Below are 72089 nucleotides of genomic sequence, written 5' to 3'. Positions count from 1 at the left end.
TTTAATAATCTGTATTTGACATATATCTTCCATTAAGTATCTTCAAGCTTCCAAGCTAACATATTCCAGTCTATACTCAAATAATCTATAACTATAGTACCCTACATTAATAAAAACCTAAATATTCTTTGTGGCAAAGGTAAATTATTCTCCCTTATTTGTGATAGAATTTTCTGGTGGATTGGTTCTTAGCCCTGTTATCTCCAAACCTTTCTCTTACTTATGTAAAGAAAACTACAAAAAAGACAACATGCAGGTGTTCTGGTTCCAGCCAGAAAAGGGTTAATTTTTGCAGTATCTGGGAGGGGCATGGCTAGGACACAGAGGTTATTCATTGTTACACAATCTGTGGAATCTTTGATATAATCAAATTCATTGGATATAGCTATAAAAATTAGAGTTTGTCTGGTATTTGATGCAAACACATATAAGTTATGCTTATACACTTAATCTGAAAAGTCACTGCTCCATTTGTGTGACATACTGAACATTTAGTTACTCCATTCATGTGCTAGAATTTTTTTAAATTAGTTTTTTCTAGTGCATGACATTTCTCTATCATTACTCGTGTAGTGACAAGATCTAAATTTCATCTATTAATATAAAGAAAATCTGAAGGACAAAGAAACAACTTCAGTCTAACAGGTATAAACAGGTAAATTATTAAATGGTCCATGTTATTTCATATTTGAAAAGATGGAATCAGAAGTAAAAGTTTGATTTGGGATCTAAAGTAGATAAGATCTAAAGTAGATCTTATTCTAGTTTAAACCATCTGGCAAGTTCAAACTGCAGGAAGAAATAGAAAGCGAAAGGTATTAAATTCACTTTATTTGACCTTGGAGACATAAATACATATCACATCAATGCACTACAGATAATGTGTTGTTTGTTGATAAAGTGGGCTTTTGTTTGGTATTGTGGCATACAGTTGAGTTGGGCTGAGATGTTAGCGTGATTCCCTAAAACAAATTTTGATACTCATATGCAGTGTAGAAAAATAATATATACAGGCAAAATAGGGTTTAGAATAGTTATGTTGATTCACTGGGATGGCTCATTTGCACTGTATCCCTACTTCAAAAATTTTGCTTTATAGTCATAACATTTAAATAACCTTAAAGTAATTCAGTCTAGTGATTCTCAGATAATTAGAAAAACTGGATAATTTTAGTTCTTTCTTTAAGAAAAACACCCAAAACACAACCCTAAACATAGAATCATAGAATCATAGAAGGGTTTGTTTAATGGAAAAGTTTTGCTTTATTTATTTTTCTTTTTAGGTGTTAAGATAAATGAATTCATCAAAATAAATGAAATATTTCACATTGATTTCAATTGGCTTCAGATCAGGTTCAGCATGACTTCATTTAGGAAACTAGGAGGTAATAAAAAATAAGCAATCTGAGGCTACAGATTGATACATACAGAAAATGATACAACTGGGAAATCTATAAATTCACCATTAAGTAAGGTATCAGTTTTAAATCAGAAAATGTGAACTAAAATTAATCCTGTACTACTAGATTTTTACATAAGCCCAGCAGATACAAAGAAGGAAAAACATTACCTAGATAATGTCATTTAGTAACTATTTTTTTAACACATAACATCACTATGGAAAGTAAAGTTACATATTAATATAACTTGGAATTAAATGCATGGATATTAAATATACAATCATATTAAACCTAAAATACTTTTCCAATTAAGTGTCACCTATAATCCTTCTGTACTTTTATCTCTGGATTCAGGTCTTACAGAAAATGTATGCTGGACATTTCAAATGGAATCTCAGGATAAACCACAACTTGATTCTAAGAAGGTTTGATAAATTATTTTAGAACAATTAAGATATTACAGACATTGAAAAACTGTCTGTAGGTGCTGTTGTCACAAGATTTCTGCTTTTAATGATTGATCAGAAGAAGCTTCAATTAAAAACTTAGAAATTGACATTTTAGCTATTTCACGTTTCTAATGCTGTCTACAGAACTCGTGAGAACAGACTTTTTTGAAGAACAGCCATCCCAAGTGGTTCAGCTTATATTGGTCCCTACTATGGTTATTCTTAGACATCCTATTTCTCCACTGCAATCATATGCAAATCTACAATAGAAGAATTGTATAAAATAAAGTGTGATTTGATTTTTTTCACTAGTAATATCATTTATTATCCACGTGCAGTGTATTGTGTGGTAAAAGCAAATGTCATCGTTGTTGTGCTGATGAGCATACCATGCCTCATTCTAATTTCAAATTTCTATGTAACGGTTTGTATGAAATGTCAATTTTATTTTAATTTAATTTATTGTAATGTAAACCAAACTCTATGATAACAACTAAGCAATATGATAATGCGAGAACTTCAAATAAGAGCACAACTTGATCGCTTAAATTTGAGTGGAGATTTTGGAGATGTTTATCTATGAGATTATTATTATTATTATTATTAGTAGTAGTAGTAGTAGTTGTAGTAGTAGTAGTAGTAGTAGTAGTAGTGGTGTTAGTAATAAAATCATTCACTAGATATTTATCTAATCTATGATGATTTTTTCTTTATAGCCACTTTTAGCCGTACAAGATGAAGACAAAATTACATCACCATTTATTTTTTTCTTATGCTATGAAAGTGTATCAAGCCTGCATTAATTTTTGGTAATATAAATGACTAGATGTCCTGGGGTGTCCCAATGAGTCAGGGTCCAATTTTCAACCTGACATATTACAAATATCAGCAATAACTCATAATCTAGTTACCTAAGGAATTTTATAAAAATAGGAATGATGATTTATCAAGCCAACAACAATGTAAGTGGGAACTATTTTGAAAAAAAAAAAGCTGAAGTAGCTTGAAGAATCTTATATAAAAGTCTAATAAAGTAATAGAGATTGTGACAACTGCGAGCAACTGAACAAAAACCTGTTGACCACCTGAATCATTCAATAAATATTAAACTGTACTTTTCTCTTGCCATAGAAAGTTCTGCATGGAGAACTGAAAACAGAATGAAAAGTAGAATCTCAAAAATAAGAGTGTATATGGACAGAAGGAAAAAACTATGAATGTTAACAGGAAATATTTTATTGAGTGGAAAGGGGAAGATGTCAAGAATGAGGGGGAAAATGTTTGACTTACAGTAACTTTGAAATGGGATTTAATAAAACAGAGAGTGAAAATACAGTGATTCATGTTTTCCTAAGTGCTTTGTAGCTTTTTTAGTGCGCAAATGGTAAGCAGCCTTTTGGGAAATACCTTAGTCACAAGCCAGTCTGGCAGACTCTTCTCTATGAAAACAGACTTTTAAAAAAATATAGTTGTCTGAAATTAAGTTTTGAATTGCAAATAAATCTTAAGAAGTTCCAGGAATATTATTGAAGTCACTATGAGCTCTGTGTATCAGCAGATTTTTGCTAACTTGTGGATTTAATACTTCAGAGACAAACTTGAAATATTTGGCTGAAGTATTTTCGCTCCTCATCTGTACTACAAAATGGGAGAAGATGGGATTTTATGAGTTTAATATAAACTTATCTTTCTGAGAGTATTGTATGCATTGTCAACATCAAATTTCCAATTGCAGTACTTGCCACTGCACTGTTGAAAGAATTATTCACATCTTGTGCCTCCAGAGATTAGCAGTCACACTGCCTAATAGTTTGACTAGGAGAGAACCATCAAAGTAGGAAAGGTAATCTGGTGAGCAGGTATGTTCAAAGGGACAGCAAGGAGAATATATAACCTCAGAGTAGTTTTATTTAATTTAGGGAAATATTGTGTTGCTGATCCACCCAGACATAGGTAGCAATGAAGTGATTACAAGGGAAACACAGTAGCAAATAAATAAATTATTTTGAATACATTTCTTTATTTATATCATTCATAAATTAGTGGAGTAAAATGAATTTCACAATTTTTCTCTTCCTCCGGTGAATATATTAATTCTGTAATTCTGGGAGTGCAAGGAAGAGCAATAGATGCATTTACTGATTGTCAGATTGATTGATAACTGATGAAAAAAGCACTCATAAGAATTATGGATATATGTTAGAAGACAGATCTCCACTCACACACGCACACACACACACACACACACACACACACACAAAAGGAACCAACCTTCCTTTTCTATAGATGTTGACAGCTTTGAACATAGATATTACATATTTAACTCAATAGCAGAAAAGAGAAACTGTGACAGTATGTCAGTAGATCAGGCAGAGGCAACATAAACAAGCTGTTGACTTGCATTTTCATCCTGAATAGCACAGGGTGAATCCCATATAATTTGCTCTGTAAAATACGGTGTTCACCCTGTCACATCAGCAGCAGACCAAGGGGCACCTCTGACTTTTGTCATGTCTGCCTGGAATTTTTCCCTGGATCATCACAGAGGTCTTTACAACAGCAGCTGTGAGACTGCTTTTCTTCTTATTCTAGAATAAACTTCCGAAATAGATAAAATGAGGCCCAACAGAGATGTATCTTCTCCTCTCTTCTGACTGCAGTCAGGTCGCTTGTAGCATGGATTAAAGCCATCCAACAATCCTTGACTTTGGAAATAACAGAACAAGTAATTTCTTGCACTTTATTACTTATACATAATATGAACAAATGCTCTTAAAGGATAAAATTATCCTCTGTGACTCACAAATCAGTAGAGAGGAGTAAGAATATATCCTATAAGTCATGGAATATGTCCTTAGGACAGGGCTCCAAGCTGAGAGCTTCATACCATCCTTGAGGCTAAAACGCTCTTCATATTATTCCTTAGCTACTGTTAAAAGATCTTTTTGCTTCCTCTGGTAGGTGTTGCAGAGGCTGCTGGTATAGATCCATAAACTGGGAAGCATTTTATTGCTTTTCAACACGTGCTTATGATAGTCCCAGCTCAATTTGGGCCTGCAGAGTTCTCTAATTTCTACATGAAGTTCAGAAAATCTCACTGTTGACTCTGGACACTGACATTTTTGGGAGAGAAAGATCCTTCTGTCAAGGAAATTACAGCACTGTTTTCAGCTACAAATATCAATCTCTCCTCCATGCAGGCCTGCTTTAACAAAACTAGAATTGGCAGAATGTCTAGAGCCAAAGGTGACATTTTTAAGAGCAGGGTTGTAACAAAATCCCTTAAAACCCCCTCTGATTAATTATCAATTACTCCTGGGGAGATTCTGATTGAAGACAAGAGGAGAATTTTTCACAATCAGTGATTGGAATAACCTCCCCAGGGAAGTCGTGGATTACCCAACATTAGACTCTTTTAAGATATGGCTATTCAGGGTCCTAAACCATCTAGTCTAGACCAAGTTGACAGAAAAGATTGAATTAGATGATCCTTGAGGTGTCTTTCAACTTGGTATTCTATGATTCTATGTTTCTATGAATATACCATGTTAAATTTTATTGGGCTTTCCAAATTTCAATGAAATAATTATGGAAAAACTGTTTTTATTGTGTCATATTTTAATAAGTACTTTCTGATCGATCAAAATTTGATATTGTTAAACAACTACATAAATTTTTAGAGGATTTTATTTCAAAACAGACTGATGAACTCCCAGCTATTTGCTTTAACTGTTGAGCTTTTGCTGTTGAACTGTTATGAGACGTTAGCAAATTTGTGATAGATCACGTAAAGGGCACAATTTTAATGTGAGATACTAAATGAAATAATTTAATTATACCTAGATACGTAAAGAAAAAAATTATACATGCCTACACATACAAGATACAGTTTTACCCCTGTTATATATGGCATAATATATATACATTATATATGGCATAAATGACATGAAGTTTTTGCTATAATTACTGTCCATTAAGAGTTAAGAATTAGAAAGTTTGGGGGGTTTCATAGTTATGTACAGAACTTATATAATATGTTTAAAATTGAACTGTGATGAGATGTGAAATGAGATCCCAACCCTATTTTTAATCTTTTTTTTTTTGTTATATGCTGTTCTCTCGTGGTCTGTTAATAATATTTCCCGAGCGAGCAGATTTTTTATCTTGGTGCACCATGATTGCATTTCAGAACAGACTGACATTTACCATAAATTTATCACTGCATTTCTAAAGATGGAGATAAAAAACACTATTCAATTCCCTGTCAAATCAACTTGAATGGAAGCTTGAGGCTTTCTCCTGTGTGAGGTAAAAGAGAAAAAACAAACAAGCAGCAAATTAAGGGCAGGCTGGGATTTTTATTATTTTGGAGAAAAGTTCTTAAAACAAGACCAGGGAGACTATAACCAGAATGAAAAATTAATAAGACATTCTAAATAGAATCCATTTAAATGGCTTATATTCAAGAAAATATATCATTGTATTTTAAGAACTCTGTATAGTTAAAACCATATGGGAACTTTTACAGTTGCTCTGACTTTGCCATGATGCATAATTTTTTCCTGCAGGAGAAACATAGAAAGGTGATACGTTGTCATCAATAAAGCCTTCCAAGATTATCCCTATTTACACAGAAAGAAGGATATTCCTGTGTTTGAACTGGGGCCAAACAGCATAACTCTGTCCAAATGCAGTTCTGGAAAGTGTGATAATAATAAAAAATTGATACAAAATTTTACATGTCCTTTTTCTTAGAATAACTCTGAAGAAGAGCAATGTAAAAACCAAACTGTTTTAGCTAAATTCTTAGTCATTCTCACTAGATTAATACAGCCCATTGATCTAGGGAAAACAGCTGGACAACTAGGACTAATGACAAATACACAAATAACAGCAATTAACCAGTCCAACATGTATTTTGTTCCTATTTGATTGCACTTATTCTAATGAGACAGGATTATATTGGCATTCTGTGTGGATTTTTTACCATAAAATCATGATATATAATTGTCAGATGTGTGGCAACGCTATAAAATTATGAATTAAGGTTAGTAATTTCAATGCAGTATCAATTGCTGACTGGTGAGGGAAGATTATTTTTGTTAAATTTTACTATTAAAATTATGTTGAAGGAAATAAGAGGTTTTTTCCTAAAAATATTATTTTACCTGGCTTTAAGTAAGAACATGATACTTTCACTGTCATGTTGCTTTTGATACTTTCAACCCAATAGGTGTCACATAGAACTCTTATTCAGAAATACTTTAATGATCTTCACTGCGGTGAAGTTGATTTTATTGTGTCTGAGTGAATCTAAAACTGTATTGTTAGCCAAGATCACATTGATTACATACTCAAAATTTATACTTCAAAAAGAGGATGTATATTACTGGTTTTAGGCTTTTGGCTTAGCTGAATATTGTGACATGAATGTTTTTCATTAAGTGGAGTCCAGAATTTGAACAGATAGTCAATCTGCTTCTGCTATGTCAGAGAACTTTACAGCAGCTATTTCTTTTGAAAAACACTTCTATTTAGAGAGAACTGCTTGGAGATCACAGATGTTCAAGACCAGTGCTTCAATCTTTAAAGATTTTAAAACTCCTTTGACTTCTCTCAACATATGCATAAAATGACAAAGCTCTCTAGCTAGGCAAACAGAGAGACAGATTTCTGAAGAAATCAACTTAGCTAAGTTGGACATTGTTTTAACATCTCAATCTTTAGAGTCATTTATTGTACATAGCCAGAGAGAAGATCATAAAATGGAACAAAACTTGATAGGCTAAGTCATTGATTTTTAAACTAAAATTAATGATAACAGCTCTGAAATTAACATCTTGATATGGGATACAATCTGGGACAAAGGCTCCGGTGGCTACAAGAAAAAAGTTGAAATAGAACTGTACTGATGGTTATTAACATGCTACAAAGGAAGCTGAGAGTGTTTCAATATAAAGTTGTACAGTACATATAACAAATATGTATCAGGAAATTTTATTTTATTATATGTAAGATGAAATCTTCCCTGCTGCAATGTGTTTAAAGTACAACTGAATGAATGCATTCCTTCTTAGAAAGCTATATAATGAGTATCTGGTAGGAAAATGTAAAAATTTGCATTTGAAGGATCACTTGACATGTATGTCATATCAAAAGTCCAAAAACCAAATAGCATTTCCATTCTCAGCCTCATAATACTCAACCTAAAGTTAAAAATTTGACTGTCAAGCATGCGCGTTTGAAAAAATATCTAACATAACCTGTCATTTCTATCTCTAATTCCATATGGCCTGTACAAATTTTTTGTCCAATTGCCACACTGTTTTCATGTGAATCTGGAATTATCTACACGTTTCAAAATCTCTTTGAACACAGAATAACTTAATGCCATTTCTGGACTACATCCAGCATTGTGCCTTAAGTAGCATGAATGTAGAGCTGATTTGATATCCACAGTAAATAAAAATGTCAATATAAGCTAATTTGGGTGGAAAAAAATCATTATTCTTGCTTATACTTATGTTGACTTGACATCCTTATGGTCATTGAATTTTTTGTAAACTTGTTGTTCTGTGAGCTGTTTCCTAAACCTGCAAATGGGAAGAAAGAGAAAAACCCAGGAAGAAAATGAAAACTTTTTGTTCTATAAAGATAATATCTGGATTCCTGAATTGCTTCATACTAACTGTTGCTATTGATACCACATCTCTTTGATAAAAAGTTATATTTCAGCAGTGAAGTATTATTTCAGGTACAGTGGCACAGGAGCAGGTTCTGTCCATGTGCCTTGGCTGGTGTCCCACTGCTGTGTGCAGTGCCCCTTGCAAGTATTTTGTTTGTACTGCAGCCTGGGACTTTATGGCAGAGCGTCTGACATGGCTATTTATGCGTAGCTGACAGCCACATAATGCACTTAGCTCCGAGGGAATAACTCATTCTGAAGACAAAGGGAAAAATTGGAAGAAATATTTGGTTTGGGTAATACTAAAATGAATGAACTTCCTTAATTCTTCTGAACTGAAAGAATGCAAATATTTTAATTTATATCATACTAGCATCCAATGATTTTTTTTTAGATTTTTTTTCTGCTATTGTTTTAATTTTTTGTTCACTTTGCTCTTTGAGAGCAGTCTTAAGAGCAATATACTTATGAGCATTATACTAAGAAAACTGAGTTTGCAGTGGGGTTGGGCTCAAAGTCTCTTCTGCTTTGAAATACACCCTGTCCCTTCCCAAGTCTCCACAACACTTCCACTGAGCAAGAATCAGCTGTGGTGGTGCATCTGACCAGTGAAGAGCTCAGAATATGCAGAGTTAACTGGCAGGTAAATCAGTACTGGTTGCTCATCTGAAGGTGGCTGTACTCAACCCTCTTCTCCCTCGCCTCTCCTTCAGTCACAACACAATTGATCACGTTACCTTTCACACCTCTATCAAGCTGTTCATTCCCTTAGTCTTCAGGAATTTCATTATGCTTGAGATACCAACTTAATGTTAAATTTCAGTGAAATCTGCCCATGGCTACAAAAGGCTATAAAGATGGACTAAAAAGAGGTTATTGTATAGCCAGTTTAATTGCAGGTATATTCATTATCCCAGTCATCTTGAAATGAAAGGACATGAAATTTTGTTTCCACATTTCAGGATGAACATTTTGTTCAATGCGAATAGAAATATTCAATAGAAATATTCACTAGTTGCCTGATGGCAATAATTTATTAATTATTTTGAAGAAAAATCTGGTTGTTGATTAAATCTGGTTTTTCAGATTTAGCTCTATATTTTTTCAGCCCCTGGGCTGTTGTAGAGAGTTTTTCTTCTGAATATCTTAAAAGAAATCTTGAAATATAATAAGCACAACAACAGAATCTTTTAAAGCAGTATTTCATGCCATCTGAAAAGAATTCCAAGGAAAAAGAATACAATTGATTGCTGGATGTAAAGCATTTGATGGCTCTTTAGAAGCAGTGACAAATCCCCACCCTTTAGGCAAGAAGGCTTAAGGGCAGTGATTGAAATCTTTCCTCACTCCCGGCATTAGAATATCGTGCAACTCCACGGACATTTTAATGCATGTAGTTCAGTGCCTTAAATACACAAAAGGCAAGAAATGGGACATATTAAGGTGCACATCCTGTACAGCAGCAGAAACAGCTTGAGTTGTCGTAGAACTCTGCTTTAAGGGCAGCCAGGGTTGATTTGATTGCCATGGCTCGTGCCACTCATGACAAATTTGGGGTGGCTTATCAGCTGCCTTCTACCTGGTGGCTTGTTTGTCATTGTCACATAAGTGTGGATGGGATGGACAGCCTTACTATCAAGCTCTGTTTCTGCTACCTAGTGTAGGGCAGAAGAGGCTATTAAGTTTGCTGACAAGATAAAGAAGGAAGAGAGAGGAAGTTCTCAAGCTCTTGTACTGATGGTGGAAACCAATATGGTGCCTTGCTTTGGTGCTTTTGGTGCACTGACTGCATTTAATTATTTTGCAGTCTGTAGATGAATACACCTAACTCCTAGAAGAGAAGGGGATGTGGTGGTAAACAAAAGATATTACTTACTTGGAGGGTTAGGGGAATTAGCAATGTCTATAGATTTCTTCACAGAAAAATATTTTAAAGCAGAGAGACTAACACAACTAGCATTTGTCTTGTATACTGTATATTAGATTACCTGAGAAGAGCTAAAAATAGGATATATGAGAACTCAAAAATGTCTTCATTGTGAGTTTTCCAAATTAGACAGCTAAAGTTCATTTAATCAACTCTCTGTTTTCATCCCGTTCCTCTTATCTAAAGAACAATATTCCCAGGGCACACAGTCATGCACAATATCTGTTTGGCTTTCCATGGACAGCTGGGTGGCCTTAGGCATGCAAGATGCTCATTAATGCTTGCTCGCTGCAGGTCTCCCCTGTGTTCACCCATGAACACCTTTTTCTCTTGCTCCTGAACAAAATATTGTGTTTATATTGAAATTCTCAAAACTCAATCTTGCAGAAGTGCTCTGAGTGTACAGCTGCTCTCTGCTTCCAACAACTTCTGTGTAGCATGATGCCCACAAGACATTGTTCTGGGAAACACTGAGGACGGACAGCAATTAGAAATTCCTTGTAGCCTGTGGTGAGTGCCAGATGTACGTTTACCTTTAGGTACTATCAACCACATGTAGCTTGAAGTCCTGCTTACCTAGGGAAAATCATACAGATTTTCAGGTCCATGAGGAAGCTTGTAAACAATTTTCCATATTCTCGTAAAGCATTTGTGCATTTCTTTGGAATTCAGAGCTTGTTAAATAGCTAAATGTGACGAGGAATGCAGGCAGAAGGAATTTAGTGAAGTTTCAGGTCATTTTGATGAGGACATTCACAGATGCCCCAGGGAAGCTATTTATGCTGGGAATATATTGTGGGATCAAGTTCTTCCAAAAAAGTTTGTAAATCTTCATGGTAAGTGCTAGAAAACTGACTCACAAGTTGAAATACTTGATATCTTATGGCCTTTTTGGCCTCATACTTGCCAGGAACTGGTTGGTCTATATATAAAAACTTAATAACAAAAGCTCTCTCCTGACTTTCCCCATGGGCTCCCTCAGCCCTTCAGTTCCCCTTTGCTAACAACCTGGCTTTACTGAACCAGGATGTCTACCTTGTTTTTAGCAACCAATCTTTTTTGCTCCCTGTTTAGCCTCTCTCTCCCTATCTACTTTCATAAATGCTTTAATTTAATTTATTAAATATTAATTTAAAAACTCCAGACTTGCCTTATCTCTATCACTCTCGTGTGTTTGTTTGTGCTGTCCTTTACCTTCAAGGCTTGGACAAATGTTATAGACATTTAGGCAGAGCTAAAATGATGGCAGAGAAAAATGTCAACAGGATTTGGACAGGGTTTACAAAGTTTTTTGTCTGAAGTGGTCAAGGGAGCTGGTGTGTGAGTATAAAGTAAACCACTCAGACACCTGGGGATTTTGCACATCTAAACCTGGAAAAATCACAGATTAAGGCTTTAAGTGGCTTCTGAGATTGTGGGGAGGTTGCTGAGATGAACTGCAAAGCCAGATTTAGTGGTGTAGTTCCACCTCCACAACTGATTTAGTGAAGACAACTCTAGATATAAATAAGTATCTAGTGGTGTTGCAATAGTTCTGAAACAAGCCCTGAGAATAAACTTGCTTCAGTAAATCAAGATTTTTCTATTAAGTTGTCTTAAATTGTGAAAATTCATAATAAAAATGAAAATAAATACTTGTGTATGTAGTAAGGATGATAAAACTTACTATTTAAATTTAAGATAATATGACAATACATCTGTTAAATATCATGGCTGTGTTCTCTTAGTCTGAGAGAGGATTTTTCCAAATTAGTTTTCCATGAAATCTTATTCATTAGTTTCTACTGTTATTGACTCAAGATTTTCTTGCTTTTTTTTTTTGGTTGATGTGACTGTCACTAATTTAGAAATGGTAAAAACTGTGTTAGCCTATAGCTAGAAGTTATTTTCCTTCTGGCTGATGATATGGCTTCCTACCACTACGCTGAACATCACTAGAAAGGATTTAACTGTTCAAAATGAAAAATGTCTGTGCATATGGCTTCTCCAATAACGTAACGATAATTCTGTGATTCTGTCTGTAATTCCAAATGTTTGGAGGAACTTCCTTATATGATGGTATCTCATCTGTAGATCCCATTAATGGTCTGTGGATAAAAAGTGTCTCCTAAAAGCTAAGATCTGTAAGATAAGACATGGAAATATTTTTTCCCTAAAACTGGTTTGTTCTTCACAATATTTGAAATATCAGTGAAACTTTTCATCAGCATGCACAGTGGCAACATCTTCAATGAGGTCACTGGTTGATTTCATACAGATTTCAAAACAGGTTTGTTTTACTTTTAAAATGCTTTGGGGGTGAATGGAAAGAAGGTAAGGAAATGCTCTCAGGAAAAATCTGTTCTTTGTTGCTCCTAAAAACATAAAGTTGGCACATTTTCATTCAAAATAAATTTTGAAAAATTATGGAAAACTGATTTTATTATATAAAAACTGATGGAAATCTTGGTTTTCTAGAAGGCAATAACAGTCTCCTTAAACTAAAGTGTTTGTTGTAATAGATAAAAAGAGGCATAACTTAGAATATGTTAGACAAAAGGATAAATCACAAAATCAACACCATTTTGTTTGGTGTAGAAGACAGTCTCTTTTCTCATAAACCATCTCTGATGAAAAACCAAACTCAAAGTACTGTTCAATCTTTTCATCTTCCTACTTTGGGCTTGGGAGTTGGGCATACAACTCAGGACATCTGAGTGATCCAAGCTGCCATAAAGTATGAAAGAGGCCCATGCAAATAGACACAGTAAGGTCATGACTCACTCATGGGGCACAGACACATCACAAAAGTGACTGACTTCCCAACTGCTGCCACTTTGGGACACGCAATTGAAACCAGATTCATGGCTAGTTACCAAAATTTTAGAACCAAAAATAGTTGACTAAATCAATCAGAAAGTTGGGAGCAAATGTTTCCAGACAGAGGAAACTCGATTAGTTTTAACTCTTTTAGTGTCAATAAATGGGAAAAATATATCATCAGTCTTAAAAAGTAGCTAGAAAACAGATTTTCTCCCCCTCTTAAAAGTCTCCTCTTTGTTGTTTTGTGAAGTAGTAGGTATGATCAGAGCTTTGTAGATAAGTTTTAAGATGCAGTGAAAATTAGTGTCATGGGTTCATGGAAACCATCTACAAGGGATTTGTCTGGTACTTTGTGTAATTTGTTGACAGGAACATTATGAAAGTCCTAGAATAAAGTGTTCCAACAGCAGGCGAGGAACATTTTTTCATTCTGGATTGCAGACCAGTATGTGGGGGGAGTGCTTCAAAGACAGCAATTCTTAGAAGGCTGGTTGAAGCTTAAAATGAAAAATATGCTCCCCTGCTTCTTGTCTGCTGGTGAAAAAAAAAAAAAAGGGAAAAATTTCAGTAGTACCATATATTCTTAAAATAAAAACTTGTTCCCTTGACAGTTCCAAGCATCATTTATAACACATTCCTTCTGACTGCACTGAGGGTGTTTGTCTGATAAGGATATTCTATAAATTAAAAATATATATACTTAAGTACACACATTAATTTAAAATTTTCCTACTGACATAATAAAGTTAAAAAAAAATATTCCAGGAAAGGTCAAAGCCAGTAAAAAATATTGGTAACTATTATAACTGTCATCTTGCCCACATGGAAAGAATATATTTCTAGGAAAATAAAACAAGTTTAAAAAATAGCATAATGAATGCAGTCATTTGCTATTAGCTTGAAGACTAAATGCTAAGTTGGCTTGTAAAACAGAAAGGGTGTCTTAATACAAAGAATAAATATTTGAATATATTAATATATATTAAAATAGATTTTTTTCATTAAAAAAGGCAATGGGAGCATCAATTTAGAATTGAGAGTTAGTTGGAAAAGACATTTTATGTCTAAGTAAATTATTTCTGCTTATATATTACACCATGACACCATTTCTTTCAGCCATTTTATGCTTCATTTTATCTTTCATGCTTCGTGTTGAACTCACTGAGGACTCACAGAAATCATTACACATTTTGAAAGCTGAACTTCAACCCAGTATATATTTATTCCTCATTAAGGGTGAAGGAATCATTAATGCATCTGCTGTCTTTTGATTTCATATAGTGGTGTAGTTTAGCTATACAGCTCCTGTGTATGCTCACTTGAAAAAAAAATTTCAGGAATACACTCTTGAGAAATGGGATTAACTGATGAAATAAAATATGTCAATCACTGCAACAGGTTAGTATGTGGCAGGAGGAGGTTAGAGTTTATGTAATAATCAAATATTAACTGAGGTTTCTTTTCCAGAATTGTGTTGTGAGGATTTACATCTGATGCCTCTGTGGGTTATCACAACATGAGTCCCTGCACGTATGAGTATGAAAATGGCACTTACTGAAAGTAAAAGTTTACTTATGTTTTGTAAACTTGTGGAGATACTATATTTCACTTTGACCATATTTTCTGAGCTACATAAGCAATCATAATAATGAGCTGGTTTTCAAAAATCTTGCAGAGAATCCATGGTGGTCAGCATATTATCTTGCAACAAGTTCCTTTAAAAATTATGAAGGGCATTTCACTCAACAGTGCCCAGATCTGCAACTATAAATCCAAACTACCATGTGAATAGAGAATTCAAGGAATCACCATGTTCCATCTGATCTCTCTCAAAAAGGTAAGAAACTTAAAATTGCCAAAGAGACATCTAACATAATTACATTAATGTAATCCAAACATTAATTATTCTGAATACATCAGAAATTTCTTAGCAAACAAGAAATTTTTGAGTTGAATTCTATACTTTCCTCTAATTTGTGGCTGTGTCAGTCAGGAATTTTGGACTGAATTTGCTCCTATTAACTCCACTGCTAACTGGGGATGATTAGGATATCAGTTGTAACCCTGAAAATTAATATTAAAAAAACCCTCTTATCATTCTTCAGGCATAAACTAACATCCATTTAAGTAAAACTATTTTTTTTTCCAGGTCCAAAGAAATGTTCTGGGTAGTTAGGCCTTGGAGTTCCTTGTAGATATACTTGGCAGTATCCTTAGAAATTACTTAAAATCCCTAAAGAGAGAAAGATCCATGTATGTATCAAATGCCAGCATAATTAATCTGGGAAAAACATGCATACTTGAGTGACTGGTTCTTACATGGGGATATACTGGTCTGGGGGAAATATCTAAGGATAAAACTATAAAATGGATTAAAAGAAATCTTTAATTGTATTTTTAATTATTATTAAATTATAGTATTCATACCTTTTTTTCCAAAGTACAACAAAAAAGTTTTTGGTGTATTTTTGTTTGAAAAGGACCACGCAGCCTTGGATAAAAGGAGCTGAGTTTGAAACACAGCTTCTTTTGCTGCTGACCCTTTTGTTCCCTTAGAAGAAAAAACCCCCAAGTTTTCAACTTACTTCTGGTATCACTGCTGCATTAGCAGTAAGTCCCTATGTACTAAACTGAAATTATCTCAAAGTTTTTGAAATGATTTAATTTTGGGACAATAATGATAATATATAAATGTTGGAGAAGCCTTCAGTATCTATATGCCTTTTGTTATGGGTGGTTTCTGTCATCTGGAATGGATACATGTATGTGAAGCTACATAAAATCACTAAGAAGAATAAAGGAAAATAAGGATATTGCATTTGTGGGGTACTTGGCACAGGGAAGAATTCAGAAAGATGTTTCTGGAGCTCCTACTTGAGTTCCTAATCCCATCCACTCCACCCAAACAAGTTTACTTCTGTTTGCTTTCTGTCCGGCACCCGCTCTAGCACTGATTGAATATCTCTCCATTGGAGGGAAAAGATGAAAAAAAAGGCTCTTGCCTGGGAGACCATGTGGTTTTGTGGTCCTTGGAAGAGACAGAAATCTAACCCTCCTGAGTGGGACAGTATCTAGAGCTATGCCTCTCCCACCTCCTGAGGGACTATTTTGGTCATTGGACTCTTACTGGAAAACCACTGGGGCCATACCTTGCTTTTCAGCCTTCTCTGAGCAGAGCCACAACACAGTGTTTATCAGGCTTTAAAAATTATAAGACTTATTTATATGGTTAGTGTGGGAAAACAGGTGTGAAGGACCACTGTCTAAATTTCAGGATGCTTTTCAGCTTCTAAATCCTCTCCCAGGTAGGCTCTCGGTGTGCTGGCTGCCATTCCCCATGTCCTCTATACCTAAGACAGAATAACAATTCCTACAACAATATTTTATATGTCTGAAACTATTTGGATCTGAAATTTTCCAGAACTGGGTTCTGGGAAACAGAAAGTTTTGTCTAACATTTTGAGTAAAGACAGTTCAGCTGAACAGTGTGCAAAAATATATGCTTGATAAATTATGGAACTGTTCCTGTAACTTGAAATTATGTGAGAGCAAGGAAAGTGCTTTCAGTGAGATATATTCAAATTATGGCTTTATATCACAAGTTGAGCATGGTTAGTGTTTGCCTCACTGGATTTTAGCCTAGCACCTGAGGTGTTTCAATGAGCAAGGCTGCACTGGGAACTCATGACTAATATAGATGTTGAATAAAAAAAAATTGCCAGTGGTATACATGAGTTATCTGCAACACTGTGCTCTCATTCCTTGCAGCTGTTCTTAAATGTTCACAGTTGTGAAGTCTCACACAGTTTTACAGTCATAAGAGAGGGTTTCCTGCTTCTGCAGATGGTCCAGATCCAAAGAAGACCATAGCCTGTGACTCTGAGATTGGGCTACATCTGGTCTAATTCCAGATGCCTGCAATGAGATTCATATGAGTCATTGCAATGAGGTAAATCCCACCCTGAAAATGCTTCTTTCATTCTATTGACTATAAAGGCTGTCTTATATAAATTAGTTCAGTGATGAATGTTTACCTTTCATTACTACTGGGTTCAGAAAATTTTTAGCAAGGACAAGTGTCTGCTACAAATATCCCCATGTTTGTTTTCTGCAAAGCAATGGAAAATATCACATGCAATGGAAGTTAGTTTGATGTGGGTATCCTATAAACTATGACCAAACAGAATGGAATGGTCTCATCAGAATGATAACTTTCTTGTAGGGGCAAATTCTCTGGTTTTTTTTCTTACTAGTGTAAAGTGGAAGTAATCTTGCAAAGGTCAATAGAGGGAAACTGCTGACATTAATTCTATGGTGCCAAAAATCTATGATTACTCAAATATTCTGCTTTTGGCAAACTATTACTACAGTTGTATACATTTACTGTATAAGGGAATTTTGAATTTTTGTTATACATATTAGTCTAACTTAAAGTTACATTATTTATACCATTTTTCTCTAGGTCTTTAAAGGATTTAGAGCCTAATTCCTATTGTTCTCAATGCCTTTGAGAGTCTAGAATTTGATGGATATATTTAATTTTGACCATAATTTCCTTCAACCATCAAATTCACTAGTCAATTAATAGATAAGTCACCATGTGCATATTTTGTTTATACACATATGCAAATCTCTCCTTTTCTCAGACACATGAAAAACAAAGGGAGCTGCATTCTAGTATTATAAAATCCAATTAAGGGAAAGGAAAATTAGAACCAGCTTGTTTCCTTTTCTACATTCCTCCCAACTTATTGCCTCTGGTTTGATTGTTTACAACCACCTTAAAAATATAGTTAAAATAGAGCATAAACCAAAACCTCTCTATTTATCATTCACTTTTAGGAAATAGGATTTTGAGAAAATAGAAACAGTCCAATCAAGAGAATCAGAAAAATTCTGTCTTGGTTTTAAGAAATTTTAGAAAATCTAATAATAGTAGGAAACTGGTAAAATTTGGCAGTTGCATGGATGGTTCAGAATCTGAAATAGTTTAGAATAAACAACAATTAATACTAACTACTGCATGTAAATGTTACATTATGAAAATAAGGCTGTATTTCAGAATTTTTTCAAGACTAAAAACCCTTTAGCTATACAGACATCTTCCAAGAAAAGAAGACAATACAGGGCGTGTCAATGAAGAGGGATGGAGAAGAACATACATCTGCAAACCACAGACACCACAGTACAACCCAGCCATGAATGAATTTACCCAGCTGGCAGAAAGCAAAGTTCAAATCAAGACCAAAAGTGGCAAAAAAAATTATTTTGTTTCAAATACATAGTTCCAGACCTGAAGCTGTCCCCAAACTCTTCCCAGATGTCCTAACCTTGGTCAAATATTTTACTGTGGAGTCATGTTGTGAGCCCTCTCTGGCTTGTTTATTCAAGGCTCCAGGAGGAAAGATGAGCTCCAGCAGCCTGGAAGAGGCTGGAGAAGCAAATGAGGCACTGAGCTGCTCCAGGACTTTCCAGCTTAGATTTCACTGAAACGAATACAAGTTTTAGGGAAAGCTAATAATACTTAAGGATACATTCACACTGAACATATTTCCAAAAGCATTTAAAATACATTACTCCCATCCATTTAAATTACATTATTCTTGTTAGGAGATGACTAATGGGTGAGTTATTAAATACTTAATTCTCTGGTATATATATGGTCCAAATACCCCACACAATAACACAAAAATGTGTGTTAAAATACATTCCATCTGTACTTTTATCACATCTGATCCAAAGAGTGACAGATCTTTCCCAGGGAGGACTAGTCATTAAACCAGTGCAGCATATCCTTCAAATAAATAAGCACACCTTATTTCACGCAGTCCTCGTGCAATTTCCGTATGAGGATCATATGGAAGTAAGATTAAAATCTTTCCAGTGGAAATACATTCTGTCTAAAATTCTACTCAGTTCACAAACTTGTAATAAAACAATGCTTTCAAACGTATCTAAACTCTTAGTAAGGAGGAGAAATGAAAGGATCTCAAATTTACTATGTTGTTTTTAATTGATATGTTTATATATTTGTTTATAAATATATCTCAGAAATAGTCTGTATTAAGTATTTCTACAACATCTATCCCAGTTGCTGTTTTGGGTGGCCATGCCGAGCAATGTTTGCTGTTACTGGAAATTATGTCCTGAACATACTCCTTTTCACCACTGTGCAAGGAATATGCACAAAACCAATGTGATGACTAATACTACATATTATAATAATACTATGCAGGTTTTCAGTGAGACCCCAACTTATGGGTCCTCAAAAGTGTTTGGACTGAATTGCAGTTAATAATTTTGGGGTTGTTTCTTTTCCACAGTGAACTGTCCAAATAAAGAGCTTTTTTTCATGTAGAAGCAGATTTCAAGGTTTTTAGAAAGCACTGGAAAGACAGGCTAAGAAAGACTGAGCATCTTGTTATTTGGCTAACCCAAAGAACTTCAGAAGCTTCATCAGAAAGCTTTTGCTATTTGTTTATAAAATATATTCCCAAATGTAGGGTTGTAAATTATTAAAAGTATTATCAAGGATGACATATTGTCTTGGATTTTTAAGACTGAGATACATAGATAGATTAACCTGAATCAGAATGTCTATCCATAAGCATAGGTGTTGCTACTCTACGTTTGGAAAAAAAAAAGTACAATTCCTGATATTTAATGCAGTGGGAAAACTTGTTCTTTTTCAAAATAAGTATGTTTTCTTCTATTGTAGGCAAAGAAACCTAATGCAATTATTGCAAGTAGTGATGATTTGAAATTTTAAGAGCAGCCACAACCATTAGGGTAGGGAATGTTGGCCAATCACTACATGCATGTCAAATGGCATCTGGTCTTACATGGCAGTGAGGTTTGCCAAACACCAATGTTTTGGTATTAAGCTAAAGAGGGAAAATTGTACAGAGATGGTGGAATGCATTGTTGTGAACTAGTAACTTAAAAAGACATCTTCTGAGATTTCAGCAAGGCTTTTGTCGCTGTCTCTCACAACGTCCTCATAAGCAAACTCAGAAAGTATGGACTGGATGAGTGGATAATGAGGTGGATTGAGAATTGAGTGAGTGGCAGATCCCAGAGGGTTGTAATCAGTGGCACAGGGTCTGGTTGGGGCCTGTCACTTGTGGTGTCCCCCAGGGCTCAATACTGGGCCCAGTATGGTTTGACTTATTCATTGGTGACTTGAATGAAGGGCAGATGCCTCCTCAGCAAGTTCAGTGACAACACAAAGCTGTGAGGAGAGGCTGATATCCCCGAGTGCTGTGCAGCCCTTCAGAAGGGCCTCGACAGGCTGGAGAGATGGGCAGAGAAGAACTGCCTGAAATTCAGCAAAGGCAAATGCAGGATACTGCAGAGGGGAAGAACAGCCCTCTGCACCAGTACACGGTGGGGCTGACCTGGAAAGCAGCTCTGTGGAGAAGGACCTGGAGGTCCTGATAGACAATAAGCTGTCTATGAGCCAGCAGTGTGTCCTTGTGGCCAAGAAGGACAATGGGATCCTGGGGGGCATTAGGAAGAGCATTGCCAGCAGTGAGGTGACCCTGTCCCTCTGCTCAGCCCTGGTGAGGCCACGTTGGGAGTGTTCTGTCCAGTTCTGGGCTCCCCAGGACAAGGGAGACACAGAGTTCCTGGAGCGGGTCCAGCAGAGGGCAACAAAAATGATTAAGGGACAGGAGCATCTCTCTTATGAGGAAAACCTGAGGGAGCTGGGCCTCTTCAGCCTTGAGAACAGATGACTGAGATGGAACCTCAACAGTGTCTATAAGTATCTGATGGAAGGGTGTCAAGAGGATGGAGCCAAGCTCTGTTTGGTCATGCCAATATTGGTAGTGCCAATCTTGTCCAAGCAATAGGACAAGATGCAATGGGCAGAAACTGAAGCACCTGAACACAAGGAAGAACTTCTTTCTTGTGCGGGCAGCTGAGCACTGGAACAAGGTTGCCCAGAAAGGGTGTGGATTCTCCCTCACTGGAGATGTTGAAGAACCACCTGGGTGCAATCCCATGCCATGTGCTCTGGGATGACCCTACTTGATCAGAGAGGTTGGGCCAGATGACCCACTGTGGTCCCTTCCAACATGACCTGTTCTGTGATTCTGTGAGACCCCAGGAGATTCAAGCAGCTACAACATTCATTCTTTGCTGTGCAGACAGGTGGGGCAGGGTAGGGGATGTTATGAGGAGGATTTCTAAACTGGGGTAAATAGGAGTGTTTCCAGAGTTCTAGGTCTCAATGGACATATAAATTTGCATTTTGACTGTCTACCAGGATGAGGCCATGGTGAGTCTCACTTCCCTTGGTACTCTTTTGTAAGAAGATCTGAGAGTGAAGACTTGTGGGTCATGGGGTGGCACTGTGTTAGATCCTAGTCTGAACAGCCTTGTGCCAAGATAAAAAAAAAGTGACTAGGAACTGACTTTGTGTCATTGAGGCTGAGTTATCAATACTGAGCTTTATTTAAAGGAGTTAAGGACTTTTTGAAGTCCCCTACTAGGCGGGGAGCCTGATGTAATGATGTAGCCATATATCCGTCTGCCATCAGGTTCCAGGTTGTGATCTGGGCTTTGATGCTCATGGCCTCTGCAGTCTTGGGCAAGTTGTTTCTGTAATCTGTGCTTGCAGAAGTGAACAATGGTATTCCTCCTTCTTCTCCTCCTCCTCCTCCTCCTCTTCACAGAAAGGTTATGCAAATTCATTAGTGACTGTTTGTGAAGGGCTTTGAAGTAGAAAATCACTCCATAATTGCTAAGTATTATTTAATAGCTCATTTATACTAGGCATTTCCTTCTGAATTGCCCTGCTTGATGTTTCATTAAAATGACATCATGCTCATTTGCAAATTACAGTGGTAGGTCATGTGCTTGCCAGTATAATGAAGCATGAAGAATTATAGACATGTCTCTCCCTAAATAGATTAATTTGCAAAATGTTATCACTAGTGAGGCTAGACTGTAGGTCTCTACTTTCTCACATCCATGACACTAGTCGTATACTGGTTCTCCTTTATTTTATTGATTATTATAGCATTAATTTGAAACTGCTCTTTCCATCATACCATCTGGGAATTTTTTCTGTCTCAGATGAAATATTGGTCTATTTGTGATCTATAAGTTAAATACTGGAGGTTAAAACAGGACTATCATTTGCAGTTACTGCACTCTTTGCAAAACCAACAGACAAAGAGGGAGAAAACCACAAGAAAATAAAAATACAGTTGTGCTACTTGGCTTTGTTTTAGATAAAGAACAACCTTTTGGGCCTTACGTTGTAGTTTTATGATGGTGGCTGTGCAGGGACTACGTCAAACATCTGCTCCAAGGTACTTCATGTTTTGGGCTCTAGGGCTGTGTCTGAACTGCTGGATGAGAGTGCCTCAGGCTCTTATTCCCCAACTACATCCCATCCAAGAAGCTGTTAGTCCCTCCATGCATCACCTATATTGATAGGCAGGAGTCAGGCCTGGGCTTGGTGTGAAGTTAGTTGGTGCCAGAGTGAGCATCTGGGAGCTGGGACTTTGGAAAGCACCATTTATACCACAGCTAGAAACAGAACTCCAGTGGCACTGGGACATAGACAGACCATTCTGGATTTTAGAGAGGGATAAGATTTTTTTCTAAACTATGATCATGGCTATGCTGTATCAATTAATTATTTATTTCAGGATATCCAACCTCACCTAGCAGTTTACAAAAGTGGATACTATTTTTATTTCATATCTCTGTAAAATATCACATCTTAGCATAATAACAGAATTGGCTATTATGAAGTGAAAACCATTTATTGGACTCATAAAAATAGTCATTTGGCATGTTACTTTATTACTCTTTGGAATGATTTTTGATTTATGAGTAGGAAGCCTCTTCAAGTTATTTCTTTACAAACATGGATTTTTATCAATAGCTACAAAACTAGGACATGTTTAAGGAGAAATATAAAGACACAGTAATAAAATGCAGGATTTTCCATACTTTTCCTAGATTTTTTGTACTATTTCAGTACAAGGATTATATGTAGTGGGGCAAAGAATAACCATCAATATCCATATTCTCGACTAAAAGGGACATGACAGGGAAATAATTTTACTTTGGATGAAAAGGCACATACTAGGGACCTGCATTCCCCAAATAGAAACTGATATTCAGGAGAGATAGCAAAACTTAATGTTCTGGAGAGCAGAACATGCTGTTAAGTGTCTATGGCACCAGTGCAGTGGGAAAATGTCTGGATATGCTATTTGCCAAATAACTGTTATTTGTGAAGGAGTAGCTCCAAAGTCATATCCTACTGCTTTGGCACACTGAGTGATCCAATAAATGAAGACAGACGCTGAACCTGGCCTTGATGTACCATATGTAATTAAAGAAAAGATCTTAAAGATCTTTTACATTTTTTACATGATTTTAAAGATCATTTACATTTTCCTAGTAAACTAAAAAAAAATGTATTTTTTTTAACTTTCAATGTCACAGTGTATCATTCCTGGCATCCCCAGACAGTCTAGTTTTTTGTGGGGGTTTTTTTTGTGGTTTTTTAAATGGAATGCCACTGAAAACCGTAGAAGAATGGATGAAACAGAGATGCCAAAAAACCTGAAAGTGAAATTTTTATTTTATTTCCTGAGTTGTAAAAAAGAAAGGCAGATGAGCATAAAAACAATAAACATATTAACAGATTCAGATAATCATTGGCATTCAGTTGCTACAATTAACTTTTGCTCCCTCAGATCACAAAGGTGAGTTGAATATTGCCCTCTTAGCAGGGGGGAAAACAACAGCACAGTGAAAGAGAAGGAAGCGGCTCTGAGTGTTCAAATTAAAACCTTGCATCCTTAGATGCTCCAACTTGGCTGACCACTTTCCTTTCTCAGAGGAAAAGAGTCTTTCACATGTGACTCCTATTTGGAAATTAGATTCCTTTCTACAACTCATCTCCTCTACAGCCATCAAGGACACCCTCTCTCTGCAGGCTGCTGGCAGTGCTGTCATCCAGACCCCTCCCAAGCCTGAGGCTTCATTTGTCAGTCAGAAATAGGAATTCACCAGATAAATCAGTCATACAGCTCTAGTTTTCCTGTGTTGCTAAATTCATGATAGATGTGAAATCTTTTAATTTAGAAAAGGCAAATGAAAAGTTCATGTGTACTCTGTTTAGAGGTGGCAGTCCTTTGTTTGGCGCATGTTTCTTCCTGTATAAAATAAAGGGAAAAGCTCTATTTGCACATTAATGTGCCTCACCTAGTCTTCACATAGCAAGAGAGATTATATCTCTTTATTTCTTTGCAAGTTTACCACACATTTTCCTTTTGAATAGCTGCTGCAGAATAATTCTTGAGAATATTGGTATTCAGTCTTTTAAAGTTTGTTTGTTATGGATATTAGAATAGAATGTCTGCTTTGCTTCTTAATGAAATGCCCATATTCCACACAGCCCCCAGCCCATCAGTTATTTGAAATTATATTTCAGGTCATGCTCAGTTTAAAAATTAATTGAAAAGAAATTAGTCTCACAAGGATATAGCTGTGAACTGTAATTTTGACTGACAATGGGATAAAAGACTGTGGATTTCATCATGCCACTTTTAAAAGCATTCTATATATGTAAAATTTTTAAACTTGCCTTGAGCATATATGGCTTTAAATTGATCTTGGCAGACATCTATTAATCTGTGTAATTCAGGAGCACTATAGGAAAAAAAATAATGTAGGAATTACTTTGAGATACCTGTCACTAACTGTTATTTCATCAAAAATGCACCTGCCATTCTGAAAAAAAGCAAAGCCACCCCAAACTCCAACCCAAATAAAAAAAACTAAACACCAAATGCTCTCCTGTTTTATAACTGAATTGATTTGCTAGACTTAAAGTCTTTCAAAGGACTGAGAAGCCATGGCAATGGATCTGTGATACGAGATATACCTACAGTATTCCTAATGATGAAGGAGACTGAACAACCAGAAAGACATCAGTACTTAGCAAGACTACATGAGAACAAAAAATTTCCAGTGTGCAGTTTCTGGTTCATTAAAATAATTCAAATGTTGATTGTGACAAACAATTGGAATGGGCAGAATCTGAGGGAAACTGCAGTGTTGAATCGGGTCTTGCTGAACCATCAGAGTCCCTTTGGCAGTCTAGACTCATGTGTTTAAAACATGGGGAAAAGTATAAGGATATGATTTCAGGTGTGGGTTAACACTTTGAAGTGAATAAGTACTTTCTTTCCAAAAATTTTTAAAGGGTTTGAATCCATTCCAATCTATTTCTCTCATGTATAACTGTTTTGAAACATCAACAGCTTGAAAAATTACTACAAATGTAGAAACACATTATTACTTATCCAGAAGTAATCTGGAATTAAAGTACAAACCCCTCTCCCCACTCACAACCTGGTAATGATATTTTGTTCTGCATTACTGGTTTGCTTCTGCTAAAGTGATGATACATCCAGGTGATACTTTGGCCTTCTAAATTTATCATTTGGGAAAAGAGGAAGCGAACTAAATGTGTTCTTTCAAGGCTTCCTTTTCTGTCTTTCAAAGGTGAGGTCACTAAGGTGAAGAACAGAAAAATCAGCAACTCCTTGGAAGAGTTACAAACACGGCACTTGGCCTCTCTTTTAAGATTTTGTCCTATTGCTTTTCTTTGTCATCCATCTCCTTCTTCAACAGAATCTGCATTAAAATATCTCCAGTCCAGGCCTGAGGATGTCTCAAGGATGCTCCAGCAGCCTGAGGATTTAGGGAGGGAGATAAACAACTGCAGTGAAGGGTTGGGGTGATGTATTCAAAAGTCAGTTTTGATGGTGACCTGTAATTACAATCCGGCTTTTCTTTTAGGGATACTGGCAGGGCTGATGGAGGAAAAGTCTTTTGCATTTGAACTTTAAGAATCTACAATATGAGCACATAGAAATATGAGCTTAAGTGAAGCTGACAGTGAAGAAGAAGCACATAGGTGAGTACATTACACTAGGACATTAGTATTTTTTTCTAGGAGACATCAGCCAATGGCTAGAGAGAGTTTTACAGGCAAAGTTAACAAATACATAGAGCACAATGAATCATCTTTCCACAGTCTATTTTGCCTGAGACCAACAGATGTATTAAGCAATAGGTGTAGATGTAAAAATGTGCTAAGCTAAATTTCCTAAATAGGATGTTAAAATGAGTAAATGTTAGAAACATTTAAATGTAATTTGGCTTTCTGGGGTAATGAGCTTGCTTAAAAAAATTTAAAGGGACTCATCAGGAGTGCTGAGTCCAGCTCCTAGCCCTGCACATGACAAGAACATGTGGCCCTTGCCCATGACAAGAGTCACATAATATACCTGAGGGCATTGCATAAACACTTCTTGAACTCTCTCAGGATTGGTTCTGTGACCATTTCCCTGGGGAACCTGTTCCAGTGCTCAACCACATGCCGTGTTAAAAACTTCTTCTTGATATTCAACCTAAACCTCCCCTGACTCGTCTTCATGCCACTTCCTCAAGTTCTGTCACTGGTCACCAGAATGATGAGATTGGTACCTGCCCCTCCGCTTCCCCTTGAAGATGTTGAAACTATAATGAGGTCTCCCCTCAGTCTCCTCTTCTCCTGGCTGAAGACCAGTGACCAAGTGACATCGGTAGTTCCTCAGGAAACAAAGATCAGAAAATTAAATCAGGAAAAAATAAATAAATATGAGGCTGTCAAAACCTCATAGATAGAAAATGCATAGAAAATGGATGACAATTACACATTAGCTTTCTGTTATGAAAAGTTTTGGAAAAGAAAACACAGAGTCATATGCAGACAAATCACAGAATGTGCCATTTCCACAGCCATCTGCTATAAGGATATGACTGTCCAGCTGTGCTATATTGTAAGAAGTGAGAAAAATGACCACTCAGACAGGACCTGCAAAGAGGAAAAAATCCCTTGACAAGCCTGAAATCTTTTTTCACACCTCCCTCACCACAGGGGTTTTCTGTTCCAACATACCATTTATTAAATTTGTATCCCAGGACAAATCTAAGCTGTAAAGTGTGGTGATTTGTGGAAAGCAAACCTAAGTTGCAGTTATCACAAGACACAAGGGAAAACAGATTAAGTAATGGACTGCAAGCAAAGAGCTTTCCGTAATTCTAAAGTTTATCACAGATTCTGGAATTGTGTCCAGCACTTAAAAATATATATGCTGATTTTCAAATCAATAAAAATGACAGTGTCAAAATTTCTTTACAGCAATTGATTAAAAATGTAATTCACCAGTAATTCTTATATTGTAATTGGTTAAGGTTACTCTTTTTACCCTCATCTGTAACTCCAGTGTTTGTTAACAAAGTGAGCAAAAGAATATCTCTGGCAGCAACTCCAGCATCACATGGACTATCACAGGGAGTAGCCTCAGACATCAGACCTGTTTACAGCTGTTCACCAAAATCAGAAAGATAAAGCTTCTCAGGCTTGGTATTACTAAAGAGCAGAATATGTGAATAAATTGTACCTTTCCAAGACCCTTGAAAAAGGAAGATAAATAATATTAAAGGTAAACCATCAGAAAAAAGAGAACAGCATAATTAATTTTAAACTGAAAAGCATTCAAATACTAAAAAGTCACCTTTATAGAAAATCATTATCAATAAATATGTAACTTGTGAGGATAAAGAACAATTCCTTTTTTAAGATCTCCACCAGATCAAGAAAGGAAATTGCTGGAAGTTGCTGAATCAAGCTCCTGTCAGTACCTCCCAGGCTTTCTGTTAAAACTTTGCTTTTCCTGTCAGATTCAAATGAAAATAAAGGAAAAAAATGCCAAACCAAACCAACCAACCAAAAAACAACCAAACAAAAAACCCAAACAAAACTCTTCAACTGTTGGGATTAAACTTCGAGTTAGGTTACCTAGAGAGGAGAGATTAATTCAGGGGCCTTGGGGGACCTGCAGGTCAAGTCCCACAGGACTCCTACTTAACCAGTCATCTTCCAAAGAGTGCACACAGGAAGAAAATGAGAGAAGCAGAAAAGAGTCATAAGCAGAAAAGAGAAGAAGGTCACCAAAGAGTTAATCTCACAAGCAGGAAAAGTTTATAAGTCATTTATAGTGGTGGAACTTTTCATTTTATTATGCTGCTTTGGAAACAGTGTGATTATTTGCTCTAACGTTATGTGGAAAGGCAATATTAGATATAATTAGTAGGTTGAAACATTCTGAGAGAGCTGTATGTCACCATACAGCTAAGCACTCTGTTAATAGATATGGGGGATCAATGCTTGCTGAATAGGAACAATGTAATTATGGCAGTCATCCAAGAGCAAATGAAAGGATTGGGATATGGTTTTTAAGGGCTTACATTTGAAATAGTTTCCAGCTCTCTGTTAGACAAAAGGGAAAGAGAACTGGAGAAGGCCACCCTGGAGAAGACCTATGGCTGGTCCAATTCTTGTAATATTCCTAAATCTTGACATTTCAATGAAAAAGGTGTGGGGTGATTTGCAGTGCACACATATTTTCCCAGTGGCTGTAATAGCTATATCTCATTGGATTTTGTAGCTTCGATGAATGTGTCTCAGTTCACAGTTGAGAAGAAAAGCTGAATGCACACACATTGTCTGATACAATGGCTCAGTTGAGAAGCAGTCACTTGCCACATTTCAGTGACTTGGTTTCTTTAGACCGCATGACCGTGTCCTTAGAGCGGTAATTAATACCTCACAGGTAAAAGCATTTGTATGTTTTACTTCAAAGTGTTCATTTTAACCTTAGATATGAAAGAATGTCATTTAGTACTGAATTCACAGGGAATATGTGGGTTTAGGCACTCAGATTTCTAAACAGAAAAAAAGACGTGACTACCGTCCTTTTGCCTGCATCCTTCTCTAAGTAGTCTGGGAACCTGATCCCACAGATGATGATTTCTTTGGTTTTCCTTTGGCTGCAGAAGTCACATTTCTTTTCAGTGTAAAACTGGACATGAGGAGGGATGGTTGGTTCATACCCCATACGGAAACAGGAGGTAATTGGGTAATATTCCAGCTCAGAGCCAGGAATTCAGAAGCGCCTCTATCCCTGCTACTATAGGCGTAGTCTCTGAGAATGAAAAGCAGCATTGTTTCTTCTCAGACTTTTGGCACGGTGTGGTGAGTGTGGCTGAATACTCTTCCTTCACCACATAAAAGCAAGACAAAATTCCTAAGAAAGTGGTATTGGACAAATTCTGGGAAGTGAGTGACTGACTATGGCAAAAGCAGGCAAATTCATAGTTCAGTAAACATGTAAAAACAAGAAAACTGACAATGAGTCACTCCTTTCACTTCAGTTGAAGTGTACTAAGCATGTGGAAACTTCAGAACTGTTAGTCATGCCAAAAAAGAGGCATCACTGCATTGTAAAATCATTATTTAAATTAGCAATTGCTTTCTAATTTGCGTGTTGTATATCAGAGGTTTGGCTTCTTCAAAAAAGCAAAGAAAAGTCAAAAATAGATATCTATATAATACATATTTTAAAAACAAAATGAAAATCCATGATACCATGTTTTCAGATTTTTAAAAATTATGTCTTTGCTTTCATCGATCAGTTTCCAAGATTTTTCATGAAAATCTGAAAGCAAAAGGCATGTGATATTGAGAAAACACCTAATAGGTAGCTGTGCTTTATGCTGTAGACAAACATGAGCCAGCATGAATGTAAAAGCTGCATCACTGTATTATTTTGATGGTGAATCCCCGGGCTTTCACTCTATGTAGGCTTTCTCTTAAATAAGATTTTCTTCCCTTGCCATATGGTCACTGTTAATATATTTTCCTTCACTTGTCATGATTTTGACTCTGATCTAAAGTCTGTCAGAAACAATAAGAATCTTCTGACTGAAATCAGATCTTGGAGATATAATTTTGGCAATTTTATATAAAGAAAATTGATGGGTGACCACTGCTGCAAGAGAAAACTGCTCAACTCACACAATTTAGATCAAATCAGTATCAAAGATGTTTACGAATTATTAACATAATGTAATTGACCTGCAAATACAAAACTATATGTTCAGGATCAATATTAGGAATTGAACAGATAAATCACGGTACTGGGGTCTTACCAAAGGTTAGTAAACAATCACAAATTTCTAAACACTCTCCTGTAACTATTCCCCACAGCACACGTGCACTGGAGCACACAGACATGAGTTCCCCAGCAGTCCATATACTATCCATATGAAAGATCACCAAATGCAGTACTTTACATCAAGGATGCCGTATGAGACAAGCTTCACAAACTTCTTAAGCCTCATCTTAACAGTAGTTAGTTACTGTTTTGACTTCATTTACTTCCACTGAAGAACTATACCAGAATCCCACAATTTTCATGCTTAAAAACATTGTTCTAACTTTCAGCCTATATGCATTTAAAGTGAGCCAGAAGATTTTTCTTCGAGGATAGCATTGCCCTTTAGTATATATAGATGTTCTGGTGCCCTCTCTCTTCCTCACCATACAGAGAGGAACAGCACTCTCTACTGCAAAATTAATTATAGAAATGGGGAGGGAAGAGGACCTCTAGGGGTTGTTCCGCTCCAGCCTCTGATGGAAATTGGGACAACTGTACTAGGGCAGATGGCGTTATGTCTGTATAGCTTATCTTTAAAAACCTCACAGGAAGGAGATTCCACAGACTGCTGGGGCTCAAGGCCAAGAACAGCTCAGCCTTGGGGTTACCTGCTGGGCTCATCAATCCAGCTCCTTTACCTGTAACAGAGAGCCCTGTTCTCTGGAGGCTACACAGATGCAGTGTCCTCTGAAAATGCTGGTGATGAAGCACATTACAGAGCACATTTACATTTCATTTAGTATGAAGTGCCCTGTGGTAAATCTTGACATAATTTCATCCTGCTGAAAGGATTTTGAAGAAACTTGCATGCAATATCAGCACAGTCTTCAGCTGTAAGGAATACTGAATATAAATAATTTATACTGATAGTGCAGAAGTGACTTTCAGTCAGATTACATGCATTTGTCCATTTGATAGATGTTCACAATGTTCTCAGTAGGTAGATACCTGATTCACTGCCAGAGCAGAGAGCAATCTAGTGAGCAAGTTTTTGTATTCTTTCCTCAGTCGTGTACTAGACATGCATCTTTGGGATTAAATATTCCCTAGTGTTGATATTAACTTCCTGAGGGGACAGATGTTCTAAGGTTAGAGTTATGTTTACTTGCAAGGGCAACATTCAATGGGCACAGCACATGAAAATTCCCTGAATAATCATGTCTCAGCCAGAAACAAAGAATTCTGTTCTTGAGTTAAGGTTTCAAGAATTCTTTGTTCCTGCCTAAAATTAACTTACAAGTGCAGGCTGTGTAAATCCAATTTGTAGAGGATGGAGGGGAGGATAGAATGAACATCATTATTTCAGTCTAATCCTTGTCCTATTTATATGTTCAAAAAAGCTAAGTTAAAATGTAAGTAGGAATAAATATCCATGAAGAGAAAGTAAAGGAAAAAAAGCCAGCAAGTAACCACCCTCCTGCATGAAACAGCATAAATTGCTTCATTCCACTTCATATTTTTTCCACAAAGACAATGACTTTACCATTGCCTTAAGTTTCCCATATACTTGTCCCATATTGAAATTTCTCATCACAGTCGGAAGCACTGTCATTGTTTGGCAATAGCAGACCATGTAAAAAGACAGGATAGCATTTGTAGCATTTTGCTTGGTGTGCTGAAGTGTTCTGTTGTACTGTATTATCATTCAGAAGTGATAGAAAAGCCTCCCATTCCTGTAAAACGAAACTATCAATATTTTCCAAGCAGAATAGAAATGCAACTAATAAACAGCATACTGTGGAATTTGATTTGTTTGCTGACTTTGTGATGATGCAGCAGCACAGTTTTGAAAGTCCAAATGGAAACTTGCAGTCACATATAATGGCTCTGGTTTATTCTTCCTATGTCTTTCTCTGCTCTTTGTCTATCCAGCTCTCATTCAAATGTATTTCTGTGCTCTAAGGCAACTCTGAGTAAAAAGTCAGTGTTGTGAATTCTAGACTCATTTTTCTGACACACAGTGAATCACTAGCAGTGGAGCTGTAAAGCATATGCTGAAGCCATTTGGGGGCAAGAAGCAGCAACTCTCAAAAATCCCTCTCTTGTGGCCTATGGTCACATTGTGTTTGAAGGATTTCTTTCTCTCCCTCAAGCGTACCAGATGGGCTTTTCGCACATAACTTCTCAAGTTCTGCTGCAAAATATTCTTGTTCAACTGCAGCAATATGTTATTCCACTGGCAATAGTGATCTGGACATTAGCTAGCTGTATTGTCTTTGGCAGGAATTAGTCTCAAGCACTGTCCTGCTGAATGATTGACCTCTGCTCCCCCATAGTATCTCAGGATGTTGTAGCCAGACACATTGTATCCTTGAAACACATAATAAATGTGTATGTTGCAGGCCTTGTGTCATAGACACACTTTCCCTCTCCCTCTATTACATTAATTTCCAGATATCTGGAAAGCAAGGGCTTTTTACCCAGAGCTTTGCAGTCAGTGATCTCTGAACTTATCTAATAAAATTGACACAGGAATCAGGTATGTTTCCTTTTGGGGAGGTTGAGGATGGGTGGATTGAGGAAGGGATGGTCATATTTTTCTGTCAATTACCAAGTGTCCTGTGTATAGTCTGACTAACATAATTCCATTCTGCATTTAGTTTGTCTCCCCAGCTCTGTAACAATACTCTGACTTTATTTGGATTTGGGTATTTTTCTTGATTAGTTATGTCTGTCCTGTTCTCCACACTTGATATGGGCTTCTTCATCAGTTCAGTGAGTATCTTGAGATTTCAGCAGAGTTGCTCAGGGCTGTCTCAGAATCTCTAACCCTCTTATACCAGAGTCATTTCCTGAAGATAGAATTTTCTGAGCATTGAAATATGATATTGTTTGATTTCAATCAGTGAAACATTCTGTCCAAAAGACATTTTCATCCCAGAAAAGGAAAAGCCTCTCCAAAGATACTGTGTGCAAACAACAGAAGTAACTGCTGTCCCCATTGCACACTAACTTCTTCAAGGTGATGTTTTGCACCAATCTGACTGATTGATATCCCTGGGTGCCTCTTTCTTGCATTAGCTCACACTAGCCTTTCTCCATAACTGTGAGCATTCTTGACTCACTCCATTGCTTTCACAGGTCCAGGAGTGTTTCTTAACAGTTTGGGGAGCAAATGTGTAATTACTTGATAAACTGTATATTTGCTACACGTTCAAGAGCAAATGTGAAGAGAACTTTCTTTTGTGTATTTTCCCATTTCTCCATTGTAATGAAAAGGCCATACCTGTTTCTTTCAGCTGAAGAAGCAGCCTTAAGATTGGCAGCTGTTATTGCGAAATACAAATTGAAAACTATAACAGGCTATGGTAGCGCAGCAGAAGCCTGATATTTTCTGGACCTGAGCAAAAAAAACTGTAAGAGGCGACACTTTAAAAGAAACCAAACTTATTTGTTCCTATAATATGTAAAAAAATGTGCCTATGGCAAATGGTGAAATGCAAAATAACATGACCTCATTAAAAAAAATCTACAAGTGTTAATCATAACTATCACTCATTTACCTCAGTAGTGAATGTTACTGCTCACTTCAGTGACCCACACTGGCAGTGAGAGAAATCTCATCTCCCCTCTTTGTATCTGGCAGCAAGCATAAGAAGCCTACCTAATTTAATTTAATTTTCATCTTGAAGCACTAAGCCTTGGAAGTTGTCCCTGCATGAATTATATTATGTGGGAATATACTGAGTAAGGCACTGGCATTTCCACGGCTGTTCTGTGCTGTGCCTCACTGTTCCCCTAGGACGCTGCTTTATCTCTCCTTAATGACATCTGATTGCAGATGTGCTATCAAAATGTAGCTGTTTCTTCCAGTATTAAACACTCAGAAGTCCAAGCTTTGTATTTAGCTCAAAATATTCAACAGTACATTGTAAGATGACATGCACAGTAGTTGACATTTGGAGCCCGTGGATCACACTTAGAGATGTGCCAGACTCGCTGCTTTGGGAAACAGCTGATGCTTGGGGAAATATGATATCTTGCAACTGGGTTTGCAGCAGGATGAACTGGAATTCCTATATAATGTGTCTATGCTTGGAATTGTGCAAATTTCTGTTCTTATTTTGATCCACCCATATGAAAGGAAGGAGTGGTGCTTCAAAACGGCTTTTGACATTTCATTCTCTCTCTTCCTACTGAGATCAACTGTAAAACTGCCTTTGTCTTCTACTGATGCAGAGTTATGTGCAGGCTGTGATTTTCTGAAGATTCTCTTTTTATGCTCATGTGCCAGAGAGAACACAAGAATTCATCTCCCAGTTTAAAAGAGCAGAAGATATTTCTTCCAAGCAGCCACACAAGACATCATAATTACATATCTCTTCATCTAGAAGCAAAAAGCCTGAGTCCTAATGTTGGTGTGAAGGCTTCTTACACCAAGCAGAGAATTGCTGCACTTCAAGTAACTGGCTCCTCTCATCCTACCCCTGTACTGTGCATGTCCACCCAAGGCTCACTCAGGTGCCTGGAGTGGCATTACAGCAGCCTTCTGCTAAAGTGGTGAGCTCTACAAGGTTATATTTCCTTCTAGGGTAGCTGTATTGTGCAAGAAACCTAATGTCAACACAAGATAGCTTAAATACATATTATATTCCCATAGATATATCTGTATTTCTTTAGACTTTAGAAATTTTTTCCCATTAAAAGTTAATTCACCCAGGAAGCAATTTGGTCTTATCTAGAAATAAAGAATCACACATTTTGTCCTTCTATTATCAATGGAGGTCAATTGCAGAAAAATCTGAACTGAGTAGGATCCATACCCTTTCACTCATGAAAAAATAACAGTGAAAGTCATTAAGAAGTAGAAGGGGAAGGAGGCCTCTATAGGGAAATGTGTTTGACTGGGTATTCCTAAAAGCATTTCAAAATGGCAGGATCAGAAAGGGTTAGCCAAGCTATTAATCTCAGTTCAAAGAACATGCACGTAAATTCCCTGACGCACACAGAACTAGATTGAATCCTTATGAACATGCTGACCTGTTGGATCTGAACATTATAGTGCAAGCAGAAACAATAAAAAATAGAAGATAAAGAAGCAGAATTAGTATATTATTTTTCTATACAGCACTAGTTTCGTTCCAGGTGGACAAATTATAACTTTCTTTTTATTTTTTTTTCCCTCTAAAATAAAGAGAATATGAGGGGTTTCATTTTCCCTTTTTAGTTTTCTCTTGGTAGTAATCTTTATCCATTTTGTTGAAAAACTTTACTCTCTGTCTGCAGGAACAAGCAATATATCTCAGGAAACTTTGCTAGTTATTCTTTCTGGACAATCATTCTTCTTACACAGAAGCTGTCTGCATCTTGGTGGTCAGATTAATAATCTCACCATAAGTGCAAGTAGACTGGAAACAAAACAGTATAAGGAAAATACAGTGCCAACCAAGAAAACTTAGACAGTTTTTTTAAAGATAACTCACTATATAGTTAATATATGTATATTTGTTTATCAAATATGATATATTTATTTATCACCCAGACCCCCCAAAAGTGTCAGACATGAACACCTTTCTGGAGTATTTTAGGTACAAACAGAACAGAGTCTTCCAGAGGCAGAAGTAGTAATCCTTGGTTATGTTAAGAATTCTGCCGATATAGTCAAGAATAATGTTTTGTAAAACAATGTGAAATAATGTTAGTTTATGTAGCAAAAGGTAAGTAAAAGTGTATGCAACAGAAAATGTGAGAAGTTTTTATGTAGGACAAAATAAACATATATTATGACTTAAGAGCTAATTTTCGTTAGTTGAAATTAAAGGGAGTATTAAAATATCTTAAACTTCAGAAATTACAGCTAAAAATATTGGATATTCTATATTGACTGTAACACAAAATTCATTTCTACCATAAGGCAGGAATCACAGAAACACAGAGTTGGAAGGAAGCCACAAGGATCATTGAAGTCCAGTTCTCGGCCTTGCACAGAACCATCCCCAAGTGTCACACCATGTGCCCAAGTGCATTGTCCAAATGCTTCTTGAACTCTGTCAGGCTTTGTGCTGTGACCACTTCCCTGAGGAGCCTGTTCCAGTGCCCAAACCCTCTAGGTGAAGAACCTTTTCCTAATATCCAACCTAAACCTCCCCTGGTACAACTTCAGGCCATTCCTTTGGGCCCTGTCCACTGGTCATCACAAAGAAGAGATCAATGCCTGCCCCTCCTCTTCCCCTCATGATGAAGCTGTAGACTGCAATGAGGCCTCTCCTCTGTCTCCTCCAGGCTGAAAAGAGCAAGTGCCCTCAGCCACTCACACAGTTTTCTCTCAAGACCCTTCACACCTTCATGGTCCTCCTTTGGATGCTCTCTAACAGTTTTATGTCTTACACTGCAGCGCCCAAAGCTGTCCCCAGAACTTGAGGTGAAGCCACCCCAGTGCAGAGCAGAGCAGGACAATCCCCTCCCTTGTCCGGCTGGTGCTGCTGTGCCTGATGCCCCCCAGCGCACGCTTGGCCCTCCTGGCTGCCCGGGCACTGCTGACTCATGTTCAACTTTCCATTGACCAGGACCCCTAGGTCCCTTTCCGGGCACTGCTTTCCAACCTCTCATTCCCCAGTCTGTACATCCAGGGTTGCCCCATCCTAGATGCAGAATCCGGCACTTTCCTTTGTTTAACTTCATGTAATTGGTGAAAGGTGAGTCTATAAAAGACATAGAATCAAGATAGCTAACTTAAAAAATATTCAACTTTTCAACAGGTGTTTCCAGGTGAATTAATTACAACTACAGTTATAACTCCAGAATGGCAATAAGTCCAACCATCCATGTCACAGTATGCAGTGAGGCAATTAAACACATAGTTTACCTTAGTCTGTAGTTTCTAATTTTTGTTTTGTCATATGAGGAGAGATTGAAAGCCTTTGGGGTTGTTCAGCCTGGACAAGAGAAGGCCCTGTGCGAACTGTATTCTTTTATCTGACTAGATCTGACTAGATAGCCTGCAGTGGTCATCTAACTTATCTATAATTAAAATATAAGATCTAATTTTTGTTTGGTTTGATGATTTTTGAGCAGCCTGAAGGGCATATAGGCACAATCAGTTGTCTAAAATTCAAGATTTCTCTTTTTCCCTTTTTCTCTGAACTGCAGAATATTTAATAACTTTCTTTAGAGTGAGGGTTGATAAATAACCCTTTTGAAGCTGTGTAATGGACAACTCATTCTGGTTTAAAACCACAGCAAGCTAATTTTAATAAATTGGTTCAAATACATAATTTTAATAAACTTGAGGTGATCCTTCCCCTCTACTAAGCCCTAGTGAGGCCATATCTGGAGTACTGTGTCCAGTAGCCTTGGTTTGTTGTTAAACAAAGCTGATGGTCCTGAGGTATGTGGGGAAGGAGAGTAACAGGGCACAGACTCTGCATTTCACAAAAACAGATTTTGGCTTTTTCACAAAACTGATAGGTGGCATTCAGATAGACATCATCTCTCAAAGGCTAAGGAGCTTGAGGAATATGGAAGATCTTTAAGGACAGCATTGTCTTACTGCAAAGATGGTCTATCTTTGTGCTTGGGAAGAAAAGTGTGATATTTATAGCTTGCCCTAGTTATCTGTCCTACTTCGTGCTCTTTATTGACAGAGCATCCTCATTTGTGCTTCAGATATGTTAATTTGGGGCAACATGGACCTAATTTTATTTATAGCAATGTGGATGTAGGTAATGTTTTACTGAGATGACCAAGGATCTCACTGAAGATCTAAAATTAAACCATGCAGAAGCATAGGTTATTTTATCGGATGTGAATCCCATAAAAGCAGGGAATTCTGTGACCAGAAAAGTAGTTTGTACTGGCATTAAATAGGAAACGAGATCATTTCAGTCAGTAAGGACGTTTATTCTCCTGTGTTATTTTTTGCTGATATTTTGTTTTGGTTTTGTGTGTGTGTGTTTTCTTGTATTTTTTTTTTTTTCTTTTCTCTGCTGTGGAAAACCTATTCCTTATAAATACTATAAGGAAATTAATCATCTCTTCTCAACCCATATCAGACTAACTTGACTGGGATAACTAGAACCTTCATGAAGAAAAGCAGCACATGGGCTGGAAGCAGGAACAGGCTGCACAGAAGGGATCTATAAATGTTTTCCAGGCATCTAGAAGTGGTGTCAGGAAAGCTGAAGATGCATTGGGGTTGAGCAGAAAGGCTCAAATAGACTAAGCTCTGAGCAGCCTGGTCTGACCCCAGAACTGCCCCTGCTTTCAGCAAGGGGTCAGACTAAAGATATTTTGAGGTCCCTTCCAGTCTCAGATATTACCTTCTGTAGTGAAAGAGGCACAAACCTGCATTATTTTGACCAGCTGATATTTTTTACCTGCCTTTGGCATCTGCTAGATCTCTATCCATGATTTGGCGCCATTGAGTCAGAGCAGGGGTTTACCTACATCTCTGTAGAATCAACAGAAAATATTAGAGGTAACCATGTGATGCAGAAAATAATAAGAAAAGTTTTCCATACTATGTACAAGAGGACACTTAAGAGACTCAAAGACATTTCAAGTAAACAATATAAAACTAAATTTAGCTATTGTTCTGTGGTCTTTTCACTTTAGATTGCATTCTTGAAATGACTATCATGTTTTCTTTAAGCAAATTTAATTTTGAAATGCACAGCCAGCATAGCAGTGCAAACTAATATAAAGCAAAGTGTATTATATCCTCTCTGAATACAAAAAGGCCCCACTGGACTTTTGTTTCATTTATAACCAGATGAAGCCAACTTCGGCTTGTCACAGGGTCATAAGTCTGAGATATCCTAATAGAGAAAGCTAAGATTTTTAGCAGGTTTTATTTTTCCACAGTGATTTTAAATGTTTTCTTAGAACAATTATTTCCACTCCTCTCATCTGTAACTTATTATGCCTCATGTGTGATGAGAAGACAGAAAGAATGTTTTTCTTCTTTTCTCTTCATTGCTTTTTCTCTTCTTTTCTTCTGCTTCTTTCTGTTATTTCTAGTCCATAACCTTTTTCTTTTCCAATTCCTTGTCTTTGCCTCTTTATCCTTTAAATAGAAAAAAAAGTCATCCTTATATATATATATCCACTCCGTACTCTTCCCTTCTTTGCAGTGTCAGTATCATGGTTATCTGAGGAGCACATAGTAACTGTGCATGAACAGTGCTTGGTAAAGCTGTGAAATGGTAAAGCAGAGATGGTATGTTTAATGTGTCACTTGGGTTGAAACCCAATGATCATTTTTATTTACAACTGTTACAAATGAAGTAGTTCCATTAGAGGCTTTTAGATACATGCAGACAAAACTAATGTATAACTAATCTAATGTCTTCCACCACAGAATTATGGAGGTTTCAAAAGAAACTGGAAGAACATGCAAAAAGGGTAAAAAGAGTGAAAGAGACGTGAAATACTGTGTCATAGACAAGATAATTTTAATTTCACAGCTGAATTCAGAATTTAAACCTTCTCCAGTAAGTGATGAAGCAGGCTTAGTCTAGACAACTTTATGTCAACACAGGCACAGACACTTAGGATCTGTACTAAGTATGTAGTGCTGCATTCTCTTGGAAATATCAATTGTGTGTATTGCATCAGGGATCCCAGTGGGGAGCCTTTATTGTTGAGTCCTTTGAAAGCTCAAAGAAGTTTCAACCACATGAGGGTCGAGTATTTTATTATCTCCAGCTGCAGCTCTTTTCCATCTTTTCTACACCCATGTCTATTGTTGTAAAGGTAATGGGTCTGTAACATTTAGTTTTATTTCTGCATTACTTTGAACTGCACATTTACAAATGGATTCATTAGCATCAGGCCTGCATCTGCAACAAGATTTCCCTATCACCTCAAAAATAACTTCTTTCAATGTTAATAAATGCGTTTTATTAATTTATTTCATTCCTTCTGGACAGATAAGTGTTGTATGGTGGCTTTGAGGGGAATGCCACTGCCTTTTCCATAGGTTAATATGTGCATATTTTTTTGGAAAGATAAATTAATATTTTACCAAGATTGAAAGCATCTTTTGTTTTCTTGAAATGCGAGAATATCAAAAACCAGGGGAAAAAATGTGTTGGGATCTGCTTTTCTATTTGCCATGGAGAAAACAAATCCTTATACAGATAGTAAAATTCTAGAAACTAAATTGTATTATCTCAAGTCTTAGTCTGAACTTTGAATTGTGTAAAGAATATTAAGTGTGGAGGTTTGAAAGTACTGAAGCTGCTATAGGACCCCATCAAAATACCTTCAGACTCCACTGCAAATGTCTCCTGGACTCTACATATGAAAGGACAAAATTTTACAGACTGTTTTAACATTTTGAAGCAAATCTCCCAATCTTTAGCAAACAAAACCTAAGTAAATAATATGACTTGAAGTATTACTGAAATTTAGAAATTCCCAAGTTCTCTCTAGGTTCCTATTATTATTAAACATATTAAAAAAAAATCTCTTTGTAGGTAGATAAAAACATATTACTCCACCAGGTCTACAGAGACACACAGTCATGAGCATTGGAAGGTTATATGGATAAACCATTCTCCCATACAATTCATGTCTGGTTTGACATTTTTGTCCTGGGAGCTTCACTAAACTGTTTCTGAATGGGTGAAACAACAAACATGTTAAGCAGCACTGTTAACCAAGAAATGGTACACTGTATCCTCAGATTTAAATATTCCAACTACAAGAGGCATTAGATAGTCCAGGACCTTTTTAGCTCAGAGCAAGTTCTGAATTCCTACTACCACATAAAGTTATCAGAAACTGACAGCTCTTTAAAAGTACAGGTAAACCTAAATACCCCAAATATACTTATATTCCTGTCAATATAATCTGAAATGAAAATGATTTTGTGGTCATTTTGTTAGTAATGAAAGCATAGGGATTTATGATTTTGACCAGGTATGATCCTATGCATGTGTCACATTGAGCAGCAGTAGAAATGATCTATGATTTCATTAATTTATGCATGAATTAAAATACAACTTCATTCTGTAGATTGATTTTTCTTCTGTTAGGTATTTTACAGGTATTTTTATCACTCTAGAAATGCTGTAATCCATTGGTTCATTGGCTAGGAGACATATTGGAGACTTCAAAATACATAATGGTAAAGAAAGACGGCTTTTAGTCATTCAGTAGCCATATCAGTACTTTCTTCGTGATTTGTAGGTGATCAAAGAAATATGACCTTAGGAGAACTCATGCTGAACTTAAAGATGTAGAAAAGTACAATTAAGAGTTTTCTCTACCAGCTTCAATTAAGAAACAAACTGACGTTGTATATTTTGGTTTGCGAAGTTATATAACAATGAGAAAATGAAAATTATGTGGTATTAAACAGAAAGTGGCTTTGTGAAAGAAAACTAGGCCATGAGAATTAGAAATGAAAATTCTTAGTAATTCTGCCTCATTTAATTCTCAGACCAATCCCAGGACAATTTGGATTAGCTGTCACTTATGAGGAGAAGAGAGATTCAAATCCTTTAAAGCAGCAAGGAGAGGGGAATTTTAAGAAAGCTTTATCAAGAAGTTCTGAGATACAATACAATTTTATTTTAGTAGTGTGATTGCATAGATGCTGAAAGAACCAGCAGTTTCTGGGCTTGGGATTCCTTACACTGGCATTCAAACTGTTCTTTCTACCTGTGATATTGCAAATAATTTTCATGATTTTTTATCTTCTCAGAAAACTATAGGAATATCTACAGATGCTTCTGAAAAGAAGCTGTCCTTGTTTCTCAGCACTGTTGGAAAAATCACATCTCCTTTTGAGAACTGTTTTTTGTCATTTATTATTTTCTCAATGTAATGTAAAGATAGTAGCAAGTGCCCTACCATTCAAACCCATTTCTTCCTAGCAGAAAAACTTTATCATAATTGGTTTAAACTCTTTTTTTTTTGCTGTAGTTCTTTTTTTTTTTTTTTTTTTTTTTTTTTGAAGTTGCTATAGTTGCATTTTGGAACAGGACTTTTGGGGGAGAAACACATAAAAATCAAGTGGACACTAAGTGAAGTACAGATCTATATAAGGTATCACTGACAATATTATTAATTTTGCACTATGTTAATAATGCTTAGCTTAATTAATAAAATGATGTCACACATTTTACCTATGGAACAGAAGATTATTATCCATGACACATTGCAAACACAAGGTCAAATGCTGCTCACAGTCTGTAAACTCTAATTTCCCTAAGACCAAACAAGACCAGAGCTATTCTGATTTTTTTTCTATTGTTCACATATTTTTTCAATTTGTTTAAAGCAATTTGTAACAATTTTCTACTTTCCTCCACCCTGCATTAAACTTATGCTATGTAATAAACTTGATTTTGGATGATCAGCCATTTCCCTCAAAATAAATTCTTTTGAACAGTGCAGGGATTAGCAAAGCAGCCATTTACCATATGTTGGATAGAAGACATTTCGTTGCAAATCTTTCTCAACATCACTTAATGACAAGCAGTCTTATCCTGAAGTTATTATGGCTCCGTGTATGCTCAAGTGTGAAATCTGGAAAGAAAATTCTAGCTTTGACTGTGAGGTTCCTGGTTCATTTGTAATTTTACCTTTATGCTGGGAAGACAAAACAAAACAAAACAGAACAAAACAAAGCAAAACAAAACAAAGCAAAACAAAGCAATTGTTTTGTATCTACACAATATTGACGGCAAGTATCTCTTCTGGTAACCACATGGACATTTTTTATCTTTTATATTTACTACTTCATGGCTAAATAGGTCTGATTAGGAGCAGGCACTGGGGAATAAACAGAACAGAGAAGCCCTGGCTGGCACCAGCACCTTGGGCCAGGTGACCTTCTCATCTCCCTTCCCACCTACATTGTGCTTCTAAGAAAAGGTTTCCATTTTCTATACTCTTGGGGAATCTACCCAGTCCTGACTTTACCCCTAAAGCTCAAAGTAGCTTTCCTAAACGTTGAAACCAACTGCATGGAGTCTGCTTGGGATGGAGTTAATTTTTTTCATGTGATGAGATGTTTTAGATTTTCCTGTTAGATTGCCTTTATTTTGATTAGTAATGGGTCTGTCACTTTAGCCCTTCAGATTCTGTCCACCATAGCATTGCTGGGGAGGGAGAGAGTTGCTGGGTGAGGTGTTGGGGTCCCTCCCCTGCCATGGAGCCCTGGCAGAGGGGCCCTGAGGGCACAGGCACGGGGTTTCCCTGCCCCTGCTCAGCCTCGTTCCCATGGGTTGGTTTGTGTTCCCTGCGCGGGCAGAAGGACCCTCGGGTGCCGTGACTGGAACAGTTCCTGGGCAGAGCCCCGGCCATGCGGCTGGAGAAATAAACATCTCTGAAACAGCTAGCAAGAATCTGTCTGTCCTATATATTTCCTTTCCACGGGACTCCTGGTTTGGTATATGTATGTTGCAGGATCCCCACTACAACAGGTGGGGACTAGGCTAATCTAGAGGGAGATCTGGACTAGTTGCCAGCAGAGAATGAATGTCACAAGAGGGGAAAAACAATAAAATCTGCCACCACAGATACTCCTGGCTTTCAATGGACTGTTAGTAGGTGCCAAATTTTCTGCTGAAATCTCAGCTTTCTTTGCAGAGGACCACAATTATATTCTTCAAGAGTAAGCACTGAAGAGGAACTATTTTTAAGGACAAGTCAAGTAACTTGTCACTCTGTGACACTGCACAACATAAAATCTCAGCTAGGAGTCTCTGCTTTGCCAAGCATACGAGAAACACGGCAGTGAGAAAGGATCAACCAACAGTGCGCAACAGAAAAAAAGTTGTGAGTTATCTCCTTAAATCTCTGTTTACCTGTCAAAGAGCAGCACTGTCTTGCTTCTCAGTGGCTGAAGTTTCAGGCAGTCTTGCTAGTAGGAAGTTGTGCTACATTCGGGAAATGTTTTACTTCTTCAATGTGTAAGTCCTAACATACTATATATGAGTAACACACAATTCTAATTATATTTAATTGTCTGGCTCCCAGTGGGTTTCTCAAGCCACATAGTGTCTATGTAGGCCAACTCAGTGCTTATCTGGCTTAGAATTCCTAGGAGTTCTTAGGAATTCTTGATGTGCTATCAAGGTGTTTTGAAAACCTCATGTGGTTATCCAGCAGGCTGTATTTTTTCCCTAGGTTACAACTGAGCCAACATCCCCTTGCACGGTTTCTACATCTTCTGCAAAAAGTAGCATTTGAAAAGTTGATTGGATGAATGAAATTCCATACCAGAGAGAAAACCCTTCCAACAATACTAATTATATATCCAGTACTCTAACTATCAGAAATTAGACTTTCAGAAAGAAAATATATCAAACAATAGTAAAGATCTTAAAAGAATCTTTCAGTAAGACAAAGACAAAAGACAAAGACAAAAACTATTTCTTTCGCATAAAAGCAAATTTCTTTCTCACCTCCATTTTCTATTCCCTCCTGTACTTTGACTTCCATTTACAGAATTAGCAGCTGACATGAACAGTGAAGCACATATATGTAAATCTACAAATGGAACACCTTAAACTATTGTTTCCAATTTGTATTAATATTTTCCAGCTGAATTTGTGTTTTTCTATGAAAAGTGAAGAGGAATTTTGCCATTCTTTCATTTGTTCCTATCAAAATCCCCCAAATCACTCTTGCAAGTTAAAATATATCAAAACAAACTATTGAGGAGATAGTTCTAATTTTTTCCTCAGATTGCTTGGAATTTGATATACTCCTAAGGCACTAACTGCAACTGGTTGTGAACAATTTATGAAATAAATGTACATTCTTCTTGAGAATAGATCTATAATTCTAAACAATGGATTAATTTTTCACCCTCTCTGTGACACTTGTCATCCTATAGCTATAGTAACTTAATGCTTTTTAATCCTCCATGCTCTCAAGAGTGAAATCAGGATGGACATGTTTGTTGTCATGGCAGCAAAACACTACATGTGTTTTAACCAAAACAGATGCAAAAAGTGCAAATCCCTGGATTCTTTTGTTTTGGAGAGCTTTGAGGTGGCTCACTTAACTATAAGTTCCTGCATAAAAAATAAAGTGTAATATTTCCCTGCTTTTGAATGTTAAAGAAACCTGCATATGCTGAACCTCAGTTTATAGTTGCCCTGAGTGATGGCATACAGCTTGTTACTGAATTTTTAACTTTTAGTGCAGGCAATGAAACTTGTTGCATTACATTTGTTGTTTAGAAGATGCGATAATTTTTATAGGAAGCTTTGCCACAATACAAAGACTTCATAGTAGTTCACAAAATAACTAATTTAAAAGGAAGGAATTTGGTGTGATTTATGGTAACATGAGAAGTAAGACTGAGTACCTAATAGCAGTTACCTTAAAAGGGCTGCCCAGCTGGTGGGTAAAAACTGTGTCAGGCAACAGGAAGACTGAAGAGTGGTCTTTTTAAAAATACTGCCTCTTCATCTCACAAAAAAGTATGTGTCTCAGGTAGCATACACCTCCCTTTGTGGTCCTGTTCACTGCAGCAGATCTGCCTGCTGAGTTGCTCAACCCTGTCAGGAAAACATGTGCTTAAACCACGACAATACACAGCAGAGGTGCCTTTGAATTAGATGAAATCATCAAAATTTGATGAGAATTTGGTACAACCTGCTGAAACTACTAAGCCAGTTTTCATCCTACTTGGTCTTTCCTTTCCCTAAGTTATTACACTGTTTCTGCTGAGCACAAAGTGAGTTTCAAGCTTTGCACTTGCCTAAACTCTATTAGACCCCTTTCCAATTTTTATAATCCTATTTCAGTTGTTCTGGTGTTGTGACTTGCACAACACTATTTTGTCTTTGGGAACTATAGCCAATACCCTGTAGAGAGGGCGCTATCAAGAACTGAATCCACTTGAATGGAAAAGGACAGGATTCACCCCACTTCTTGTTCAGCAAAATAAGAGTTATGTCCTGTATAAGACACCATGACTCCTGAAAAAGCCTGCAGGCAATTTTTACAGACTTTCCCTGTGGCTTTCTCTGTAGGGAAGCAGTGATGCTCTGAACTGGCCTAGGATGAAAATATTGAGAAGGCACAGTCTCGCACATTACACATTTCTTTGCCAACTACCAAAGGCCTCTGTTGAACATCCCTCTAGCTTCCTCCCTCTCCTTCCTCCACTCCAAATATTGCAGGGAATTAAAGGATCTCATAAAGTTGAAAGCAGCTTGTACACTGAGTTTAGTAGTGATGAAGTAGGCACTTTACTCCTAGCCACTTTAAGACAGTCTCAACTGCAAACAATTAGAAGTGCTATAGATGGAGGACATAAATATATTCAATTTTGCAAAAACAGCTTAAAATTTGTATTGAAGGGGGAAATTCAATATAAGACTGACATTTTCTGTGGTTTCTATTTTATTGCCAGTATTTTCTGTTATGGAAAATTGAGAACTATTTTTTTTTTATTAGCTATTACTTAGTACTGAGTATATTGCAAGTAACACTTGTTTACAAAGGCTTTAATATTATTGTTTGCGGCGTAGTAGTATAGCAGTGAATAGTATTTTCTAGCATAAAAGGAGCTTGAAAGAAAATATGAACTAAATAAAATCTTGGAAATTAACATTAAAAATCCAGGCAATTCTGTTTATCCTATGTGTTTATTCTGTCTACTGACAATATCAGCTAATTAGAACTGTTAAAACAGAACAATCCTGCCCTGAGCTGAGGTCTGGTGCTGTGGGTAAGGTAGGGGAGCCCTGGCAGCCTTGGCAGGGGCAGTTAACCTTGGTGCTACCCTCAAGGCCCTACCAACAAACTCTGTGCCAGCAAGGTGTGTCCTTATAGCTCACAGGTGCTGGATTTGGATGTTACTCCCCATAAGCACCTTCCAATTTCTTCCCATGAACAAGATGCTGCTGTCTGTGAGGCCCTAGCAGCAGGAGTCATGGGGCAGGACAAGGTAAGGAGTGTGTGGAGCCATGAGTACTTCCTGAGAGGGATGATCTTTCTTAGAAAACAGGTCCACAGTCACTAGGTCATTTTATTTCCCTGCAAGGCTGTCTCCTCAGCAGTAAAATCAGTAAGTGCTAGAAGGTGGATGGAGACCAAGTAGTGCGCCAGGATTCATATGGTGTCCATATCTGGATCGGAAAGCAGGTTTTTGCTCATTCCCTTGCCAGATTTGAAGCAAATTGTAATGTCTTCACAGCTTCAGCTCGGTTAATTTGGCCAACCCCCTGAAGACATTCAGAGAGCTCTGGGAGGAGAGGCAAGGGATACTGGTTCCTCACTGACATTTCTGTAATCTTCTCCTAGGCTAAGATCCCCACAGTTCTTTTTGATAAAATATGTGGAATCCAGCAGGAGAGGTAAAGGGAGAGATCAGCCTCAGTGCTCGAATGCTGTTGAGGTACTTCTTAAGAACACTGATTTAGGATGTGTCAAGGCACAGAGATGTGCCTGAAGGAAACCTTATCTGCTGGGGTCAGGGCAGTGGGCAGTTATGCAGGTAGAGGGCAGGAGGGTTTCTTCCCCTTGCCTAAATCCATCAGCCGTGTTGCTGTGCTCCTGTAGGTGCACTGGTTAAGGCAAGGCTTGTTTTGCTGGGGCAGGGGCAAGGGCACGGGCATGGCTGTGGGGCCTGGGCAGGTCAGGGCTGCATTGTATGGGGCTGGACTTAGCTGAAGGATCCCAGGGCTCTGATGGTTGGGTGAGGACATGGTACAACTGGGGATCATCACATTCGCTGTGTCCATTGTGTAATTACATTCCTGGGTTACAATTGTCAGGTGGAGGAGTGCTACCACGTTCAGAAGGTCGCTTGGCAGCAGGCATGGCTAGGGTGGTGGCACATCCAACCCACTGCTCATACAAGGAACTGCAGGACTGTGGTGGGGAAAACTGCCCCAAGAGGATCCTAAGGTTATCCTTGGTCTCTGTGTAACCCCTTTCCACAGGGAACACAAGGATCCTAATATTATCTTTGTGTAACCCCTTTCCACGGGGAGCACAAGGATCCCACTTGGCAGTGAAGAAGGAGAGTGCACCTCCCCAGCCAGGGCAGCCCAGGAGAAGGGCAAAGGAGCAAGTGAGTGTAAGGAGGGGTGCCTCAGTGCTGGGGTTTGCCCAGCAGGAACAATTGCATGGTGATATCCCCTGGCTGCTCTCCCTGTCTCCAGAAGTGACAGTGATGGGATGGGTCAGGCTGGGAAGGTCTCTGGGCCCATCAACTGGGGTGAAGATCCCAGGAGAGGCTGATCAAAAGACCTGTTGGTGTCATCAGGGTCAAAGGTGATAATATAATGAAAATTTTACTGATAGAGAGCTGGAGCCCTGTTTTCAGGAACTGGATCCAGGGAGAGAAATAACTGTTCCTTTTATGATTGCAGACATCACTGGGCAAAGAAGCAGAAAGCAATCCAAATGAGGACAAGGGCTATTATGGTTTCGCTTTTGCCCCACTATGAATATTTCACATTCATCAGTTCTGAGAAAATTCCCTCATGTATCTTAAGTGCAAACTGACTGAGCATTCAGGGGAGCCACTTAAATTGAAACCATTCTTTAGCTCATAAGGTAACTACATGATACATCAAACATTTTTGCTTATTGATATGGGGTTTTGAACATGAAGGTTTGTCCCATCTTCACCAATTATCAATCTGTCAGTTCAGCTTGCACATCCACACAGGATAATGTTATATTCTGCCTTAAATTTTTATGTCACCACAGTAGAGGAAAGTGCTGAAATAACTTCTATTCTCAATCAGAAAACTTTGATGTACTTCAAAGATACGAACACTTCATTATGTTCACAAAAAGTTAAAGTGTCCTACTATGACATGAACTCTTTTAATATGATGATTAAGTGAAGCTTTACATTAGTTTCAAATGAATAAAAGCACTTGCTGATGTCAGGTCATTTTTCATATTTAACCTTCTTCAAGTCCCCAGCTGTCACCGAAAATGCTTGCATCTTTAAAAAAGATTCGGTTTTGTTTCATAGCATGTCATAGAACTACACTGAGTTGTATATTTTGCAATAAAATGAAACATTTAAGTCATTAAGGTGACATTAGAAATAAAAGACTTTCAGTTTGCTATTCATAAGGCCACCCTCTCTTTTGAGTAGAGAGAGCTTAATGACTCTCTTGAAACTTGCATTTCTAGACTCTCTGGAACAGCTTTGCAGTGACACAGAATATGTCTGGCACTATCCTGTGCATTTATACTAATGAGTTAAGTGAATCTTTCTTAAAAAGGAAGCAAATTTCACTGTGCAGGAGAAAAGGATGCCTAACACAGGTCTTCACGCCAACTAGATTGTGCACATATATTTAGTCACTATTTTGTCAGTAATTTTCACACTCTAATGAGAGGAAGTGAGAGAACATTTCTGCACTTAAACTAAACTGTTTATTTGTACTCCACCTATTTATAAAATTCATGACAAATTGTTACTCCATTTTCTAGATATCAATCCAAACAGAAATTAACTAGCATATAAAAAAGCCATATCCCTTTCTATGGGGAGAGATGTCTGTAAAGACATAGACATCTCTTTTCTTGGTTCTACCTCTTTCCTTTTAACAGTTTTCTCCCCTACTGTTCAAAACCCTGACATTCACGGCTCCTGCTGCTGCAGAGTCCCTTGCCAGCTATATGTTATAGCTGCATCTCCTAAAATGTTTCCATTTTCCTTATGCTCATTCTTTAGTGAACTGCTTTGCTGAGAGGTACTTATGTCATATAATTATATCTGTTATGGTCATGTCTAAAAGTTAACTAAAAGGGAGTTTAATAGTACCAAAGCTAAAACTGTATGCAGTGCAAATATTTAGGAATTATGCGAGTAAAACTTGTCTGCTGCTTAAACATATATCTTTGATAGCTGTCTATATTTCCTTTATGTACTATGAAAAAAATTGAGGATTTAATCTCATTCTGAAAAAGACATCCAAAGTAGGTGAACCAGAGGCTGTGGTGCCTGTATCTTTCTGGTGAGCAGAATGGCAGTCTAAGGAGACTAACTCAGTTATATTCAACATCCAGAGGCAAGATGCCTGTGGTTAGGTGAGATGAATTTCTCCCCTGCTGGCTTGGATCAGGTCCACTCGAGCAATGAAACTGAAACTTCTTATGTGACATCTCACAAAATTTCAGGCTGTAGTATCTACCAGTATAGTTTCAACAAATTATGTAGATTTTATTTTGTTTTGACCTTGTCAGAGCAATTCTGTACTTATTAATCAGAGACACAGTGTTTGCTGTTTAAATCAAATATTTTGATTGCATTGTTACTCATGAGACCTACTTAGAGGCAAAAATGCCATTACATCTCTCTTGGGATGGGAGAAAATAATGTTGGCTGTGTCGATGTCTTTCCATGTGAAGCTTTAAAAGCTGAGTTCTCAAATACCCATGTGCATAGTAAGGGTAGAATCAAATACTTGAAGGCGTTTAAGCTTGTAAAATCATTTGAATAAATAGGATTTCTGGAAATTTAATAATAAACTTAGTTCAAAGGCTGTATTCAAGTTTCATGGAGCTAATTCTCATGAAGCTGGAAAAATAAAAGCATGAAAAACAGTTAAGCATGTGGAAGTATTCTGCATTTTTAATGTCATACTTTTTTTGAAATATATTTTTTTTCCTTCTCTCAGATTAAAATTTACTTTTATTCCCTTTTGTTCAACACAAGGCTTTCAAGGTACTCTCTTGTATTTTAAACCCAGTGGGCATCTCAGGCCCACCCAGCTGCTTGCTCCCATCCCCCCAGGGGCATGAGGGAGAAAATCAGAAAGGTAGAAGAGGGTTTTAACCTTCTCATGGGTTGGAATAAAGCAAAAAGCTGCAGGTACCATCAAAGCAAAATCAGGAGTTCATTAGCTAATTCCCATTAGCAGGCTGTAATGGTTAGTTGTGAGGACAAACACCGCAACTCCAAAGTCCCCTCTTCCTCCTCCTCCCCCTGCTCTATATGCTGAGCATAACACCATATGGTGTGGGATATCCCTTAGGTCAGTTGGGGTCAGCTGTCCAGATTCTGTTCTCTCCCAATTGCTTGTGCATCGCCAGCCTGATTGGTGGGACAATGTGAGAAAGAGAGAAGGCCAATATTGTATAAGAACTACTCAGCAGTAACTAAAACATCCCTGAATTCTCTGAGACATAACTTCATGACAGCTATCCCAGACGAAACCTGTATGCCTCTACAGTCATGTGTTTCGCACAGAGTTGCAGAATTTGCCATGGTCTCACCTTTTAAAAGCAAAACAACAATGGAGGATAAATAAGAGTCTCTTAAAATTCAAGTGTGAGATTATTATCTGTCAGGTCACTATAGTTCAAAAGACTACAAGATGGGACAGACTGAGGCTGACACTAAGTAAGTAGTCTGGGTTTTTTGCCACTCTATTTTTGTTTACAGCTACATATGAAATAGCAGTTCAGACAATAAGATCTAATATTACAGTATGAATTATATGTAGCATATGAAAACAAATGTATGTTGCAATTGTAGGTACCAGATCGTCATCCCAAGACTTTGCTACATATTTGAGTTTCCAATTCTAAGTTTAGTAAGTACAACTTAAAACTAGACTGTGTTGTGAAGAGGTGAAACTGTAGAAAGAGCAGAATAAAAATGTTGTTGGAAGAGTTGTAAATAACCCCAGGTTTCTGTCCTAGGCTACGAAGCCATAATGTTGACAAAGGTAGAGATATTGCTCTCTATGTCTATAGGTTTGTTTAAAAATGTTTAGTGAATACAGATCAGTATCATGCAGTTGTAGTTCAGATTACAAGTGTTATAAAATACATTAATGATCATGAATTGTAAATGAAGAAGTAACTTCTGACTGTGTCATTAATATGTGTCCTGTTGATTCAATTTTTACTGCTTAAACAGTTTGGTTCCTTCTTGTACCAAAAACATTATCTTGTGTGTGATAAAGTCCACAGCATCAGAGAAAGTGATAAACCCAACCATCATGCTGTGTACTTTACATTTCAGGGAAAATACAGTGACATTTTTTGAAAGGACAAAGGAATCTTTATCTGATTCAATGTAATTGAAAAGCTCTGTATTCTCCATTAGATGGGCTCAGGAGAATTTTGGCTCAGACGTACAAAGCTTTTTAGAATCCTAAATCCCACTGAAATCAAAGGAGCTGGAAATCTAAACGCGGTTCTTGCCAGTGGCCTCTCTTTTTCTGTAAACCCACAGACTGATTTCAGTTCTCCTTGAAGGGCTCTGTGCATAAAATTCTTACCTATTCTACTTTGAAATCCTCGATGGTAAAGTTAGACGACCCATATGTTCAGTGAAGCATGTCCTAGATATCTTTTGGTCTCTTACATTTGAAAATGTTGATAGGAATAATTACAGGATGAAATGTCCAGCCTCCAGTGGAAGGTCAAGAGAAACTAAGAGCAGTTTCACAGGGAGAGCCTGCATTGGGCATAGTCCATGGAAAAAGCCGTATGCCATCTATTATGTCAGTAAGCAAAACTTCTAGGTGGATTTCTCCAGGAATAAGAGTGCGCTCAGGGACTTTGAGCAATGACAAACTTCCAGACTGAGCCGTGTGCTTCATCAGAGCTACAGACTACAACAGAAGGTGTATTTGCTATTTGCTTTTAATATGGGCAAGTTTAAAACTGTGCAAGTGATCACATTGATTAATTGTCTATATATTGTTAAAAGCTCATTTTGTCACTTCCAATCCCTGCCATTTACTGTGGTAATATATGGGAATAAGTAATCTTCATTTTCATTCATGGTAATAGTCTGATAGTTATCCCTCAAAGATTACAACAAAGTCTGACTGATGTAGCAATGATCTTCCACAGCTGCTGCTGGAAGGGGTGGAGAGGGAGGAGGAGAAGGAGCTTTCTTCCCTGAATCACAGCAAACTGAGTAAAAGGACTACCATCATGCCTTCAAATCAGGCAAATTAGTTTCAAACTTGGCAAGAAAGTGACCTTTTTTACCCTATATGTGACTCAGTTATGGTTCTTTGTCCTATCAAATATAAATTTTTTTCTTAAGTGGCTTGCTGCCCTAAAACTGTGTTTGATTCACTTAATCCAGTTCCTTACTATACATATTATATTCTATTATATTCTACTATATATATTCTTATTATATATATAATTGCATATTTTACCTATGTTTATTTCAATATCTGTATAATGCCACAAAGTAGAAATGAGTATTTATGAGGAAGGAATGGGTATCTATGCAGCATGGAATAAATGACTTAAAAGTCAGATATAAAACCTGCAGAATACATGCAAGGTGGTGTTTCTTTTCTTATTTCAAATTTTTGGGGTTTTTTTGGTATTTGAGACTCTATTCTTCTGCTAAAATTTAAACTGCTGTAGAAAATAAAATTAAACCACCACAATGATTATAGTATGTTGTGTGTAAGCCATATATGGTGTAGTAGAGCTGCAGATAAAGCTATAACATATATGCACATAGATAAATGTGATGGAGTGTTGTTCAAGTACACTAAGTTGGCACTGGTGCAAGGTACAGTCAAGTCTTGAAAGTCAGAAAGCACCAGTGTTGAACTGATAGTAATAAGGGCAAATGTCAGATGCATTAGCAACACCTCTGGGATGCTTGGTAAGAGTTTAAATGTCCAATTTAAAAGAATTATATGGCTACAAATCCAGAAGAAATAATTCATGGAAACTTAATGATTTGAATATAACAGATCTTGGGGCTAAGTCAAGACACTTGGGGTTAAGAGAGCTAGATTTAGTTTTTGGTTTTTAAAATACTTCCTTTGGGATTTTGAGGAAGCAAATTACTTTATCAAAGATCTCTTTCAAAATAAAGTCCAGCACAAGTCGCACATTTTTTTCTAAATACAAATTTTAGGATTCTTCAGCACGGCAATGAGTGCTTTGTGAGAACCATGAGTTAGAGAAACATGCAGTGTCATTCTTGTTAGACTGCTTAGTAAGTGATTTCCAACTAGCTAATACTCTTCCAGTAGATGATATAAATTTACACACAAAATTTTGGTCACTACTATAGTAAGTATGTTTTCATTATATAATGTGAAACATGCATTCCTGTAAAAAAATATGCACATAGTCATAAATTATTATACTTTAAATACTATTATAAGCTATGCAATGTAATATTAAAACCCTCCCAAACTTTAAAAGCTATTGGTCAGACAATAAGCTTTGTATGGAATTCCCTTCTATACAGGGGTATGTATAACATATGTACAAATAATAGAAGAGGGAAAACACTACATCTGATGTGATATGTCTTACATTTTTATGTATAATTTTTTTTTCCTAAACAGAATAGAAAAAAAAATAGGAAAGATGGAATTGTAGCTCATCTTGTAGCATTTTGATTTAACCTATAAGAAAGTTGCTACTTACAGTGGCACCACACTCAGTGCGCTAACAAACTCTAGTGAAAAAGGCAAAAGCTAAATAACATTCAAAAATCAGATAATTTTTATTGCTGTCCAACAAAAGGGTCTCATTTGTGATTTTTGTTGTAAAATCATATTGGTAACAAGCCATAAATGGAGAATTTTGATTTGATATAGAAAGATGTTCCTTTTACAGCTGTGATCATTTGTTCAGTCCTCAAGTGAGCATTTTCCCAGACTGTTGTTCTGAGATACAAGGTTTTTTTGTCTTGTTTATTTGTAATGTTTAAATTAGCTTATTTTTTTTTTTGGTCCTTCCACTTGTAGGTAATTGCCATCTGGTCGATGATGACGAGTGTTTTTCTAAGTGTCTTCCTCATATACATTCAATTTGTGAGATCTGAAGACCCTGAGATCCGAAGATGATTGTTCCAATACAGATAGCTGTGAGAGGACAAAGAAGCCCAAAATGGGATCAGGAGATTTTAAAGTGACTTTTATGGGGAAAAAGTGAGAAACAGTATAGATAACACAAAGACCTTATTTAAGTCACAAGAATAACATAACGGAAATGTTACAAGTGGGGAGGGCAGAGGGCGGGGCAGAAGAGTTTTGTGGTGTAGCTATAGCACAGCTATGACAATAGTGCTGTAGCTGCAATTAGCTCGCAGGAACTACAAGTCACTGACATTTGAGAATGTTAGTATTGTGGATTTACAGTAGTGTTGGATGTGAACCAAACACAGTTACCGTAGGTCTCCTAATAAAGTCTTGTTACCAGTTTAGGGAATCCTTCTTAAGCTTCATAGAGCTCTTGGTTTGTCCACTCTTCCACCTTGTCCAGGCCTTTCTGTAAGATGGCTCACCCTTCTGGCATGCCGTCATGGCCCAGCTTAGTGTCATCAGCAAACTTGATGAGGGTTCTTCAAACCCAGGACCAGAACATTTATGAAGATGTCTAAAATAATGTATGAAGATGCTGATTGTGTTTAGGACTAGGTTTAGCTCTATTCTTTTTGTGGGAAACTCACTTGCATATGGGGTCTTTTAAGAAAATGAAACAAAGTTCATTTGTAACGTACAACTCCCATTTCTAAGTAAGACCATGTATACAGAGTTGACATTCTCAATTTATGACACTTTCTAAATGCCTTGCTTCATCAAACATGGCCAAAGATTTCTGCCTTACTATGAAAGAAATATAGCAATGTATACGGTTTCCATTTCCTTTGTTAGCAGTTAGTGTGTGATTTAAACAAAATAAAGTTATTCAAAAGACCTCCAAATTTGTGTGTGTGAGGTCACTATATGATATAAATTGTTCTGCTTTTGACTTTTTTCAATACATTTTTTCTTTCTATTAAAACAAAAAATAGTCAAAATGAAAACCCCTTTCCCAGAAGACTCAGTTTCTCATATTCTTGTATTTTATTGTGAACCTCGTGGCATCATTTGACATCTTTAAAGAAGAGTAATAGCCAAGTTGCAAACAGATGCCAGCTACAGAGTACAAACCTAGAGTATATTAATCTGTCGACCTTTGCACTTGGAAAATATCTTGTGCTCTTTATTTATAAAAGCCTATCACCAGTACCCTGCTACAATGTTATATATAGTAAGTGCTGTATGTATCGGTTGATCTCTGTGTATAGTTTATGGCATCTAAGGTGTAGTAAAAGGATACATCGGGGTTTATCATCTGCACCCTGCTGGTCACTTGACAGGCATTTCTGTTCAAGATATATATCAGAGAGTAAAAAGAAAGTGTATTGGAAGAAGAAAGGTATCTATTAAAACAGTACAACTGGCAACATCTGGGAAGTCCATCAATAGAATTTTATAGCTTGCATTTGCTTGAAGTAAAGTTTATTACATGAAACGTGTGGTAAAAGAATCATGTCATTTCTCCCATAGTTGTTATAGCAGAACATGAGGAGTGTGTATTGTATCCATTCCTACAATAAAAATCACTTCAATATACACACACACATACATATACACAACACACCCATCAAGTGGTTCATCTGTCTGGTGTGTGACAAATAGTGAGTAAAGTCAGATGTGAATCAAAGTTTCATGTCCATTTATACAAAATTATTTTTAAGAAAAAGCAAAAAATGTTCTTGTACAGTAGGGGTATACACCAATATTCTTGTGTGTAGATTAGTGCACAGTCATTGCTAAAAACACTGTCAATCTGATACTGTTGTGCATTTGTTTCAAATGCTAAATGAATAAACCGTATTGAATATCATGGATAGAAAAAGAATTCTGGAGATACTTCTTGCATGCTAAGGGAAAAATATGAAGAGTTATAAAAGCTTGTTTAAAGGACTAACCCTCAGAAGTAAGAGCTCCTTAAAAAGAGTCAGAACCCATTTATCCTCTCATTTAACATGTTAACTTCTTTTGCAGAAGTGACACTACAACATAGAAGTACACTTGAACTGCACTAAAAGGATGTATTGATTTCCTTCATTTTCAGCAGTGATGATCAAGATGAAATATTTTCCTGCCTTAAATACTAAAACTTGTGGAAATTTGCCTCCTTCCTTTGTATGTAGACTGACTGAGCCTTCCAAAAGATGAGGGAGCTTTTGCTAGTTCCAGGATGATCCCTTGCCCTTTAAGATAGGCCACTTTTCAGTTTATGAAAATATCATAACTTGAAGATTTGAGAAGAAAAACAAAGGAACAAAACTAAACCCTGAACAATGTTTAAAAAAACCCCTTTCCTTTTCATTTTTAGGTATTTTGGTAGAAATTATGAATAGACTCATTTCCGCCCTCTTAAATAAGGAATCGGTTATGGAGGTCACATATATGGTGCATCACTTAATCACTATAATGAATATGTAAAATGGTATTATAACGAGGCATATGTAGAAAAAATAAGTCAAAATTACTATGCCATTAAGAAATTGCAGAAATTGTTCCTTTCTCACTAAATATGAGAAGTACTCAATCCTGTTTTATTCCAGTAGAAGCTATTCTCTATTCAGCACTTCATAGAAAACCTGGAAATCAGAACACTTATTTAGACATTTAACTATGCACTTTTTTATCTCATTTAGAAAATTTTGGTGAAAAGCCCTCAGGCTCCCTTCTAAAAGAAGTACTGTTAATTATTTTGGAAATGATTCAGCCTTATTACTTAGCCTCTTTTCTAGGCAACTGTTCTTTACTTTAGTCAGAAGTTTTCAACTGGTTTAGGCTTAGAGTAGGTTTTCTTACAGAGCTGGATTAAACTGCTGAAGTGTCCCATATGGTTAGAACATTTGGTTCTTTTAAAACAGGAATTATATGTGACTGCGGACTATAAAAAAATTTTAAAAATTTTGTATGCATAAGAACAGAATAATATTCAATTATACCATCAGTTAGAGAAATTATATTGCTGTTCAGTATATGTTTTTAATTATAATAGATATGAAGCTGTCCAGATTTTAAAAATTAGAATTGAAACAATCCAAATAATAAAGACTGCTGCTAAAGAGTCATGACTATAAAAGTAAAATCATAAATATAAGTTTCATAGGAGTTTTTTCATTATTTAAAAATTGCCAAAGTTGTTATATTCAATTCTTTCAGAAAAAAAAAATTGTCAATAGCTATGTAACATACAGAAGTTACTAGCTCAAGGTAAGAGTGAATTTAAGACCATAAAGTCTAAAATAGTTAAAATAGTTAAATGAATGAAAACCTATTTGTGTTCAGAACCACAGTTGCTTTGTGGGTAAACATTTTCGATCATTATTTATTCTAAGTTGTTCTGTTTTTCTAGTATTGCATGAAATGCCTTATGGGTCTTGTACCATGCAGACACAACTTCACACACAATTGAAAACAGAAGGAAACAAATGGCTACTCTGATCTAGTTAGGCATCTTTTTCATTTTCAGCATTAACTCTTCCACTCTCAAACTGAGATAGGCATCTCAAAAAAACCAATTTCTTACCTACTTTTATTTTTAAAAGTTTCTTTATTAAAAGGACAAATTTTTTACTAGTTAATTGTGATGATACAGCAGGTACTGAAGACAACGCAAAATAAAAAGGTGTGTTTTAACAGTTACAAGGAATTACATTAAGCAAGCTTAATTTATATGTTATATAGCCATATTAAATAGATATACATTTAATTTTAAAAATTCACTTAAGAATTAAATACAACATATTTTTTTCTGATTAGTTTTTTTTCTAAAAGGATAATGTGGTAGACTAGAACCAAACAAGCCCACCTCCCTCCCACACTCCAATCTTTCCATGTGTCCTGCAGGTGGTAGTACTTACAATCCCCTACTTGCTGGCAATTATCTGACATGGTATTAATTCTTTTTTGATTAATTGCCATAACACCTTTCACAGTATGAAGCAATTTTAAGTTTATGAAGGGAGGGGGACAAAGATAACACATTTTAAGTAATAGCTTTCATGCTGTAGAGTAGTTCATGAGCTCTCATTTTCTGTGTGAAAATTTCCTGAAGTGATTTTTGATACCCATCACTTTATAGCACTTTCTATGTCATGTCTTATTCACCTAAGGCTTTATCTTTAGATTAACAGACAGGCTAGTTTGGACTGTTTTTAATGGAGGGGGAAATCTCATTATACAGTGAGAAGATGAGTATTTCTGAAATTAAAGATAATAAGCCAAAGGCATTAAGCTATCAGCTGTCTTAACAGCTAAGATACTGACTCTTCTGAACATCAAAGCTTGCTCTAAATTGTCCCTATTATTTCTAGATTAGGGGTGAAAAAAAAGAGGATCCAGTCTGAAAATTATCTTTGTCAGAAAATTACCATATTTTCCACTTTTTGCATCTGCACACTATGGTTATGGATAGTGTTTTCTGAAATTGTTTGACAATAATAGAGTCACATTTTCCTGGCTCTTTTGAATTATGCAGTAGTTTGTTTATAGAAAGGAATTTGTATAATGGAATGAATAACCCTCTACTAAAATTTGAAACTTTGCCATTTTTTGTAAGTAGAAATAGGCAATATTTAATATTTGAATGATCAGAGAAAGAGGAATATTGAAGTGTGTATTTTGCTTGCTATCTATTCTCTAGGCCTGAAAAAATGCACTGTTTGATTAATTGCAATGCATTACAGAGTGAGAAATCAGGTTTTGCAGAGTTTCAATCATCTGTTTTCAAAGACTAACTTTATGCATGTATATAAATATATGTAAAGAAGATCAACATTTATATTCATTAGGATGATTTAGACAGACCGTACCTGATTCTTTACAGAAAATACAAATAACCATGTCAAAATTGATTGGAACACACAAGAATAGAAATGATTCTTAGATTTACAGTGAGACACCCATTTGTCCCTATGTATAAGTGAAGGGTATGTTTACAATTCATTCATACATGATAGCAAAACTTTTATGAGATTATAAAGTTATTAGCTTTAGCTATTGGATGTTTTCATACCTCAGAATGTAAGAGATCACTACATATTCATATACGTAAAGAAGAATATACAACCCAAACTTTGAATGGTTACCCTCAGTGGCTACTATAATTTTTAAAGGTTGCCACTGGCATTATATATTTCAGTGTCTTAGCAGGAGGTAATTTTCAGAAAGTTTCAGATGTTCTATGCATCTTTCTACTTAAGTTTGTCATGACTCTTAAGCAAAAATAAATGACCTTTTTTTTTTTCCCTATAGCATAGAATCATAGAACCATATCCAGATTATCCTGACTTGGAAGGGACCCATGAGGATCATTGAAGTCCAAAGGCTGGCCCTGCAAAGGACAGCCCCAAGAGTCACACCATGTGCCCAAAAGCATTGTCCAAATGCTCCTCGAACTCGGTCAGGCTTCATGCTATGACCACTTCCCTGGGAAGCCTGTGCCAGTGCCCAACCACCCTCTGGGTGAAGAACCTTTTCCTTATATCCAACCTAAATGTCCCCTGACTCAGCTTCCTATCATTCAATTGGGTCCTGTCATGGTGTATAATACATCATTTAGAAACAAAATAAAACAAGCTCAAAGGTAAAATAGTAAAACCCTAAGCAAACAAATAAGACAACAATAAAAATGGAAACTACAATGACTAAGATGCATCTCAAGCAGGATGATAATAGCCACCTTTATGTGAGAATGGATATATATGAAGCTACTTTTAATTAAATATTAAATTAATCTTTATCCCCCCTTTTCTTTTTTTTTAATGTAAGCCAACAGGTTACCTAACAAAGATTTTAAACAAGAATGGAAAAAGACAAATAGAAGTGCACTCCATTCTTTCTTTTACTTCATGGAAGGACTTTAAATTTGTTAAATTGTCACAAACATACACAATACCCTTCAGTAATGAACTTTCATTTTAAATGCAAAAGGACTAGTCAAAATCGTGATTTAAAAATGACAATAAAACTGGAGGAGAATGGCACCTCTTGAAGACAATTTTCATCCCATGAAGTGTACTGGGAATGTAGGAAAAGGTATTTTGCCCTTACTGCAGAAGCTCACCTGCATCAAAATGTTTGCTCATGGTGGAACTGGCTGTGAGAGGTGAAATAGGTCCACCATGCCTTTCTTTTGGAGACAGCAGGTGCTGTGCAAAGACCATGGTGGAGCAGTCTTTTGCAGTCATGCAGACTGTCATAGAAATTTATTCAAGATTGTTTTGTGAACTACAAAATACATGGTTAGGTATGGGGATATATAATAACCTCAAGAAATCTGATGTCCTCTGCTGTACCAGAGGAAAGAGCAGACAATCCTGACAACCTCTTCTGGTCTTCAACAAATTAAATCAAGTAACAACAGCAGTGACCAGAGGCTCAGCCCAAGGAGAGGTCTAAGCACAGAAAGGGTGAAAGATAAAAGGGGAAAAAAGCTATGAATTTGCATTTCTAATACAGTCTGCCCAGCTGCCAGCTTCTCACAGCTCCAAGCACCCATTCAGAAGTTTCTGGCTGAAGTTTCGTGCAAAAGGGCTTCTTACATGGATATGCTTGTCTAAAACCAGGAATTCCTTAACAGGTGCACAGCATATTTCTGCCTCTCCAGTTCATCAGCATTATTAATTTTGTCCTTCAAATATTTTTAATAGACACTTCCTTTAGTTTTTCAAAATTTATGCAGATTTTTGGCTTACCCTAAAAGTATAAACAATTTGTCTCTCTTGAAATACATATTTAATAATAAGTTTCACCTTTATAAGACAACTTGCAATGACAATGGCTTAGATTCTTTGCCAGTGTTACATCTCCAGTAACGTTAGGCATTTTTTATCTAAAGTTTTTATGCAGGGATTCAGGAACTTTTGAAATTGTTTTGAATGAGAGAGCCCTACAGGTGATTTTATAGTTAAAAAAATAAATAAATAAAAAGGTTTGTTTCCAGTAATGGTGTATCAGACAGCTTGAAGTATATAATTTCTCAGAAATGCTATGTATGTTATTTCAGCTAGATGTGAACGGAATTTGAACTTGTATGGAAGATTACGGTAAGTGAACTATGTGGCTGACAAGATATAATGGAGCAGTGCAACAAGAACAGATTGCCAGTAGCAGTTTGCTCATTATAGAATTCCAGATGAGATGTTGAAGCATAATGATTCTGATCTGACTTGTTTCCACTCTCTTCTCTATCTGAATATACTATATAAAACCTAATCAAAGTAAAATAGGTTGCAATAAAGGTCCATGTAAATAGTGAAGAATTTGATAAAAATAATGAGCTATCACATATTAAAAAACCCGAAAATTAGTTCCAAATGGTGAAGACCACGTATTTAGAGCTCTATATTGTATTTTTAGTACTGAGAAGAATTCAAGGTGCGAGAGTTACATGTCAGAGGTTAAAGTCAAGTAAGTGTTCCAAAATGACCTAGAACGTAACATCCTCTTCTATGTTTACAAATGACTGTATTCTAAGAGGATACGGTCTCTTTGTCAGAGACACCATTTCTGCCAGGAGACAGAGGGGATCAGCCTAATGTTAACTTGAAACCCAACTTGCATACTCTGGTGAGAAACTACAGTTCTGTTCATTATAAAAGTTCTCACTTGCCTGATTCATTGTGCATTGCAGCTTTGAAAAAAGGAAAGGACATCTGAGAGAGGATGTTGTTATTTAACATTTTCTACTAGGACTACCCCAAAAATAATGAATTTGAGTTTATTAGCATATATTGATTATTCTTGTGCATGTCTTCTTATTCATGTGCATGTGTGTCATATATTCGTACATATTTTTATAAAAGCACACTGTTATCTAACACTGTAGTGTTTTCTCTTTGTCGAAGAATGAAATTTGGATTCCTTTATTAATTTAAATGTCCACTATTCTGTCTTTATTTCTCAGACTGAAGGCCTGAGCTCTGATATGCATGGCCTCGCCTGAAACAGAAGCCCTTCAAAAGAAACAGAATACAACACTTTATTTGTGATTATTCTAGCTTCTAGGGAGAAAACTGTGAATCTGTGGTGGACTAATATATTTAGTAATTGTTACATGGTAGTAGCTGCAGTTCTAATACTACTCACTCATATGTGATATAACAGTGAAGTTTTCAATTAGCTTCCTTTTTTGTCCATCAGGAGTTTTGCTCCCATGCAAGGATTCTAGTCAGATTAGAGTTCACCTTTAAGTTAGATATCTGCTCTTTACAAAGCACATTTGACTTACTTTTCAGCCATCAGCCTGACTGGCGAAAATCCTCCTAGGGTAATGAAGAGAAGGTAAGGCTGATATAACCATTTGTAATCATTACTTGTATTAGGCTCTCTCTGAGTTAAGAAACCTACATGAGAAATATAGTGTAGGTGGTTTATGTAGCAGATAACTTATCACACATCTCATGTGAAAGCAGTGAGAGAACTGCCATTGAGGAGCTCATATCACTGAGCTAACTGGCTAGTGCTGCGTTAAAGGTATCTGTAATGTTTCCTGGCTTCATGCTGGCTTCACTGATAATTTACCTAGAAAAACACATGACAAAGTTTTGCAAATAATAACTAAATGAGAACCTTGTTGGGCCTACTCCTTCTATATATTAATTTGAGAAACTTTGTCTACCTTCTCCCCAGAGAAATTAGGGACTGATTTTAATGATATTTTTTCAGCGGACAGACACATCCTTTCTCTATTTCTAACTGATTATCAAGCTATACTTAATCATCACACTGTGAAATATCATTATTTATTCCAAAATTTTCATTAGACTACTACTACATAAAGAAACCCTCTGCTGTTTCTGGACTATTTCTTTCTGCCATGTAATTAGTCTTCTGTTCCTATCTTATACTGATTAGAGAAGCATACACTTAACTTCATCAAACTCTAAGAATGAGAAAGGTTATTTTTAAAAGTGGAAAATACAAGAAATTATAATTGGAGACATCACTTGGCATAAAAATCTCTTATGGTATTTAGAGAGCTGGGTGTGTGACAGAGCCTGATGTTTAATGTGCAGGGTTTTTTGCTTGTTTGTTTGCTTTTTAATATTAAGCAATCTTACGTCTTAACACTATTTTGGAAATCAGAGTCCAAAATGCACTTTTGAATAAAGTGAATAATACTAGTGACTTTTTTAGAATCAAAAAAATCCCATTATGGGTGTATTTAATGGATAATTACATTGAGATAATGGAGAATAAGCTCAAATACAAGGGAAAAAATAATTCACATTCAGCTGGGGGAACACATGGCTAAGTTGCACTGATGTGCCAAACCTGGCCTTCAGCTGAACTTCTCTGATTATTTGAAGACATGAAGGAACAGAAAATTCTAAGCTGAGGATCAAATAATGTGACTAAAAGAGGAAGGGGAGAAAGTTGAGAGTAGAGTGGGATTAAAGAATAGTAATTCTAATGATAAGCTTGATAGTTGGCTAGATATTCATACATTGTGCAAATATATAATTCTGGTTTTAATCCAGGTATTCCTTATTTCATACTGAAATTATATTCACAGTGCCTAGAGGTTGGTGAATATATGTGGGCCTTTGATAGATTCCTTGGCTCTGAAGTGATAACTCAGATAATCAAAGGGTGTCTGTGACAGGCACATAGGGCAGATCGAGGTGTAAAAATCAAGATGCGCAAAATTAAGATGCTCAAAAATGCTTTTCAAGATTAAATAAAAACAATTTTAAAGGCAAAAGTAGTCTTTTTAAAATCATTCCTCAAACTTACATTCAGCATCACTGAATGGTTTTTTCCTGGGGCCCATCTTAATAAAATCATCTGGGACTGCGTCATCTGGATATCACCAAAATATCTCTCATCTGTTTAAATGAAACATCAAAACAAAACCAAGCAACAGAACACCCCTCTCAGCTTGATTCATAATCTAGAACCAAACCTGCAAAAATAGACTTAGTTTTTAGATTTGTACTGAACTGCAGAGTCTGGACTAGCTCAAGCTCTTGCATTTTCAAGATGAATATTAAAATTATTATGGTCCCTGTAGGACTGATTCCTTCTTGTTCCCTTGATCATCTGAACAAACTAAGCAAAGAACATCTACATTAAATCACTAAGCACTCAGAATTGACATTTTATATGTTAACTTTTTAATAAATTCTGGCTTCTTTTTAATAAATTCTGATTTCTGATGGGGCATATACTTCACTAGTGCTTACTGAAAACGAAGGAATACATGCTGTTTGCAACAGGAGCTACCAGTACTTATTGTATCACAAAATGAAGTCATCTTTAGGCAGGCAAAAGCTTTACTTCAGTGAAAGTTTCTTATCACCATTGATACACAGTCACAGAGCTGACAATGGGCCAGGAACAAATATTTCCCTTAACTAATCAAGCAAAAGCTTGAATGTACATCATAGTTTACAAGGCTCTTTGTTCTATTAATGGTATAGAATATAACTGTGTTACTTGAAACATGGCATAGCTTTCTGGTAAGAATTCACTTGAATATAAGTATTGCACATACCACACTATTTAAGTATCTTCACTAATGAGCTAATATTCCTCAAGCTATTTAAGCATATGGAGGTCATTACTTACAGTTGAGTTTATAAGAGGGGTTGCTGTTTTCCATCCATAGCTGCTGTAAAGTGAGACAGGCTGTGAAGAAACTTCTGAAGTCTCTGAAGACTTCACATGTACCAGCCAGAAAGTTTTCCCTGTTCTCTCTGTTTGCTTAGTAGTCCCAGGAGGCAATAAAAGTAAAATGGGTTATAAAATAGGACATATGGACAAACTTGCTGTTGCAGCAGGTATGGATTATATAATGAGAGGCATCAAATATCTGACATGAAAGGAGCATCAGCTAGGTACTCAGTAACCCTGTGATACTGACTTCGAGAGTTTCTATGGGCTCTGCTTGAATAATTGACATTTATCCAGACAAAAGATCTGGAAGTGTGTCCTTATCTTTGAAGCTGATCAGATCTCTATCTGATCTTCTGCCTGACAGCCAAGTCTTCAAACATGCAGCTATGTCAGTTCACATCTCAACATGTAGGTAAATAAAATTACTAATACACAGTAAGACTGGTGTGACTATTTTACTTCCCTAAGACAAGTTCAAAAAAGAGGGCAAATCTTATGGTGCCACATAACACGTTTTCAGCCTTAGTAAGTTAGTCTAGTAATCATGCTGTGACCTTCCAGGCACTGTGATAATTAAAAAACACTGCTATTATCTGCATTTTCCTGTGAGCTGATGTGCAATTGAAAAGATAAAGATACAAATATTTGTGGGGTTTTTCCCCTGGAAGAAAACAATATTTAGTATTATGGCTATGTCTTGTGACTCCATGGGAACCCTTCATCAAAAAATCTGGTTGAGGCTTAATTTCTGACCATCTGGTGCTCCACAAACACATTGCTTCTGTCCAAAATCAGCATATCAGGTTAGCAAAAATAATTTATAACAATAAGTGGATCCTGGCCTGATTAAAAAAATCTGCCTTTGAATATATCCGAGATTGTACTGCAGTAAAATTGAAGTTGCCAGTGGATCTTTTTGCTTAAAGTTAAGTCAACGTAGAGTGAAATAATTTTTCTACCTTTTTTCAGCTCCTTTATCATATCCCTAAAATGCACTGTAGTGAAAGTGAAAAAACACCCCCACCCACAAAACATAGCCAAGTAAACTTACCTGTTTAGGGTTTTTTATTTGTATCTTGAGCAAGAAAGACCAATTGAGGAAGTATCTGGTTTGTTTCACTTGTTTTCTGTTTTAGCTTCCTTGAAAGTATATTATTACTTTATGATTTTATAGCAATTAAGAAATTATTTGTTTAGGCCCACAATTTCTTAACTTCAAAACTTTTACTTGAGTTCTACTGGGATTTATAGATTAAACACATGCTTAAGGTGCATGTGCAATTAGATGTTTTGCTGAATGGGATTTTTAATTGCTAATTTATTTTTAGTAAAGTTTTATTGACATCCCCATTTATTTAAAGGAGCTATTTAGGTTTTCAACATAAGATTTCATTTGCAGAATTTCTGAAGAATTACTCACATTAAAGCAATGAGGTAGAATTAATTATTAAGATCTTAGAGACAAAATCAAACAGGGAGCAATAAAATTGAAACCCCATGTATTTCTTTTGGAGTTTTTCCATTCTAATAAAGGTGAAGTGGACAAACACATTATTTAATCTATGAAGTTCTTCATTCAATATTTGCTTTCTCTCATGCACCATGAAGTAACTTTATGGCTGTTAAAAGCAAGAAGGGTTGGGGTTTTTGTTGGTGGTGGTTTTGTTTTTTTTTTTTCCCAACACAGTCTGCTTTGTCACAATAAAAATGACATTGTAAAAATAAAATAGGCATAAGAAAAAAGATGAAAAATAATAACCTTTATGGAAAAGCAACAATATATAGGTATCCTTTCTAACAGAAAAGGAAAGTTATTTGCAAAGTTCTCAAGCCAAATGAGAGACTTCAAGGCTTTCACCAAGGTTTTTTTTGTTAGCAATATGGGAGAACAAATAACAAAGCATGTTGCAGGAGAGAAATGCTGAAATTTCACAAATAGAAATAATGAAACTATGATCTGGTTTATTGACAACATAAAACAGACTTGGCATAAGAAAAATGCATAATTGGTCACATGACAAAAGACAGCTGTCGATATAGACAAGGTTCCTATCAAAATTCAGTAAGGCCACATTGGATTTGCCAGTGACCTTACTCATTACTGGATATCCTGGTGGCATCTACATGCTCTTGTGTGTGCTTAAACAAAAAGATAAAATTGCTGACAAGAAAAATTTATGATCTCACCCTTTTCTAGGACACTTTTTTCACCCAAAAAGCCTTTATTTAAGTCTTTGTAATTGCTTTCAGTATTGTCTTTTTTGGATTAGACATCCCCCTGCTGATTCTGGGGGGAGGCTGCTGTTCCTGCCTAGGAGCTGCCTAAGACGCACAAGGTGGAGGTGTGGGCACGCGTCAGAGGTGGAGGCTGTGGGTTCAGGCAGACAGGAGAGCCAGGCACAGAGTCCACAGGGGCTGCAGTCGTGGCAGCCTTCATGTCCCTTCAGAAAGCCCTCAGCAGTGAGGGTGTCCATGGTTCTACATAAATTGAGGAGTGCATCTTTAATATATTTTTGTAATCTATAAGTTTTACACATTTTTATTTTTTTGTTTCAATTGTTCTATCTACAAGTATCACATTTCTTATCCTCAAATCAGACATTGTGTTGCAATAAAATCAAGTTTTCATTACAATGAGGCAATGGACTATTTTCCTAATTTATCTTGTATGTAAAAGTCCATTGCAATGAATACAAGGATCTGTAAGCAGACTAGGTACATTAAAGGACATTCAAATTCAGGTTTTGTATATTCATTGCATGCACTTCTATCTGACATTTTACCTGTGCTTTTAGTTGAAAAGATACTGAACAACAGAAGACAGGAAAGCCTCTGGAGCAGCCAAACCCATCAGCTTAGTGCTGTGCTAATGTCACCTTGTGGCTGCCTTTTTGTTGTGAGAGTAGGAAAGCTCTTACTTTTACCTGTAATATATGGATACTTCCTATGCAAATTGACAGCAAAAAACCTCTTTCTTCTTAGTACCTCCTCCAGGCTTCTCAAAGAAATATCCCCCACTCTGGCCTTTCTTTGCTGCAGACTTTTGTACTAGGACTGTAAAACAATAACAAAGAATTTGTAAAGAAAAAAAACAAACCGAAAACTGCACTTTCCTTATTAGTTTTGTACCAAAGTAAATGCTTGCATAGGTAGAATGGAAGGCCACAGGAAATAAAAGAACTATAACTAGAAGCAATATTAAAGAAACATAATTCTGGATTGCCCAAGATAAAATCAAATTTTTGGTACTATCAAGCCTGAGTACTTTGTGGGAGAATTCCCTATCATTGGGAATTTCATATGAACTTGGTATCTCACTAGGGAAACACATTGAACATTTTTGTGCACTTAAAACCTGTCCAGAAATTCCAGAACAACTACTTGTATATAATAATCTGAAAGGCTTGTAAAAATGCATGTAGAGTTCAGAGTGGATTAAGCACAATAAAGAGCTGACATATGCTAGAAAAAAATCAGATTCCTCATAAAAAAAAAAAAAAAAACCCAGTAGACTGTTTTGTAAACTTGTTGGGAGCAGAAATTAATTTAAAAACCAAGCATAATTCTGTGTTGAACCAAAAAATTGGTAATATTATCTACCTCCAAAAGGAAATCTCCTGAAAAGGATTAGTATTTTTCTGAAATATATCATCTGAAAGATGTCATCCAAATAATTAGGTGATTGTGTTAAAAAAATTGAAGAGTGGGATCCTGCTTATTTAGGGGAATTACTTTGGTATTTAGAAATGGTCCAATTCTGTTTCCTGTGAGAACCAAGGCAGCCACCCAAGGCTGGCAAGCATAAAGCAAGTTCTGTAAGACCTAAAGCAGCCCCTGGGGAACACGCAGGATAGCACAGGGCCTCCCATGTGGCCCGTGACTGGCCTCTGCAGGAGCAGCTGAACAGGTCTCTGGGTAGGTTGGTTGCATGGGTCAGGTCTGCCATACCTCTTTGGGGAGCTCAGAAGTGAGCAACTCTGCCTGTTATACATCTCATATCTGATCATAGAAACATGGAATGGTGGAATGCTTTGGGCTGGAAGACCCATCTAGTTCAATCCTCTCTGCCATGGACAGAGACACCTTCCAGTACATCAGGTTCCTCAAACCCCCCTCCAACCAGGAATGTGGCCTCCACTTCTCTGGGGAACCTGAGCCAGTGCCTCACCACCTATGTCAGGAAGAATTTCTTCCTAATATTGCATCTAAACCTACCTTCTTTCAGTTTGAAACCACTACCTCTCATCCTATCACTCACTCCCTGATGTCTAAATCTGATGCCTGCATCTTATCCTGAAGAAATTATGTCTATAACATGTAGGTGCCTCTATGAGAAAGACTTTTGATCCTGTATCCACACAGGCTATGTACCTCAGTTGTCAACAGGAAATAGTTCTGTCTGTGGGCAATGTCCTAGTAAGTCCTCTGCTGACGAGGCTGATAGATTACCACTCTCTTTCTTCCCCTGGAAATCATCTCCATCTTTTTTTTCTTCCCACAGCTGTAGCTGGAAGACTTTCCAGAGACACTTTGATCTGTTGACAAAAGGTCAACAGCTAAAAATACAGCTCGTCACCTGAGTATTGCTTAAAAAAGAATACTCTTCAGATGGTCTCTGCTGTATCTAAGCAACATGACAAGTGAGAGGTCTGACTTGTCACTCCTTGTGAGGGAAGCTAGGGAGTGATGATCATGGTATTCAGTCAGCTCATGTGCTGGGATTGTGCTGATGAAGACACAGTAGCTGGAAGGTTCGGAAGGACTCAATACACTGGGTAGAAAGATAAATTTAAAGAAACTACACTGTGGACATGCTATGTAAGAGGATGAGGCTGAGCTGATATTCAGACTTAGCTGAAGAAACAATAACCACACCACTTTTCGCACTGAGGAATGCTTCTCCAGAGAGGGAAGGAGAGCTGGAGAGAGCAGAATCATGAGTCTCAGTCCACATTACACCAGGAATAAGCTCTTCCTGCTCATGGGTTAGAAATCTAATGATGTAGACGAGTACAAAAGAAAAATTTTAAATACATTATATATATACATATATATATATACACATATGCATATCATTTTACACTGAATTTTATATTTCATTTGGCTTGCTCTTGGCTCATTCAAAAACAAGCCAATAGTATCAAATTGAGATTGTAGCAAATTTTATAATGAATATTTTTCATAAAAAGCTTGAATCCAGAATCAGCTGAGGCTATCCAAGGTTAAATCAGCTTAGGCAGAAATTTTTCTAGAAAAAACCACCAGTTAATAGCAAGTTATGCAAAAGAGAAAGCCAATGTAAATAATCTGTTAGAATTCAATAGTAATTATGAAAGTTTTCTATCTATAGCTCCTGTTCTGAGTCCAGTAATAATGGACTCCCTATTAAGAAAACACCGTGACATTTCAACACACGCAGTTAAAACAAAAAAAAGAAAAAGTAAGTGAAACACCCCAGGACAAAAATAAATCAGTTTTTGCCTTATGTGAACTAGTGCATAAGATAGAATTGGACAACTTGAAAATTAAGTTAACACTTTTCTAAACATGCTGTCATATAGAAGTAAAAGATGGCAATGTTTTCATAGAGAAGATGGGAAAATATCATATGTTATATTTAGTTATGTTTTCACATTTTTCAAGTCTTTGTCACTCCTCCTTTCTCTAAGCAAATAGTCTATTTTCTTTATTCATCATCTGACAATCTTGCCTGAGAGAACGGAAGAAGAAAGTAATGAATAAGACTCCATTTCTTGTCATGTTCATAAACAACTAAGTTTAAAAGAAGGCTTTCACAGCAATTTTAACAGCCAAATGTAACAGCTCATTTAGAGTCTTACTTTGCATGCAGCCAAAAAGTTGATCCAGATTGATGTAGAGTTCTGAAAATATTATGGCAAATTCCTCTTTTATTCAATATACAAAGTACAGCCTGACTAGTTTTCAGGGAGTTGTAGATGAAATTTTCAAAGGTGTTGTGGATAGAGTTGTACACAATTTGAAAACATTCTAATAGCAATTAGACAACAGATCACCCTAAAAAATACTGAAAATATTAACTCTAACTAGTAACAGTGTTGACTGATTGTCTCTTTTCCACTAAGGACTGTATTTCATAGATGATACATAACACCTCAGGCAGAATAGCACACAGATAATGAAGAAAATACCTGCAGGATCTGAGTCTGTAATAATATTCAGGACAGTGACAGTGTATAAGGCTTATTTTTAATCATTCCATATAACTATTTTTAAGGCTTCATCTGTTCAATGTTTAAAGTATTTGTAAGCCATCATTTACAGAATAAATTAGACTAAAATAAACACTGGAAACTCCTGACGCAGATATGAAAAATGCAGGTTTGTTCCTTACTTCAAA

This window comes from Coloeus monedula, assembly GCF_965178545.1.
Source record: "Coloeus monedula genome assembly, chromosome: 3".
Taxonomy (NCBI): Eukaryota; Metazoa; Chordata; class Aves; order Passeriformes; family Corvidae; genus Coloeus; species Coloeus monedula.
This window is presented reverse-complemented; position numbering follows the sequence as displayed.